Source organism: Salvelinus fontinalis, chromosome 33 (genome assembly GCF_029448725.1).
Source record: "Salvelinus fontinalis isolate EN_2023a chromosome 33, ASM2944872v1, whole genome shotgun sequence".
Taxonomy (NCBI): Eukaryota; Metazoa; Chordata; class Actinopteri; order Salmoniformes; family Salmonidae; genus Salvelinus; species Salvelinus fontinalis.
The window spans coordinates 36,935,223-37,007,311 of NC_074697.1; the positions used below are offsets into that span (position 1 = coordinate 36,935,223).

Sequence of the window (72,089 nt, forward strand, 5' to 3'; positions counted from 1 at the left end):
GCAGCTAGGTGATGGCATCAGTTCATCAGATGAGGACTTCTTCTCTGCCATGAAAACCTCTCAAGCACAAGAAAGCTCCAAACAGATGGACGGACACCTGGCCTGTTCAGCTGATCATATGGAGTTGCTCAAGTCCTTCCCGGCAGCCTGTAAGCTGTCTCTGAGGTTAAACACACCCTTACCTACATCAAGGCTGTTCAGCATTGCAGTACTTGTTTTCAGCCCCAATGGCTGGATTCCAGAAACGTTGAAAACCAGCTTTTCCTGAAGATGAACCGTAAATTCTTCAACTTCAAGTAATGACAGCTTACCGCTAGCAAGCCCAAGGACACGGCTGCCTTATGCGTTTTGTTAATTTATGTTTAAAATTCTAAATCTTTACACCCAAGCCATAAGACTCCTGAACAGGTAATGAAATGGCTACCAGGACTATTTGCATTGTGTGCCCCCCCCTAACCCCTCTTTTACGCTGCTGCTACTCTCTGTTTATCATATATGCATAGTCACTTTAACTATACAATCATGTACATACTACCTCAATTGGCCCGACCAACCAGTGCCCCCACACATTGGCTAACCGGACTATCTGCATTGTGTCCCACCACCCGCCACCCCCTCTTTTATGCTACTGCTACTCTCTGTTCATCATATATGCAGTCACTTTAACCATATCTACATGTGCATACTACCTCAATCAGCCCGACTAAACGGTGTCTGTATATAGCCTCGCTACTGTTATTTTTCACTGTCTTTTTACTGTTGTTTTTATTTCTTTACTTACCTATTGTTCACCTAATACCTTTTTTGCACTGTTGGTTATAGCCTGTAAGTAAGCATTTCACTGTAAGGTTGTTGTATTCGGCGCACAGAACAAATAAACTTTGATTTGATTTATAGGTGTCCTTGTTACGAAGGCATGACCTGACACACTGATGGAGCCAGATACTTAAGGACATCCACCACTGCTTAATATAAGGAATTTAATGTATAACTTTTACTCACGTTTGATGATTGAGTACTTTTTACACCATTGAACTTAAGTACATTTAACACCAGATACTTTTAGACTTTTACTCAAGTATGACAATTGAGTACTTTTTCCACCACTGTGTCTACTTTAATTCACTGACATCAGGAAAGAGATTGAGGGAAAACTCTGTGGAATGGTACTGCTTGACCTACAAAAGGCCTTTGATACAGTTAATCACTGTCTCCTAATCTTCAAACTGGAGGCACTGGGGTTAAGCAGTATCCCTGTAGGCGAGCAAGTAGTAAAGGTTAATGGTTCACTGTCTCAGGCAAAACCAATGAGTTGTGGCGTCCGCAGGGGAGCGTGCTTGGGCCTCTACTGTTTTTTTACTGTATATTAACGATATGAAAGATGCTTGTTCTTGCCGTCTTTTCCTTTATGTGAATGACTCTACACTTCTTGTGTCTCACAAAAGTAAAACTATGTTGGAGAGCATACTTATCACAGAGCTTACTAGCAAATGGCTTGGCGATAATAAGCTATCTCTGCACTTAAGTAAAACTGAGGCAATTATTTTTGGAGCCAGACCTAAATTGAGTAGCTCCTCTGAAATCAGAGTGGAGTTAGGGGGTGAGGTGCTGACAACTAAAACCTGGAATGCTTCCTTGATGGAAGCTTGGGAGGTGTGAGCAGGGGCACTAAAGTGCAAGGGAAGGTTAATGCCAGGACTAAGTTTTTGGCTAGAAAGTCAAAGCTGCTTGATAAGGACTCCATGAAAGTGCTAGCCACTGCCCTCATTCAATGCCATTTTGACGACGCTACTACTTCCTGGTTTGGGGCTTATCTAGGCTTAAGAGGAAGCTCCAGATAGCCCAGAATAAGCTGAGCAGGGTAGTATTGAAGGTGGAACTCAACTGGCTGCCTTTTGAGGCTAGGGTGTCCCAGATTAGACTGAGTTTGGTTTACAGAAGTATTTATGGTCCTGCGCCCAGATATCTAACTGATTACTTTCCCTGTGTAAGGGGTGACCACAATCACAGAACCAGATCAGGTGTTGCTAATGTGTGGTTATACAGGTTCAGGAGTAATGCTGGGAAAGGCACTTTTTAGTTTACTGGAGCTTCAGAGTGGAATGAGTTGCCTCTGCCCATAAAACGACATATTCTCTGGGCAGCTTTAAAAATAAAGTAAAAAACTGTTTGATGTCTTCTGTGTCCATATGAATGACCCCTATGATGTAGCTGCAATGATAATGTTCTTCTTCTTTGTTTCAAGAGGACCACAATGGAAATGAAGCCCCAGACTTTGTGCGTTATTGTCACGTTCCTGACCTCATTTCCTTTGTTTAGTCTTTGTTTAGTTGGTCAGGCCGTGAGCTGGGTGGGCATTCTATGTTTTGTGTTTCTATGTTGGGTTTGTTGTTTGGCCTAATATGGTTCTCAATCAGAGGCAGGTGTTTGTCATTGTCTCTGATTGGAAACCATATTAAGGTAGCCTGTTTTCACTGTTGGTTTGTGGGTGATTGTTCCTGTTTGTGCGTTCATGTGTTCTATGTTCTCTAGTTCAGGACTGTAGCTTCGTTGGTTTTCGTCTGTTAATCGTTTTGTTTGTATTGAAGAAGTATTCTAATAAATATGGATACATACCACGCTGCGCTTTGGTCCTCCTCTCCTTCCAACGATGAAAGTCATTACAGATATCCACGATGATTTTACTGTGCATGTATGGCTTTTAAGTTTTATGTGCGTTTGTTTTTTTAAATGGTCGAATTAATAAACTAAACATACTATGGGGTCTTTGCCATGGTAGCCAAAATCAAGGCCAGCCCAGCATTTTTATACATGACCCTATACATGATGGGATGTTAATTGCTTAATTAACTCAGAAACCACACCTGTGTGGAAGCACCTGCTTTCAATATACTTTGTATCCCTCATTTACTCAAGTGTTTCATTATTTCAGCAGTTACCTGTACTTTTCTAGTCCTTATTATTCGCCTTCCACTGGAACCTCTAGCGCAACATTTTCTAAAGCTACCGAGACCAAAAAAACCCATAGGCTGACTTTCTCCAGGTTGCTTGGAAAAAACCTTTTTGATAGTACTATTACTTTTCATACTACAACCACATTTGCATGAATCACAATGGAGGATTTACCCAAACAACCCAATATCCAAGTCTATCACAGTAGTCATAGTGCTAAACAGAACTCCACCAATCCTTAGCTAGAACCTCCATATGCAGCTTACTCTGTGTATGTCTAAAACAGCATTTCCCAATCTCGGTCCTCAGGAGCCAAATGGGTGCACTTTTTGTTTTTTGCCCTAGCCCTACAAAGCTTGATGATTAGTTGATTATTTGAATCAGCTGTGTAGTGCTAGGGTAAAAAACAAAACGTGCACCCCTTTGGGTCCCGAGGACCGAGATTGGGAAACCCTGGTCTAGAATGGAAACGCAGTACGCTATTGAAGCACGTTCTTTTCGTGGCTTACCGCCCCCGGTTGAGCTGGCTGTGCCTTGACTGCCGCGGCTGAGGAGCATGGTCATTGGAGAGAGCCATGGGGGGTGGCACTGTACTGTGCTGGCTCTGGTATTTTCTAGACACATTCTCCTTTCTGGCACAGTTCCAGCAATTATGCTGAATGCCCATAGGAAAACCCTTTGAATAACCCTTTTGGGTTCCAGGTAGAACACTTTTCACTGATGGTTCTACATGGAACCAGAAAGGGTTAAGCAGGTAACCAAAAAGGGTTCTCCTGTGGGGACAGCCGAAGAACCCTTTTTTCTAAGAGTAGAGACTACATAATGAGACCACAGACAACAGTACTGGATATGTAATAAATCACTCTGTGCCTTGAGATGTCATAATACTCCTAGTCTGTTAACTGACCAGAATCATGCTGGTCTACAATCTTTGTTGTTGAATTCTCATACTGTTAACAGCAATACACAAGTGCATGAACAGTAACCCCCCCTGAATTTCAAATCAAGTTCCATCCCCCACTACATCCTATGCACTTTTGGATTCAGGGCACATTTCAGCTTTAATAGAATATCAAATGATCTGGTAGCTTGACATCATCATTGTAAAGGATTCAGATAGGCTACACGATCACAACATTTATAATGACCATCTGAATATCTTTTTAGAGAAGACTATGCTGTGATTTTGAACATGTAAACCTCTGTTTAATGTATGGATTATATCGATTTTGTCAGATATTTTTTTAATAGATGTTGAGTCTTCTGTGGTTTGAATCCATAGCAACATGGCCATAGTTTAATTAAAACATTTCATTTTCAGTAGATGCAGTCGTATGCATTTTCATCATCGCAGTAGAAACACTGAAATGTAGCTTTTGAAATAACGATCTCACAACTTTAATAGCAGGTTTAGAGTTACAACAGCAGGTTGTGACATGTGTTAGCACAAATCAAATTAACAAAATAAAAAAAGGAGTTAAAAAGGTCAAATCCTACAGCCCATCTATGACCATGTATTAAAATGTTTTTGTTCACTTACAATATTAAAAACAGATCACGAGTTAGTCAATGTGTTACCAGGAACTACAAGCATCAAACCAAATAAATGGAGAGGTTCTATGAGCTCTGCCTAAAAAAAAAAACACATGACTTCCTACACATGAAAGCACTTGGTCGGGTCCAGGTCCAGTGTCTGTCACACTTCATTGACTTCGTCACCTGTGAAAATGTCAATCATCAATAGAACATTCCCTGCTTGGCCTAGGATTTTACAACATATAAAACAATGAACATAAATCTTCACAGGGCCGGCCCCCGACCAAATAATATATACTGAGTATATAAAACATTAAGAACACCTGCTCTTTCCATGACAGACTGACCAGGTGAATCTATGATCCCTTATTGATGTCACTTGTTAAATCCACTTCAAATGAAGGGGAGGACACAGGTACATTTTTTATTTTTAAGCCTTGAGACATGGATTGTGTATGTGTGCCATTCAGAAGGTTAATGGACAAGACAAAAAATGTAAGTGCCTTGGAACGGGGTATGGTAATGGGTGCCAGGCACACCGGTGTGTGTCAAGAACTGCAACGCTGCTGGGTTTTTCACACTTTTTTTATGCTTTTTTTTTCACAGTTTCCCATGTGTTGTGTGTTATAATTGTAGAATACACAAGGTGCAGTTTTGAAATTTTGTTGTGGATTGGCAGTTTCTCTTGTTATGTCCGTCACTCAATCAGCCATGTCATCTCACAATTCTTAGATTAGGCACATTCAGGGGCCCAGAGCGACTTACAGGAGCATTTTTAGGGTTAAGTGCCTTGATCATGAGCCTATTTGGCTCGGGGACTCGAACCAGCAACCTTTTAGTGGCCTAACTATCCTTTTATTTATTTTTTTGTAGTACGTTTACTAGTTTTTCTCCCCAATTTCATGACATCCAATTGGTAGTTACAGTCTTGACCCATCGCTGCAACTCCCCTCCAGACTCGGGAGAGGCGAAGGTCGAGAGCCATGCGTCCTCCGAAACACGACCCTGCCAAGCCACACTGCTTCTTGACACACTGCTCGCTTAACCCAGAAGCCAGAGGAAACACCATCCAGCGACCGGGGTTAGCTTGCAGGTGCCCGGCCCACCACAAGGAGTCACGTGAGCGCGACGGGACAAAGAAATCCCAGCCGGCCAAACCCTCCCCTAACCCTGATGACGCTAGGCCAATTGTGCACCGCTTCATGGGCCTCCCGGTCACGGGATTGAACCCCGATCTGTAGTGACGCCTCAAGCACTGCGATGCACTGCCTTACACCACTGCCCAACGATCTTAACCGCTAGGCTATCTGCCGCCCCGATGATTTTGTTAGTCACTCTCATATCATTAACATGGCATAAGTCTTGACAAAATGTGTAGAATTGCAGGACATTAGCTTTAAAAACATAAAACTTCTCTCAACCCCATGACAAAATGGGAAGAATTGTAGGAAATTAACTGTAAAACTACTAATTTTATCCTCTCTGCCCTATGGCAAAATTGTAGAATTGCATGGAATTTGTTATAAAGTTGCTAAACTTCTCTCCGAACCATGGCAAAATCTGTAGAATTGCCGAAAGTTTGCTTTAGAAATGCAACATTTCCTTTACTCCCCATGACAAATGTATAGAATTGCAGAAAATTTGCTTTACAACAAAAATATTTATCTCCGCCGTCAAGAGGGGGGCCACTAAATGTTTTTCCTGTGAGGTGCAAATCTCACTTAGGGCACTCAAAATGCTAGGGCCGGCCCTGTATCTTCATTCCTGTCAGTTAAGCATGAGTATGAGAAATGTAGGTTTGGTTATAGAAAGGTTGTTATGTACTTACTCTCTGCACACGGGGAGCTGTATTCACTCACAGCTTCATCACCTGAAAACAGAAAAGAGGAGAATGCAGAGGTCAGTTCCTTTATAATGATAACTACTTCCCTGTCAGTCAACATCATTAAACTCCCACTTCAGGGGTGAACCAATGGGCTAGAGGCCAATTTCAAGTTTTCATAACAATCGGAAATCTGTATTTTTGGGCGCCGATTTGCCGATTATTATTTTTTTTTTTATACCTTTATTTAATCTTTATTTAACTAGGCAAGTCAGTTAAGAACACATTCTTATTTTCAATGACGGCCTATGAACGTTCTGCCTCGTTCAGGGGCAGAACGACAGATTTTTAACATTGTCAGCTCGGGGGAAAAAATCTTGCAACCTTACAGTTAACTAGTCCAATGCTCTAACACCTGATTACATTGCACTCCACGAGGAGCCTGCCTGTTACGCGAATGCAGTAAGCGAAGGTAAATTGCTAGCTAGCATTAAACTTATCTTATAAAAAACAATCAATCAATGACTGTCATTGCTCCAATGTGTACTTAACCATAAACATCAATGCCTTTCTTAAAATCAATAAACAAGTATATATTTTTAAACCTGCATATTTAGCTAAAAGAAATCCAGGATAAAAGGCAATATTAATCAGGTAAAATTGTGTCATTTCTCTTGCGTTCATTGCACACAGAAACAGTTTGGGTTTCTGGCTCTCTGGCTCTTTGTGAACTAATTTGCCAGAATTTTTGGTAATTATAACATAACATTGAAGGTTGTGCAATGTAACAGGAATATTTAGACTCATGGATGCCACCCGTTAGATAAAATACGGAACGGAATAAACGTTTTGTTTTCGAGGTGATAGTTTCCGGATTAGTCAAAGGTATATGGTTTAGAGAGAAATAGTCGACGCGTTATAATTCCTGTAATAACTTGCGGCTGAATTTGAAAGGGGTTCCTTTGTTATTTTACCGTTCATGTCTTCCATAGAGAATGTCTTGATCTACTTCAAATAAGGTCTGTGTTTCGTGCAGGCTTAAACCGCAAGTTAACAAGTCCAATACAGCAAATGAAAGATAAACATCTTGTTAATCTACCCATCATGTCCGATTTAAAAAATGTTTTACAGCGAAAACACAACATATGATTATGTAAGATCACCGCCAAGTCCAAAAAACACACAGCCATTTTCCCAGCCAAAGGAAAAGGAGTCACAAAAAGCAGAAAGAGATATAATTAATCACTAACCTTTGATGATCTTCATCAGATGACACTCATAGGACATCATGTTACACAATACATGTATGTTTTGTTCGATAATGTGCATATTTATATCCAACAATCTTAGTTTACATTGTCGCCATGTTCAGAAATGCTTCCAAAATATCCGGAGAAATTGCAGAGAGCCACATCTAATAACATAAATACTCATCATAAACTTTGATGAAAGATACATTTTTTACATAGAATTAAAGATACACTTGTTCTTAACGCAACCGCTGTGTCAGATTTCGAAAAAGCACACCATGCAATAATCTGAGACGGCGCTCAGATATAAAAAACATTTCTCCGCCATGTTGGAGTCAACAGAAATACAAAATTACATCATAAATATTCCCTTACCTTTGATGATCTTCTTTCTTCTTCACATCTTTTTTCTGTGTGAGAACTTTTCTACGCGTTTGAACTGTCTTTTTCTTGTCATCAAATCCCTGCCAAAAGTCAGGTGACCTAAGTGCTTCCAAATATGGAGTTGCAGGTTTGCCATATCTGTCATGTTTGCACTATGTGCAAATCTTTATGGCAGTCATTTTACTTAAGGCCCTTGGAAATGATCTGCATATCTGCAGTTATTAAAAAAATTATAATCACTATATCGATTTACAAATACAAATCAAAAGGTGTTTGTTTGTGGATAGTGAATTGCAGTTGTGGATAGCGATATACATTTGTGGAAAGTGATTTACATTTGTGATTTATATTTGTGAATACATTTGGCATGATATTGATCCCATACAGACCCCACCTGTTTTTGGGAGGTTTTTTTGTGTGTGCTTTGCATGTTATTTTGCCATTAATACATATCAGTTTGCAAACAATGTAACATTTTTATAATCAAATGAGTTAATAAAGCCGTATACAAACATGGTCTCTTTTTTTCTTTCTTGAGTAATGCAGGTGTTTCAGACTAGCTCAGTGCTTTCTGTGGTGGTGGGGCAGCCAGCGGAAAATACGGAGCGTAGGGGTTGGTAATGTTCTCCAATTACGCCGTGATTGGCTCAGTGTTCTGTCACTCACAGGGACACTATGTCACTGCAAAATGTACGGGTAGAGCTCAAAAATTCAAGCCCCTTGGATGCTGCAATAGAGTTGCATTAGAAGTGCCTATCCAAGAAGGCTCAAGGTCATTGGACAGAGATAAAATGACGTCAAATCACGTTATATCTACTGTAGCTTTAATTGGACTGATCATGTCAACATCGTACTTTCAGAATCTTAGCTAGCAAGCTAGCAGTCATCATCATGAATCAAGTCAACAATCTACTGGCAAATCCGTTTCCATCATTGTCATATGAAGAGAAATTATGAAGAGAAATGATAGATAAAACACTGGTGCTCATCGGCCATAAATATTACACAACAAGTTGGAAAATCGCAAATTCAACAATAAGTGGTTTGGAAGGAATCAGTGGCTAACTGCAAGCTCTGCAAAGCAATCACTAGCCTGCTATTCAGTGGAGTGGGTGTGTGGTCCAAGTCTGGATTTAAGGGTCAACATTGGCCATTCAACATTGGCCATGCTTTCAATCCAGCATCACTTCTGCCGCGTTCAAGACAACTGAAAAAAACAAGCTCAGACTGGGAAAATACATTTTGAACGGTCATCCAACTCAGAATTCCAGGTTGTAACTCGGGCCTCTTTCTAGAGCTCTTCAGTTTCCTGAAGATCACTGACATCATGATTGGACCTTGTTTTTTTTGTTGAGTTCCCAGTTGTCTTGAAAGCCCTTCATCAATAAGTGCATCGATGATGTCGTCCCCACAGTGACCGTACGTACATACCCCAACCAGAAGCCATGGATCACAGGGAACATCCACACTGAGCTAAAGGGTAGAGTTGCCGCTTCAAGGAGCTGGACTCCAACCTGGACGCTTATAAGAAATCCTGCTATGCCCTCCGACAAACCATCAACCAGGCAAAGCATCAATATAGGACTAAGCCTGAATCCTACTACACCGGCTACGATGCTCATGTGATGTGGATGGGCATGCAAATTATTACAGACTACAAAGGGAAGCCCCGTGAGCTGCCCAGTAGTACGAGCCTACAGACGAGCTAAATGACTTCTATGCGCGCTTCGAGGCAAGCAACAAAGAAGCATGCATGAGAGCACCAGATGTTCGGCTACGGAGAGCTTAATCACACAGTCGTCCCGATGTGAGTAAGACCTTGAAACAGGTCAACATTCACAAGGCCGCAGGGCCAGATGGATTACCAGGATGTGTACTCCTAGCATGCGCTGACCAACTGGCAAATGTCTTGTTCAACCTGTCCCTGACTAAGTCTGTAATAACAAAATGTTTCAAGCAGACCACCATAGTCCCTGTGCCAAGGAACACCAAGGTAACCTGACTAAATGACTACCGATCTGTAGCACTCACGTCCGTAGCCATGAAGTGCTTTGAAAGGCTGGTCATGGCTCATATCAATATCCCAGAAATCCTAGACCCACTGTAATTTGCAAACCGCCACAATCTCTATTGCACTCTGCCCACCTGGACAAAAGGAACACCTACGTGAGAATGCTATTCATTGACTACAGTTCAGCATTCAACACCATAGTGTCCTCAAAGCTCATCACTGAGCTAAGGACCCTGGGACTAAACACCTCCCTCTGCAACTGGATCCTGGACTTCCAGATGGGCCGCCCCAGGTGGTAAGGGTAGGTAATAACATCTGCCACGCTGATCCTCAACACAGGGGCCCCTCGGGGGTGCATGCTTAGTCCCCTTCTGTACTCCCTGTTCACCCATGACTGCGTGGCCAAGCACAACTCCAACATTAAGTTTGCTGGTGACACAACAGTGGTAGGCTTATAGAGAGGAGGTCAGAGACCTGGCAGTGTGGTGCCAGGACAACAACCTCTCCTTCAACATGGTCAAGACAAAGGAGATGATCGTGGACTACAGGAAAAGGAGGGCCGAGCACGCCCCCATTCTCATCGACGGGGCTGTAGTGGAGCAGGTTGAGAGCGTCAAGTTCCTTGGTGTCCACATCACCAACAAACTATCATGGTCAAAACACACCAAGACATGAAGAGTGAAGAGGGCACAACAACGCATATTCCCCCTCAGGAGACTGAAAAGATTTGGCATGGGTGTTCAGATCCTCAAAAAGTTCTACAGCTGCATCATCGAGAGAATGGTCACCGCCTGCTATGGCAACTACTCGGCCTCCGACCGAGCAGAGTAGTGCCTTCCGGTAGCGCGTATGGCCCAGTGCATCACTAGGGCCAAGTTCCTGCCACCCAGGACCTCTATACTAGGCGGTGTCAAAGGAAGGCCCTAAAAATTGCCACCGCACGGCCAGTGGTATTGGAGCGCCAAGTCTAGGTTCAAAAGGCTTCGTAACAGCTTCTACCCCGAAGTCATAAGACTGCTAATCAAATGGCTTCCCAGAATATTTGCATTGAAACCCCACCCCCCTTTTTTACGCTGCTGCTACTTGCTGTTTATTATTAATGCATAGTCACGTTACCCCTACCTACATGTACATATTACCTCAATTACCTTGACTAACCTGTACCCCCGCACATTGACACGGTACTGGTACCCACTGTATATAGCCTCGTTATTGTTGCTCTTAAATTTCAGTTAGTTACACTTACTTAGTAAATATTTATTATTTATTTAATTAAAATTGCATTGTTGGGGGCCTCCCGAACGGCGCAGCGGTCTAAGGCACTGCATCGCAGTGTTGTGGCGTAACTACAGCCTGGGGTTTTATCACAGGCTGTGTCACAACCGGCTGTGACCGAGAGTCCCATAGGGCAGCGCACAATTGGCCCAGCTTCATCCGAGTTAGGGGAGAGTATGGCCGGGGGGGGGTTTGTGCGCTGGCTTTCGTGTTAAAGGAGCGGGTGTTAAGAAGTGCGGCTTGGCGGGTCATGTTTCGGATATGCATGACTCAACTTCCACCTCTCCCGATCCCATTGGGGAGTTGCAGCGATGAGAAAAGATTGCAATTGGATATCATGAAATTGGGGAGCAAAAGGTGATTAAACATTTTTTTTGTGTTCTTTTGCCTATCTTAATCTTTTATTTTTATTGGCCAGTCTGAGATATGGCTTTTTCTTTGCAACTCTACTTAGAAGGTCAGCATCCCGGAGTCGCATCTTCACTGTTGACATTTGATACTGGTGTTTTGCGGGTACTATTTAATGAAGCTGCCAGTTGAAGACTTGTGAGGCGTCTGTTTCTCAAACTAGAGACTCTAATGTACTTGTCCTTGTGCATCGGGGCCTCCCACTCCTCTTTCTATTCTGGTTAGAGTCAGTTTGTGCTGTTCTGTGAAGGGAGTAGTACACAGCGTTGTATGAGATCTTCAGTTTCTTGGCAATTTCTAGCATGGAATAGCCCTCATTTCTCAGAACAAGAATAGACTGACGAGTTTCAGAAGAAAGGTCTTTGTTTCTGGCCATTTTGAGCCTGTAATCAAACCCACAACTGCTGATGCTCCAGATACTCAACTAGTCTAAAGAAGGACAGTTTTATTGCTTCTTTAATCAGAACAACAATTTTCAGCTGTAAGGTCTACTCTACACCTGTTGTATTCGGCGCATGTGACAAATATAATGTGATTTGAAATCCATAGAATGCCAGACTTTGATGACAAAATTTCCCCACGATGGCCCGCTGCACCACCTTCCTGTTCAAGTGAGCACAGCACAACAAGGTAAGTTGAAAAATGTATTGTATGCTGCTGCATAAATTATGTAATATGCCAGTGAGATATGTATACTGTAGCTAAGAAAGGAATACTAAGTATATGTTGTGTAGTAAGCTGTTAGTAGCCCATGTGCCTCACCCTAATAATTTGGTCCCTTTCCCCCTCATAATTTAGGCTAATGTTCTGACTTGGTGGTGCACATGTAGCCTATAGCCTGTTTAGAGAAATGTAATCATTGAATATTGTAAGAGCTTTCATTGTCTGCTTATATGTTCCTTTTACTTATCCTACGGTTCTGACTTGGTGTACAGGGAATACTGTCAGAATGCCCATGTTCTGAATTATGTCGCTGTACATTTCAAAAGTGCTGAACAAAGTTAAATTGACTACGTCCGTCCTAGCTTGCTCATTAATGTCTTAATCGAAATTACGTATTGCCTCTTATCCGCTCGTCTTCCCCTTATGCCATAGTTTGTACATCTCAAAATGTCAGTAGAAACCACATTTGTTTAAGCAAGTCAGCCATATGAGCCATGTATTTTTTTCTTTTAAAGGCAGTAAAATGAGGCTGAATTAACTTTTTCACTGCCAGACAAGGATTTCTGTACAAGAGATGACATTTTTGCTGTCTGTGTTAAGATGGAATTCTTACTTGTCTGGTAGTAGTCATACACTTTCACCACAGCTGGTTTCAGATTCCTCACAGGCACATCCTCCTCTATGGCCAGGCTGTACGTCTTTGTTTCCTTCTGCTTGAGCTGGAAGAAAAGGAATAATACATTTGACATTGCAGTTCAATGTTATAGATTCACATAGTGTTACTGTATAAAACATCCACTCCAGTCTTACTTTAATGTTATTGTTCAAGTTAAATCCAGTGTGTAGATGCAAATGAGACCACATCCAACTAAGTTCTGTAACCGATAAAGACAGCCCCGTTTAGATGCAACAGTCATGTTCCTACCCCATCTAGGTAGATGATGACATGTCCTTCCTCCAGGTCAACACGTTTGACAGTGGGGTCATTTTTCAACTGGAAGAACAGAACACAGGGTAAGATTGTGTCATAGACAGTACAACTGATACATTCAAAGGACAACTACTGGCATTGACAAAACGATAATACTTACAATTAGAACAGATGCCATTATCATTTTATACATTAACTAATCCTCAAGGGGATTATACTTAGGGCCAGGAGTGTTCCCCAAACTGGTAAAACTCCTGGCCCTGATTAACTGAGGTTCTCTTATTGACTCACAGGCCCGAGGGAGGATTTGTCCAGGACGAAGCCGGAGAGAAGCTTGACATTGATGATCACCATGTTGGTCTCCTCTCGCCGACCATTGTACCTGTCAGTCACACAGAGTCAGATGAAGGATGGATATTATCTTAAAGGTGCAAATACGCAGAAATCGCTCCACCATTTCCTGATTGCTATAATTATACTAGTTAATGACAAAACAAGCAAGAAAATCATTGTACCATCTAAACCGCTTTGAAATATATTTTCAGTAACCAAACATTTTTTATTTTATGCTGTTCAAAACCGAAAGTAAAAGATGCAAAAACGATACTTAAGAATGGGAAGCATAAAAATAGCGTACATAGAACAGATCTAACACTTCTTAGACTTGCTGTCAATAAGGACGACAGATCTATAACTCATATGTCTACATGAATTTGGTCAGGTCGCCCAAAAAGTTATAGTGCAGCTTTAAAGATGCATTTTAAATGCATCTACAAACTGGTGGTTGTCATTTTTTTCAGCTGCTATTTCAACGGTAAAAGGAATACCACTGTACCTGACATCCACAGACACTATCAGAGATTTCTTGGTGCCGTCACATTTCCCAAGCGTCTGTGTTGAGATGTTGAAAGCAGAGAAGTCAGGAGGAGGGGGAATATTGTAGTGCATGGCGATCTGAAAAGACAGACAATACTATTGAGATGCATGAAATCAACATAGACATTTCAATGTACAGTAGCACACATGCATTTCCATTAATGCTGAAATTCTAGGGATGAAACGTTAGTTTTTGTGCAACAGTGTGCTCTACTGAACACAAACCAGATACTCAGTACATGCAGTACTGAGAGGCAGCAAAGGAAAATGACTGGAGCCTGACCTGCACAAACACGCAGCTCTTGCCCTGTGCCTTGATGTTGTAGTCTCCAGGGACCTCCCTCAGCTGCTCCTCCTGATAGAGCAGCCTGTTGTTCTGATTCACAGTGAACTCCATCTTCAGGCCTCCGGCTGAGCTCACACTGACTGTACTGGCGCCCTCTGGACTGAAGGTGGCAGCACCGTACTTGGCCAGGGCCTGCAGTGCTACCACTGTGTCCTGGTGACAGGGGGGGGAGAAAAGTACTGTTGCAAAATCAAATCCGGGTCGACTATAGCTTGGGTATGAATCGAGAGAATCAATATAATAAAGCAATACATATGAAGATTGTAAAATGAAACAACAATTCAAGGAATTCCAAGTGTTGTGTTATGAAATGATTGTAAAGCTTTAATACAATGTCCAATTTACTACATTTCATATACAAATAAGGATTTGGTGTGATCCATGTTTGGCCATGTACTAACAGTAGGATTGACAGGCAGATAAAGTGCTAGAGTGAATGAAAGTCTACCAGACCAACAATATACCTGTGTGGAGGCAAAGCCTCCGTAGGGGTTCTGCTGCTGGGCCAGCCAGCGGACGATGCCAGTGGAGTAGTCCAGCCCAAAGCCTGGCATGGTTGGACCGGAGAGCAGTGCCAGCAGCACATAGGATGTCATCTCCACCTCCAGAGAGTCAGTCTTCGTCCCTGAAGCCTCTGCTCTCTCCCAGTGACGATTGCCACCTGTGGGAATTTTCATTGTCAGTTTCCCAGCAGTCAGAAAGGTAGAGACATTTTCACAAAGAGACAAGACATACCTGAGGTAGCAGCTATCTTGTCCAGGTGGGTGATGAGCTTGGCCCTCATGTCCTGGTTTTGGGCCAGGGTGAAGGTGTAGGACAGCAGGGCCATGGTGTAGGTGTTATCCAGCTGGTCAGACACTGCTGCCTTCAGACACGTCAGACTCTTCTCCACCATGGGGTCCTGACACACCCACATACAACAGGATCGTGTTTATTAGGCACCAAGCAGAGGAACACTGATCCAGATATTCCCTCCCAGTTTCAATAAGGAACATGCACATTGTTGCAAAATGTTCTTGGCTTTTCCATTGCGCTCCCTAATGAACACCCAGACCTTTTATCAGGTTAATACGGGTATGAGTACCGAATAATGTTAGCAATATAAATAAACTAGTGTATACTGTGTACAGTGACAGAGCTTGAGGATCTGCAGAGAAGAATTGGACAAAAACATTATGGATTTTCTCCCATTCTTCTCTGCAGATCCTCTCAAGCTCTGTCATGTTAGATGGGGAGCGTTGCTGCACAGCCATTTTCAGATCTCTCCAGAGGCAAAACAGTCAGGGGTCCTGAGCGCTCTGGAGCAGGTTGTCATCAAGGACCTCTGTACTTTGCTCCGTTCATGCCACCGCCACCATGCTTCACCGTAGGGATGTTGCCAGGTTTCCTCCAGACGTGGCCCTTGGCATTCAGGCCAAAGAGTTCAATCTTGGTTTCATCAGACCAGAGAATCTTGTTTCTCATGGTCTGAGAGTCTTTAGGTGCCTTTTGGCAAACCCCAAGTGGGCTGTCATGTGCCTTTTACTGGAGGAGTGGCTTCCATCTGGCACTCTACCATAAAGGCCTGATTGGTGGAGTGCTGCAGAGATGGTTTTCCTTCTGGAAAGTTCTCCCATCTCCACAGAGGAACTCCAGAGCTCTGTCAGACTGACCGTCAGGTTCTTGGTCACCTCCCTGAGCAAGGCCCTTCTCCCCCGATTGCTCAGTTTGGCCGGCCAGCTCTAGGAAGAGACTTGGTGGTTCCAAACTTTTTCCATTTAAGAATGATGGCAGCCACTGTGTTCTTGGGGACCTTCAATGCTGCAGAAATGTGTTGGTACCCTTCCCCAGATCTGTGCCTCGACACAATCTGTCTCTGAGCTCAACTGACAATTCCTTCAACCTCATGGCTTGGTTTTTGCTCTGGCATTCACTGTCAACTGTGGGACCTTATATAAACAGGTGTGTGCCTTTCCAAATCATGTCTAATCAATTGAATTTACCACAGGTGGACTCCAATCAACTTGTATAAACACCTCAAGGATGATCAATGGAAACAGGATGCACCTGAGCTCAATCTCATTGCAGAAGATCTGAGGAATCGGTTTTATTTTCAATACATGTGCAAACCGGTTCTCGCTTTGTCATGTGTATAGATCGCTGAGGATTTTAAAAATGTTATAAGGCTAACGTAACAAAATGTGGAAATCATCAAGGGGTCTGAAAACTTTTCCAGAAGGAACTGTATATTGGGATGTTGTTTAACAAATTCGAATACATGGCAAGTGAGGCGTTCTGTGGGTGATATCGTCTTATTTAAAATTGTGTGAAGTAGTTGGACGGCTAAGCAGAAATATCCACTAGGGCCGTTCATGTTTTGATAAAATCAACAAATGTGGCCTTCTTGTTTATCAATAATATTTTTTTTAAATACTTGGATATGGAAAGAGGTGATAACTCACAGAAGTGTTGCCATCCAGCTCCAGCAGTGCAGCGGTGATGTAGGCAGTGAGCGACACTTGATCCCCGACCCCTCCCTATGACAACAAAGGATGCCAGTAAACGTCATACAGTACTCCAAGGTGTTACAGAGTTTCAAAGTCACTGATGTCAGGTAAAAACATTGCAGTGTTTAAAACATTCAAGTGATAATGGTGCAAAGATAAAGAACAGGTGGGTAATAACTTTAAGAGTACTGTTTTGGAGATGCAAAAGCTGTCGGGACTAGTCAGTCAGACTGAGGTCCCTTTAGGGAGGTGGTATGTTCTCAGGACTGGCTAAAACATGCTTGGGATTCTTGTTGTGCTCAGTATGCGCTCCTTTAGGGCACACGTGGGGTTTTAAGGTCCTCCTGAACAGTACATTATCCTACATGTCAGTGCAATATGAAGTATGTAAAGTACAGTCGTGGCCAAAAGTTGAGAATGACACAAATATTAATTTTCACAAAGTCTGCTGCCTCAGTTTGTATGATGGCAATTTGCATATACTCCAGAATGTAATGAAGAGTGATCAGATGACTTGCAAAGTTCCTCTTTGCCATGCAAATGAACTGAATCCCCCAAAACATTTCCACTGCATTTCAGCCCTGCCACAAAAGGACTAGCTGACATCATGTCAGTGATTCTCTCGTTAACACAGGTGTGAGTGTTGACGAGGACAAGGCCGGAGATCACTCTGTCATGCTGATTGAGTTCGAATAACAGACTGGAAGCTTCAAAAGGAGGGTGGTGCTTGGAATCATTGTTCTTCCTCTGTAAACCATGGTTACCTGCAAGGAAACACATTCCGTCATCATTGCTTTGCGCAAAAAGGGCTTCACAGGCAAGGATATTGCTGCCAGTAAGATTGCACCTAAATCAACCATTTATCAGATCATCAAGAACTTCAAGGAGAGCGGTTCAATTGTTGTGAAGAAGGCTTCAGGGTGCCCAAGAAAGTCCAGCAAGCTCCATGACCGTCTCCTAAAGTTGATTCAGCTGCGGGATCGGGGCATCACCAGTACAGAGCTTGCTCAGGAATGGCAGCAGGCAGGTGTGAGTGCATCTGCACACACAGTGAGGCAAAGACTTTTGGAGAATGGCCTGGTGTCATGAAGGGCAGCAAAGAAGCCACTTCTCTCCAGGAAAAACATCAGGGACAGACTGATATTCTGCAAAAGGTACAGGGATTGGACTGCTGAGAACTGGGTTAAAGTCATTTTCTCTGATGAATCCCCTTTCCGGTTGTTTGGGGCATCCGGAAAAAAGCTTGTCCGGAGACGACAAGATGAGCGCTACCATCAGTCCTGTGTCATGCCAACAGTAAAGCATCCTGAGACCATTCATGTGTGGGGTTGCTTCTCAGCCAAGGGAGTGGGCTCACTCACAATTCTGCCTAACACAGCCATGAATAAAGAATGGTACCAACACATCCTCCGAGAGCATCTTCTCCCAACCATCCAGGAATAGTTTGGTGACGAACAATGCCTTTTTCCAGCATGATGGAGCACCTTGCCATAAGGAAAAAGTGATAACTAAGTGGCTCGGGGAACAAAACATTGATATTTTGGATCCATGGCCAGGAAACTCCCCAGACCATAATCCCATTGAGAACTTGTGGTCAATTCTCAAGAGGCGGGTGGACAAACAAAAACCCACAAATTCTGACACACTCCAAGCATTGATTATGCAAGAATGGGCTGCCATCAGTCAGGATGTGGCCCAGAAGTTAATTGACAGCATGCCAGGGCGGATTGCAGAGGTCTTGAAAAAGAAGGGTCAACACTGCAAATATTGACTCTTTGCATCAACTTCATGTAATTGTCAATAAAAGCCTTTGACACTTATGAAATGCTTGTAATTATACTTCAGTATTCCAAAGTAACATCTGACAAAAATGATCTAAAGACACTGAAGCAGCAGACTTAGTGAAAATAATTATTTGTGTCATTCTCAAAACTTTTGGCCAAGACTGTACTCATATTTGATGTTAGACTATGTATTATTATCAAGTCTTTTGTTTGCTAGTTATCTAGCATTTTATGCAGACTCCACCATTGCACTCTAAATAGAATGGGACACTTGCACCAGAACCTCCTGCTGAATCTCTGCCCTTAACGTTACCTTTTCACATTTGGTGGCAGCAGTATAATACTCCTCTTATTACCCACTGAGCTCTGACCCCCCTTTACCTTCATGCCGTTATGGAAGAGTTTCCCCACTGACGCGATGCAGCCATTCGTCTGCTGGTGACTGGCCAACCAGGCCTTGGCCTGGGCAATGTGGGCGGGGTCCACAAAGATGTAGGGCTTGGCCCCTCCAAAGGACTTCAGCACAAAGGAGGTGAGCCTGAGAGGACACAGGTCAGATGTCACTGGAGTTACACGGACGAGATGTCGTGAGCCTTGCCTAAACTATGGATCATAGACTCTAGATAACAGTAGCTAGTAGCCATACTGTATGTGCTGAAGCCAACTCTATATTTGCCATAGCACATACTAGTATTTGTTGAGACCATCACATTCCTACCTTGATTACATACTGCAACCCCCTATAATCTAATGTCATCTTCATGACAAACAAATGTAAATTGAGGAATCATCTAAGAGAAGGTATTATGACTGTGTGGACAACTGAACTGACCACGTGTTTCCAGAATCATCGCTCTTCCCAAAGGCACTGTAGGAGCCATCGTCATGCTTGTAGTTGAGCTCTCTCTGGTAGCCTGCAACACAAATGGCCAACTGAACAAAGACACTCCTTCTAGGGACTTGTACTGCATGTGGAAGGTGACGTTAACTGGTTCAGAGCCAAATACACTGCTTAAAAAAATAAAGGGAACACTTAAACAACACAATGTAACTCCAAGTCAATCACACTTCTGTGAAATCAAACTGTCCACTTAGGAAGCAACACTGATTGACAATACATTTCACATGCTGTTGTGCAAATGGAATAGACAAAAGGTGGAAATTATAGACAATTAGCAAGACACCCCCAATAAAGGAGTGATTCTGCAGGTGGTGACCACAGACCACTTCTCAGTTCCTATGCTTCCTGGCTGATGTTTTGGTCACCTTTGAATGCTGGCGGTGCTTTCACTCTAGTGGTAGCATGAGACGGAGTCTACAACCCACACAAGTGGCTGAGGTAGTGCAGCTCATCCAGGATGGCACATCAATGCGAGCTGTGGCAAGAAGGTTTGCTGTGTCGGTCAGCGTAGTGTCCAGAGCATGGAGGCGCTACAGGGAGACAGGCCAGTACATCAGGAGACGTGGAGGAGGCCGTAGGAGGGCAACAACCCAGCAGCAGGACCGCTACCTCCGCCTTTGTGCAAGGAGGAACACTGCCAGAGCCCTGCAAAATGACCTCCAGCAGGCCACAGGTAAACTCCGTCTCATGCTACCACTAGAGTGAAAGCACCGCCAGCATTCAAAGGTGACCAAAACATCAGCCAGGAAGCATAGGAACTGAGAAGTGGTCTGTGGTCACCACCTGCAGAATCACTCCTTTATTGGGGGTGTCTTGCTAATTGCCTATAATTTCCACCTTTTGTCTATTCCATTTGCACAACAGCATGTGAAATTTATTGTCGATCAGTGTTGCTTCATAAGTGGACAGTTTGATTTCACAGAAGTGTGATTGACTTGGAGTTACATTGTGTTGTTTAAGTGTTCCCTTTATTTTTTTGAGCAGTGTATATACAACAGGTTGTTGCTAGTCAGAGAAGAGATGCACACAGGATCAGACAAACTGTCAAACAGGGTTGATCTTTGCAGAGTCCTGTTCAATCACAGCTCATTATTCAAAAAGAACAAGGCCTACAGCAAATTCTCTTGTCATATCCCATTCTATGCATTAGGTTAAGCAATAGTCTTCAGAATAGATAGCGGTCAATTTCACCAGGGTTGTGTCCAGTAGGGAGATTTTAACATTTTTATTGAGTAAAACGGGGAGTGCAGGCTGTAACTGAACATGTCTGATAATAATTGCTTGATTTTCGTTGCAACATGTTGTGCCTTACTGAACTGGACCCAGTTCACTCACCACTGTCTAGGAAGCCTGTGGCCCTGGTCTGGATCTCCATGGTGAGCTGCCTGGTGCTCTGCAGGTAGTTGAGGATGTAGATGTTGGGAGCAAACAGCACCATGTTCTGCTCTCCACAGCCATAGGGCATCTTCAACAGGCTGTCCAGGTTCTTCATGGCCCGACCCATCAGGTCGCCTGGTGAAAGAGACCAACCATTATGACAATCAATCAAGCATAGGTCTCTAGTCAATGGCAGTGTATATTCGACCGGCAGATCCCGGTTTCTTACCCTAACCCTAAAATTAACCATGCTTATCCCGATGATAGATCTGCAGGTTGAATATCAACTTCCCTCGTCATGAATAGAGGGATGAAAAATCATCTGCACCAAAATGGAAAACATATCCTGAAAATGTTATAAAACGTTTAAAATCTATTTATATTAGGTGTGAAAAAAACTTAGCAAAACAGATGAGGAATTCTCACCCAGTACTGAGAGGGAGGCCTTGGCAGAGCCCTCCACAAACACCTCAGGCAGCTTCAGAGAGATGTCCTTCTCCACTGGGCCCTCTGGTGACGCGAGACAGATAAACGAGACAGACTGAGTGACTTGAGAACCAATTAAAAAGTATCTGTCATCTAAACCACAACAAATGCACGTCAACTTAATCGTCGGGGTAGTTATGAGAAAGTATGACTGATAGAGGTCAGGAGATTACCTGCAGGGCAGAGCAGAGCGTTGTGGCTGACCGTCTCCTGAGTTCCCTCGGCCTGACAGAGGGAAAGTGACATTGAGAAAAGACAGACCACTGGCTTTCTTCAGCACTAAAATAAAACGGTCTAATGACGACAACTCTAGTTAATTTCATTATAGAATTTATATGTATAACCACTTAAAAAGGTTAATTAAACGTAGACTTGCTATACAGGACAGACACTCACCTCCACCAGCAGTGTTTGCACAATGGTGTCAATGCGTCCTTTCTCTGGCATCGTGGCCACTTCGTTGCCGCAGAGCTCCTCAGTTTTCAATGCCTCAGCGCTCACTTTCACACTCACCTCCCCTATAGTTCAGGCCAGGTAAACATTAACATTCCAGTCTAGACCAGTCACTGATGAACCTGCCCCTCCATCAGCTTGCTCCCTTTTACCCACTCCAGCCTCTGTCACTCATGTACCCTGGCTCAACTGTTCCCGCCTTCACTCCTCATTCCTTCCTTTCTTCGTTCCTTCCTTTCTTCCATTCCCTCGTTCCCTGCCTCCATTTCTCCGATAGCCATGATACCCCTGAGGGAGAGCTTTCTGAGCATGTCATCAGATATCCCTCTCGACTTGTTAGTACAAGCCATTGTCAACAATTCTTTACAGGGCTAGGATATATACAAGGAATTTATTTGAGCCATGTCAATAAGATAAATAATTGAATATTCTTCCATTTCAGTCTGACAAGAGCTGTGCAAAGTGAACAACCCTGTCCTTAGGCACCACAGTGGTGCCAGAGACAAAACAATTCACATCCTACCTCCTCCACTTTGGTCCTAACCTTTCAACATTTGCATGAATTGAGTCTGGATTTCTTAAACCTTAGAGAAGGGTTAGAGGGTAAGGGCCAAGGTGTAGGGAGTAACTGTGGAGTCTATTGCAAGAGCCTTGTGATAGATTGACAGAGAGTACTGTATGGCTCACCTAAAGCAGTTGGGGTGAGGATCCACTTGAAGGTCCTGCTCTCTTCAGCACACAGACACAGTGTGTACTGGCAGCCTTCACATGGCCTGGCTGTGAACTGGTTCGACTCAGTTAGAGTCACCTTCACCTAAGAGAAACACATGGGGTCAATCGCAAGTCTTTACTAGATTCCATGCGTTTCTTCTCTCGTCCTTAAAATGTCAGAGCGTCTATAGGTCTACAGGGACTATCCAAATGAAGTGGGACTGGAGAGGTAAAGAAAGAGACAACACTGGGAGGGCTTACCATGATACACTTGGAGAGGTAGTTGAACACTGTGGCCTTGAGTGTGAACACCTCCCCCCGGATGACAGAGTAGGGCAGCGTCAGGCTCACAAAGAAGGGTTGGAAGGCAGTGAGGCCAGTGTTGGGAGCCAGGCCAAAACCCACTGGGGAAGTACAGAACGCTCCTGCAGCCCACTTAGTGATGGTGTCAGGGACAGTCTTCTCAACATTCACTTTTCCTGTATGTCTGGTAGTGGTGAAAAGGGCGCAATAAAAACACAAAATGTATATTAACATTAGAACACATGACATGGTCAATTCAATAAATAAACCTACCCCTTGGACAAAAACATTCATGTAGTTTCAGTATAACCCCATTACAAGGCAGTGTCAGCCCAGCACCCCATGGAAAGGGATGTAATGTTGGACTACAAATATGGCGTCTGTCACAAAGCTTACCCCACAGGAACCAGGTCCCAGATCCAGGTCTCAGGGAAGTACGTGCGGACGGTCTCCTTAGGCCCGCCAGAGGCTCTAGCGGCTGAAGTCTCTGGCATCATGTTGGCCATTGACACTGGAGCATCAATTTCTTCTACTGATTTAACTCGGATAGCTGAAAATAGAAACAAATCCTTTATTATTAGGTTAAGACTAGAAAGGTTCACATATTAGAATATATCATACCCTCTTCTACCATACCGTCATATTCCATTGAAAAGGGTATAATACAGTGGTAAGGTTTTTTCACGTCAGAGTTGGTCAGGATCTTGATTCCAACTTCCTAAAATGAAAAGTACATACAATTGTAAAACAGTGTCCGTAAGTAAAGGCCATATCATACCTGTATTTCAGTTTTGCTAAATTATGTGGGTATTGGTTTAAAAACCCAAACATTTTTATAGATACGGTGTATACGTCTTCACAGACTGCATTCCATTTTAATTAATTCAGTGTCTACTTTCTTACTTAAATATTAAGTATTTATACATTTTCCATATTCCAAACAGACAAAAACAATAACATTAAACTTATTTGATCCTCTTACTTTAAAGATGTTGTAAACATCGTTTTTGTCATTGTTGGGGACAAACCAGACTGAGCGTTTTTTCCTGTCAGGTACGGGTGGTGCTTCTAACTCCTCGGACAGTTTAGGGACAGGTAGAGGGTGCACTTCCATCTCCTCTTTAACGATTGGAGGAAATGGTCGGCATGGGTAGGGGTCAAAGTCTTCTACTCTGTATGAATATCCAGACAACTTCTGAACAGGCAGCTGACTGAAGACCTGCGGAGAGAGAGAAGTAATATACCTCTAGTAATACTGACTTTATAATCCGCAGCATCTTGACACAGTCAGAATGTGGTCAGTGCATGGTCAGATTGTGGTCAGTGCATGGTCAGTTTGTGGTCAGAGGTTACAGGGTCAGTACATAGTTAGGACAAGGTCAGTGCATAGGATAACACCTGGTTTAAATACATATGACAAATACTTGATCTGTACTCGATTTTGCTTGAGTGGTACAAGACAACCAACGAAATAGTCCCACAAGTTGAAACTTCTAAACTAAGTATCAGACAGTGGTTAAAACCTCTAACGAGTCACAAACCCGAATCCGGGATCCCCCCCATCAAAAAAGCTGACTAGCATAGCCTAGCCTAAAGCCACAGGGATATCATATAATAAAATGTTCATGAAATCACAAGTCCAAGACACCAAATGAAAGATACACATCTTGTGAATCCAGCCATCATTTCTGATTTTTAAAATGTTTTACAGGGAAGACACAATATGTATTTCTATTAGCTAACCACCATAGCAAAAGACACAACTTTTTTTTCTCCACCATTTTTTTCCTGCATAGGTAGCTATCACAAATTCGACCAAATAAAGATATAAATAGTCACTAACCAAGAAACAACTCCATCAGATGACAGTCTGATAACATATTTATTGTATAGCATATGTTTTGTTCGAAAAATTTGCATATTTCAGGTATAAATCATAGTTTTACATTGCAGCCACCATCACAACTCTCACCAAAGCAACTAGAATAACTACAGAGAGCAACGTGAATTACCTAAATACTCATCATAAAACATTTATGAAAAATACACAGCATACAGCAAATGAAAGACAAAGATCTTGTGAATCCAGCCAATATTTCAGATTCTTTAAGTGTTTTACAGCGAAAACACAATTTAGCATTATATTAGCTTACTACAATAGCCAACCACACAGCAGCATTGATTCATGCACGTTAACGATAGCGAATAAACCAGCAAAAGATATTACATTTTTCACTAACCTTCTCAAAACTTCATCAGATGACAGTCCTATAACATCATATTACACAATACATATATTGTTTGTTCGAAAATGTGCATATTTAGCGGCACAAATCGTGGTTATACAATGAGAATAGTAGCCAAGCTGCCAACAAAATGTCGGGAGAAATCTTGGGAGAGGCACCTAATCTAATCAATAACTAATCATAAACTTGACTAAAAAATACAGGTTGGACAGCAAATGAAAGATACATTAGTTCTTAATGCAACCGCTGTGTTAGATTTTTAAAATTAACGTTACTACGACATACAGCGTGCGTTAAAGCGAGACCGCACCGAAATTAATGGCGGAATAGTAGTTTTACATTTTTCAACAGAACAACGAATTAACATCATAAATAGTTCTTACTTTTTGATGAGCTTCCATCAGAATCTTGTGCAAGTGGTCCTTTGTCCAGAATCATTGTTGCTCGGTTGTAGATTGTCGTCTTCAACTTATGAATTAGCAGTAAACATTAGCTATGTGGCCCAGACGTGTCCAACTCTTCATAACGCAGCACAAAGAAATATCCGAAAATCGCAATATACTGATATAACTCGGTTTAAAATAACTACATTATGATGTCTTTAACACCTATATCGAATAAAATCAGAGCCGAATATATCTAAGGCCCATAACGTGAGCTTTTCAGAATGCCATCCTGAGGTCTGTCTTGCGCCATGACGAACGTTGAAAAGAGTGCACCCCACGTTCCAAGACCCTTTATATGGCCTCAGATCTGCCTAGCAACACCATTCCAATTCTCACTGCTTACTGACATCTAGGGGAAATCGTATGCAGTGCATGTCGACTCATAGATTACATGCAAATTAATAAACTGACCCTGGAACAGAGTGCCCGATTTCAGATTTCTCACTTCCTGACAGGAAGTTAGCTGCAACTTGAGTTCTGTTTTACTCACAGATATAATTCAAACGGTTTTAGAAACTAGAGAGTGTTTTCTATCCAATACTAATAATAATATGCATATTGTACGAGCAAGAATTGAGTACGAGGCAGTCTAATTTGGGAACGAATTTTTACAAAGTCGAAACATTTGGGCCCGCTTTTGTTGTTTAGAAGAATCTTGCTACGAGAGAATGAAGTAGCAAAGTGTACATTTTTATTTATTTTTTACAAAATTGTTTTAGTTGAGATGGAGTTGGTTATTTGTATTATAAAACCTTAAATTCTGGTTATTTGCTATTCATTAGAAAAGTTTGAAGCCTAAAGAACAAGTTTAAATTTCCCCTTCCCCTTCCCCCTTAATACATGGTTAGAGGAAGCTGAAAATTAGCCAAATCCTATCTTGAAAAACATGGGTGCACAAAAACAATGCCAAAGGTGGTGTGATCATGGTTAGGCTTCAGCTTAGTGTGGTGAGTCAATGGCCCTGGTCAAAAGTAGTGCACTACATAGGGTATAGGGAGCCATTTGGGATGCAGGACCATGGAGAACGTACAGAGTCTAGGCTGAGCTCCTGTTCAGGCTGCAGCAGCAGCACACTCTGGTCGATGGCCCTGAGAGAACACAGAGACCCTGGGTGGGCCTGGAGGCTCAGAGAGGTCTTCTCCCCTGGCAACTCCTGGAGGGACGAGAACTTCAGGGACACCTGGAGAGGAGAAAAGCAGGAGACATCACAGAAAATGTTTAAACATATCTACAGTGCCTTCAGAAAGTATTCATACCAATTGACTTAATCCACATTTTTTTGTGTTACAGCCTGAATTCAAAATGGATTAAATATGTATTTTTTCCTCACCCATCCACACACACACAGCCCCATAATGACAAAGTGAAAACACGTTTTTAGAAAAAGATCGCAAATGTATTTAAAATGAAATACAGAAATCTAATTTACATAAGTATTTCTCTCCCTAGTTAATAGTTTGTATAAGCACCTTTGGTAGCGATTAAAGCTGTGAGTCTTTTTGAGTTTTGCGAACCTAGGGCTGTGGCAGTCAAAAAAAATTGTCAGCCGTCAGTGATTGTCAAGCAAATAACTGGTCGGTCTCACGGTAATTGACCGTTAATTAACAAACATTTAGCATCTCCTGGCTTACACACATAGCATACATCCATTTTTAAAAAGTCTAATAATTTAGCCTACACCGTCACAATAAATCCATTATTTATTTTAGACAGTTCTAAAGAAACATGATATGAAGAAAATGTAGTCTATTTCAGAAGAACAGAACAGCATACTCTGAGTTGTCCTTATGTTAGGTCCTGATGTGGCTATGAGTTACACTAGTTAATTAGCAGACATGATTTGCTTATAATTCTATGGCATTATTTGATATTATTTTATAGTATGAACAATACAATTGAACAAAGCTGAATAAAATATAAATATTTTCTTCAAAAGATTTGAGGGAGTGCGCATATGTGGCTATTCTGTGGTGAGAGGTTAACAAAGAAATAGCTACTGCTATATGCTTAATTTAGAGTTTTTAATTTTACTTGTTGTTCGACAAACGTTGGGCTATATGTTTTGATTTTTAATACATTGTAAGGCTGCATGATGACTCTAATGATGATTTGAAAAGTCGTTTGAAAGGCATAAGCTCTGCTTTGTTGATAGCGCAGGCTGTACACACTCCAATAGTCTCTCATTCACAATTTGACAAGCACTTGATAATGCCTCACATTTCACGGCGGCATCCCCTTTGAGGCCGTAATGCACCCCAAAAAAAATCCATGCCTTTTGCGGCCCGGAGTGCTGCATTGTGCCCTTCAACTGCGCCTCTCACTGACATGGCTCTACGTCAAGTGATCGGGTCTTTCTCACTGGCTACAAGTGAAGACAGACACATTGGAGACGCAACTGCGCTCGTCCTTATCCAATTCCGAGGTGCATATTGAAGATAATGGAAGAACTGTCCACATTTACTTTTTGTCAGCCAACAAGATGAGTAGGTCTAACGAACAGCAAAAGCACTAGCTTATGTCAATCTTCTATCCCCTATAGTACAAAAGTCGACCTATTCTATTCCGTGCAATACATAAACATTCAAAACAGTCTGGGAAAGTTGTGGGGTGCAATAAATCCCAAATTAATACAACCACTAGCATAAAAAAAAAGAATTTTGACGCATTGTGGCTAACGCAACAAATCAGAACGTTCAGCTTAAAATGTTGATAAACTATTAAGCTATTTCTTCAAAATATAAGCGCAGCAAAGCGCACATGAAAGTAGGCTATAAGCGCAAATGTTCCACTAGCGGGAAAACACCATTATCAAAATTGACCGCAAATGAGATTATGCATGTAATGCTTTTATTAGAAAGGTGCATTTTATAGTGAACATTTTCTTCCCCAAACTCACGCGCTGCTTATGTATGCCAGTTAACTTCTTAAAATGGGGTTTAGAGCCTATTTGGCCACTTTAGTTGTGGTACAACCCTTATCAAAACATATAGGCCTATGGACTAGGCTACATGAGGTGTGCGACTATGATTAAAAAAAGTTGCAAAAAAAGGCAGTTTCTTATGCTGGGCATCATTCACAAGTGATAATATATAATTCAATATATAATTTCCTGAGGACGGCTCACCTCTCACAGTTCTGGGTGACTTTAACCTCCCCACGTCTACCTTTGACTCATTCCTCTCTGCCTCCTTCTTTCCACTCCTCTCCTCTTTTGACCTCACCCTCTCACCTTCCCCCCCTACTCACAAGGCAGGCAATACGCTTGACCTCATCTTTACTAGATGCTGTTCTTCCACTAACCTCATTGCAACTCCCCTCCAAGTCTCCGACCACTACCTTGTATCCTTTTCCCTCTCGCTCTCATCCAACACTTCCCACACTGCCCCTACTCGGATGGTATCGCGCCGTCCCAACCTTTGCTCTCTCTCCCCCGCTACTCTCTCCTCTCCCATCCTATCATCTCTTCCCTCTGCTCAAACCTTCTCCAACCTATCTCCTGATTCTGCCTCCTCAACCCTCCTCTCCTCCCTTTCTGCATCCTTTGACTCTCTATGTCCCCTATCCTCCAGGCCGGCTCGGTCCTCCCCTCCCGCTCCGTGGCTCGACGACTCATTGCGAGCTCACAGAACAGGGCTCCGGGCAGCCGAGCGGAAATGGAGGAAAACTCGCCTCCCTGCGGACCTGGCATCCTTTCACTCCCTCCTCTCTACATTTTCCTCTTCTGTCTCTGCTGCTAAAGCCACTTTCTACCACTCTAAATTCCAAGCATCTGCCTCTAACCCTAGGAAGCTCTTTGCCACCTTCTCCTCCCTCCTGAATCCTCCTCCCTCTCTGCAGACGACTTCGTCAACCATTTCGAAAAGAAGGTCGACGACATCCGATCCTCGTTTACTAAGTCAAACGACACCGCTGGTTCTGCTCACACTGCCCTACCCTGTGCTCTGACCTCTTTCTCCCCTCTCTCTCCAGATGAAATCTCGCGTCTTGTGACGGCCGGCCGCCCAACAACCTGCCCGCTTGACCCTATCCCCTCCTCTCTTCTCCAGACCATTTCCGGAGACCTTCTCCCTTACCTCACCTCGCTCATCAACTCATCCTTGACCGCTGGCTACGTCCCTTCCGTCTTCAAGAGAGCGAGAGTTGCACCCCTTCTGAAAAAACCTACACTCGATCCCTCCAATGTCAACAACTACAGACCAGTATCCCTTCTTTCTTTTCTCTCCAAAACTCTTGAACGTGCCGTCCTTGGCCAGCTCTCCTGCTATCTCTCTCAGAATGACCTTCTTGATCCAAATCAGTCAGGTTTCAAGACTAGTCACTCAACTGAGACTGCTCTTCTCTGTATCACGGAGGCGCTCCGCACTGCTAAAGCTAACTCGCTCTCCTCTGCTCTCATCCTTCTAGACCTATCGGCTGCCTTCGATACTGTGAACTATCAGATCCTCCTCTCCACCCTCTCCGAGTTGGGCATCTCCGGTGCGGCCCACGCTTGGATTGCGTCCTACCTGACAGGTCGCTCCTACCAGGTGGCGTGGCGAGAATCTGTCTCCTCACCACGCGCTCTCACCACTGGTGTCCCCCAGGGCTCTGTTCTAGGCCCTCTCCTATTCTCGCTATACACCAAGTCACTTGGCTCTGTCATAACCTCACATGGTCTCTCCTATCATTGCTATGCAGACGACACACAATTAATCTTCTCCTTTCCCCCATCTGATGACCAGGTGACGAATCGCATCTCTGCATGTCTGGCAGACATATCAGTGTGGATGACGGATCACCACCTCAAGCTGAACCTCGGCAAGACGGAGCTGCTCTTCCTCCCGGGGAAGGACTGCCCGTTCCATGATCTCGCCATCACGGTTGACAACTCCATTGTGTCCTCCTCCCAGAGCGCTAAGAACCTTGGCGTGATCCTGGACAACACCCTGTCGTTCTCAACTAACATCAAGGCGGTGGCCCGTTCCTGTAGGTTCATGCTCTACAACATCCGCAGAGTACGACCCTGCCTCACACAGGAAGCGGCGCAGGTCCTAATCCAGGCACTTGTCATCTCCCGTCTGGATTACTGCAACTCGCTGTTGGCTGGGCTCCCTGCCTGTGCCATTAAACCCCTACAACTCATCCAGAACGCCGCAGCCCGTCTGGTGTTCAACCTTCCCAAGTTCTCTCACGTCACCCCGCTCCTCCGCTCTCTCCACTGGCTTCCAGTTGAAGCTCGCATCCGCTACAAGACCATGGTGCTTGCCTACGGAGCTGTGAGGGGAACGGCACCTCAGTACCTTCAGGCTCTGATCAGGCCCTACACCCAAACAAGGGCACTGCGTTCATCCACCTCTGGCCTGCTCGCCTCCCTACCACTGAGGAAGTACAGTTCCCGCTCAGCCCAGTCAAAACTGTTCGCTGCTCTGGCACCCCAATGGTGGAACAAACTCCCTCACGACGCCAGGACAGCGGAGTCAATCACCACCTTCCGGAGACACCTGAAACCCCACCTCTTCAAGGAATACCTAGGATAGGATAAAGCAATCCTTCTGACCCCCCCCCCCTTAAAAGATTTAGATGCACTATTGTAAAGTGGCTGTTCCACTGGATGTCATAAGGTGAATGCACCAATTTGTAAGTCCCTCTGGATAAGAGCGTCTGCTAAATGACTTAAATGTAAATGTAAATGTACAAGTGATAGGCTAATATTGTCACCCATCAAACTATTCTTGATTTAATTTTGACTTTACATACTAAATAATGTGTGTGAGAAATGTGTTTGGATTTAGAAAGGTGCATGATAATGGTCCAGTCTCGAAACAGGGGCAGTAGAAAAACAATATGTAATCTATGCACTTAAATAATGAATGGAGGACACTTTCCCCATGGTTCATTTTCATGCCAGCTGGGTAGGCTATACTCCTGTTCTAAAGATAAACAATGTATTTAATATTAGGAAAGTTGAGAAATAAATATAGTAGGCCTAGTCTATTGAAAGCTGATGGAATCCTCCTCTTTTTAGTAGAGGCAACCACTTGTTTTCTTGTGCAATTGCATAGCCTATAGAAATGTTTTGCAACATGAGCTCTCATTAAGTGTTTGATTAGATTTTCAACACATTTGCATTGATGACAGAGTGATTAGAGGGACAATAGAGTGCCGAGTACCAGGCAGTTAGCAAGTTTGGTAGGCTACTAATGACCATCAGCAGCATCAAAACTTGGAGGCCTAATTAACATGAATAAACGGTCACGTGGAATTTGACTGCCTTCATGATCGATGGAGCGGCGGTAATACGGTCACCGCAACAGCCCAATTGTACAATATTTGCCCATAAAAATTGTTTACATTCTTCAAGCTCTGTCAAGTTGATTATTGATCATTGCTAGACAGCCATTTTCAAGTCTTGCTAAAGATTTTTGTTCTTGGAATGTATATGTTTAAATTAATGATTAGAATATTCCACCCTGAAACCATATAGTTGTATGAAATTGATTAGAATCCTAAAATTATTATTATTGATGTGTGTAGTTTTAGTCAGAATTAGGGTAAAACAATATATCTTTATAGTATCTTAAACACAGACTGTCTGAGCAAAATTCGGTGCCGACCTGGCTAGGCTGGGAGATTTGGGAGAGGGCAGGGAGTACTTCTCATAGTCTCCCTAATCTTGGGGGAGGACAGGGAATGCTTCTCACGGTCTCCCTAATCTTTATCGGCTGGGTAGTGATACAGTATGTGCATAGGATACCTACTGTTTGTGTGTGAAGGTATATGCGTAAGGAGCCAGTATAAAATGGATGGTTTTGTACAACGGACTAGGACGTCCTCGTGAATAAACATTTGACTATTGTAGGCTGGGCCTCTGTCTGTTTTCATTTCAACCAGTATCTTACAAATTCTGGGTTGCAGACTGAGTAGTTAATTGAAGTTCAGTTTATGAACATTGAGAACATAATTCTCTTAACAATTTTCAAGCCAATTTAAGTCAAAACAGTAGCATTCATAGCTGAATTTGAAAAGGCTTTAGATAAAGTACGACTGGAATTTATAAATGATTTCCCCACGATGTCAAGCAAAGAGGCACTGAGTTTGAAGATAGGCCTTGAAATACATCAACAGGTACACCTCCAATTGACTCAAATTATGTCAATTAGCCTATCAGAAGCTTCTAAAGCCACATCATTTTCTGGAATTTCCCAAGCTGTTTAAAGGCACAGTCAACTAAGTGTATGTAAACTTCTGACCCACTGGAATTGTGATGGAGTGAATTATAAGTGCAATTGTCTGTCTGTAAACAATTGTTGGAAAATGTACTTGTGTCATGCACAAAGTAGATGTCCTAACCGACTTGCCAAAACTATAGTTTGTTTACGAGAAATGTGTGAGTTTTAATGACTCCAACCTAACCGACTTGCCAAAACTATAGTTTGTTAACGAGAAATGTGTGAGTTTTAATGAGGTAAGCAACTCCAGTGTAGAAATAGCCTTGTGTTTGAAGTTATTGTCCTGCTGAAAGGTGAATTTGTCTCCCAGTGTCTGTTGTAAAGCAGACTGAACAAGTTTTTTTTCTCTAGTATTTTGCCTGTGCGTATTCTGTTTCTTAGCCCTTGCTGATGACAAGCATTGTATTGGTTTTGCCCCAAACATAACGCTTCATATTCTTTGCCTATTTTCTTGCAGTATTACTTATGTGCCTTTTTGTAAACAGGATGCAGGTTTTGGAATACTTTTATTCTGTTCAGGCATCCTTCTTTTCACTCTGTCATCTAGGTTAGTATTGTAGAGTCTCTGAGCAGTTCTTTCCTCTCCGGCAACTGAGTTAGGAAAGACGCCTGTATCTTTGTAGTAAAGCCTAAATAATAACTTCACCATGCTCATAGGGATGGTCAGCATCTGTTACCAATTAGTGCCATTCTTTGAGGCACTGGAAAACCTCCCTGGTCTTTGTGGTTGAATCTGTGTTTGAAATTCACTGCTCAACTGAGGGACCTTACCGATAATTGTATATGTGGGGTACAGAGATGGGGTAGTCATTCGAAAATCATCCTAAACAATATTAATGAACACGGAATGAGTCTATGCAACTTATTATGCGATATGTTAAGCACCTTTTTACACCTGAACTTATTTAGACTTGCCATAACAAAGGGGTTGAATATTATTGACTTAATAAGACATCAGCTTTTCATTTTTTATTCATTTCTAAAATATTCAACAAACAAAATTCCACTTTGACATTACGGGGTACTGTCTGTAGATCAGTGGACAGCATCGAAATTAAATCAATTTTAAATTCAGGCTAACCCAACAAAATGTGGGGAAAATAAAGGGGTGCGAACGCTTTCTGAAGGCACTGTATACTAGCATACATGTCCAACACATTGGTTCATTTCATGTACAGTAGCATACTGATGTGAATATTGGAATAAAGCCCACACAACATAATAATTGCTAGAGGGATAGTTACAGACCCGACGAACGTGATGATCAAAGAGGAGCAGTTGAAGCATTTCATATCATAGTCTGATGCAAAGTCATTTTGGAAAATGATTGTAGTGCACATGTTGCCCCAATATATCTACATGGCTCAGGCTCTCTGATGAGACATTTTGACATCTCATGTGGCTGGCAAAAGATGCAGAGTTGCCTACCTCGTTTTTTAGGCAGAGGTGAATGGGGAAGTCTCGGCTGTCTGCTACTGCCTCTCCATCAGGCAACACGGTGTACACCACCACCTGGGCAAAAGGTGTCAGCTCAGGCATCCGCTGCAGCGAGAGAGTCAGCTGCCCTTGGTTTACTAAAACAAGAGATGGACAATGGGATAAACATTAGCTCACCATAAACCACCAATCATCCAATACGGACATAGTGTTCAGTGACTAGTCTATGAAATAAGTAAGAACTTGTACTGAATATGTAATCTGGATGATTGAATTCTGTCGTGACAGCTTTATATCCCATGCCAGTTTAATGTCATTAGGTCTTTTCCAGGAGGTATGTTCTCTAATCAAGTGGGGTTCTGAGAAGTCCTAATGAAAAACGTCAAGAAACATTCGGGAGAATCCAAGTCCCATGTATTTACCTTTTCCTTCTGTAACAGTCACCGGAAGATGGCCGTGCTGCTGAATGCTGCCTCTAGATATAACCTGGGACATAAGAGACAGCCAGGTGGCAGCGTCAACATTAATAACCAGAGAGTGACCCAGGGAGACTGGAACATTGGATAAAACTTTGGGATCTGCTAGCAAATATCTTGAAGTTACTGCATTATTAAAGTGTAAAATTACTGAATATCCCTAATGATTAACTTTTCAACTGCATGTAAAGTACTGTATGGTTTGCCCGAGCCATTAAAATATTTCCAGACGCAACACAATGACAATCAAATACCGAAGTAAGTAAAATAAATATCCCAAAACCACAGACCAAGTGTAAAAACCATGTTAGGTTGTACTTTGAGTGAAACATCCCTTTTAATCTTACCAGATAGAAAAAGTCCAGGGTCGTCTGTCCCTTTTTCAGCTCCACGCCTTGGATGATGTAGTGAGCAAGAACAATACCGTCCTTCTCACAGGAGAACTTCCCTTCACCCTGCATTATCTTCACAAAGCTCTTGCTCTTGGAATAAAATTTTCTTGTGAATTGGTAATCGGATGAATATTCTGGTCTACGCACACCCTGCTCGTACGGATAATCCTCCATAACCTTTTGATAACGAGCCTGGTTCAAGAAAAACAGAAAATATATTAAAAATAAACAATTGTAATAACCGTGGAGAATACATCAGGAGAAATGAATGATCTCACTCAGAATAAACAATTTAATATTTAAATAATATCATTAAATATTTAATAGAGGAAAACATGAGTGAGTGACCACTGACCGACAGAGAGACAGAATCAGAACTCCATAGAGAAGTGTCTAGAGAGAAAGAAGCAATGCCCTTGCTGTCTGTGGTGAGAGTCCAGTTCTCAGAATTGCCACTGTTTTGTAGGAAGAGATACACAGGCTCATTGGGAATGGGACTAGAGTCTGGACCGGTCACTTTGATCTGAAAACACAGGACAGGATGACTGCAGACATTCAATATACTAAATGAACACTCCCATTGCATACAACACATCAAGAGCCTAGTTTACATGCTCCAAATTACATGTTAACATTTATCACCACTTCATGCTCAAATCGATTTTTCTGAGTAATACATTTTCTGCAGCGTTATTAAAAAGGCATTTGTTAATATAGTTTGTCCTCACTTTCCCCTCGTATGCAATCCCTGGTTTATATGCTTGGGGCACGTCCTCAAAACGAACAGTTATGATGACATTGGTGAAGCTTGCCTTGCCACTACCTTTAAGGATGACCCCTGGAGAGAACACAGGCAAGGGTCAGAGGTCAACAGTTGAGCATGTAAACACATCTACGTTCAAGATAAGGTTCTCCTACCCGTTCCATATTCTTCCATCTCAGTCTCCACTTCGAAGTCATCAAACTTTGATTCATTTAGACCGAACCGGGTCACGTCAATAATTTGGGTTGCACAACCAGTTGTGTCGGTCTAGGCAGAATGAGTAGTTATTGTAGCTCAGCTTAAATCCGCTTCGAAAACGTCTATAAACCTCAACATTTTCCCCACAGTGAGTGTTCTTTGTCATCAAAGAATTTGGCATAACAAGAATAAAAAATACTTACATTAATATGATACAACTCGCAGATATTAATAGCATCATATAACCAGCGATATTGAATGACATTTCTGCAAACTTTCGCCATGACAGACCCCAGCACTGGTTTTCCATAAGTGTATCTAGAAACAAAGTCAACAGAAGAAAAACAATTCAAGAATGGCAATCACGTGTTGTAAAAATAGAAACAGCTATGAACATGAGCAAGTATCAAACATGGGACAGTATATATCAAGTAAAGTCTATGCAACACACAAATTAAGTCTGACTTAATATTCTGCCCATAAAATGTCCCAGTTTAAAAGCTTGTTTGTCATTATCATCTTACTGTCTATCATGCTCTATCATCTTATGCACTTACTTTCCACAAACTCTCAGTGTTGCTTGCTTGTCCAGAATAGTTATTGTTTGGGGAAGATAGACTTTCACCTCATATTTGGGTAAAACTATAAAAAATACATAAAGATATTACATCCTCGTGGTCTGTTGAACTACACCAAAAACATAAATCACACCACAATGGAATCAACATGTAAAAACAATATAATCAGATTTGTTTTATCCCATACTTTTCTCTTTTTATCCCATGCCAATTTCCTCACCATATTCTTTGATGTCAAAGTTTTGGGAGGTTTGCTCTCCCTTCTCATTCCATGCAGTGATGATGTAACTTCCTTGCGTTGCCTCTGCAGACATGGGGTGGGACAGGTCCAGAATTCCACTCACTGTTGACTGGTTCAACCACTGAGCAATGCGGTTGGAGTTGGGGTCCTGTATACAGATTCATAATAGGTAGAAGGAAGATATTTTTGTTATAGAGAGGAATTGTATAAATTTATGCCACAGTACATATTGGCAGGTAATATTTTTTAAGGGAGATCATGTCATTATTATTGCTCATGTTATATACAGCTTTGGTTTTTAGTTGCAATGGATTTGAATGAGTCTCACCTGAAGCTCCACTGTTAGATACTAGAAAAGATAAACAAAACATTCAGCATTTAACATTTGACCCCAAAAAACATTTTCAAACTGTATTATTTCCCAAAATTATTTTCACAGTAGGCCTAAAGGGAACTACTGTCATGTCAGGAAATGGGTTTAAAACAAACATTTCATAACTTTCCAAAACAGTTTCTACAGTACAGGCATCTTTATCTACAGAGTTACAGTACAGAGCAGGCTTTGAGCTCATGTTGACTCAGATGCTCTGCTCAAACAGCCAGGCCAAATGAACTCTGACCACATGTTTGCTGAGCCACACACACACACACACACACACACACACACTGACCCATTAAACAAATAAAATAATAGCAGACAAAATTAGACTGCAAGAGGATGAAATCATTGCTCCATCACTTGCCTTCCTTACTCAACTACAGTAAACCTCTCCCAAACTACACCACCCGAGAATGTTGCAAAGCTGACTAACACTCGGCTGTCCTGTTCAACCCAACTTAAATGCTTTGAAAGAGTAACTTTATTTATATTGAACAACATTGAAAGAGTAACTTACCATCTGATTGAATGACAAGAAACTGGCATCCAGCGAGACGATTCGGAACTTGACTGGGAAAACGGTAGAAACATTTGTCTATATAGTATCTGTCTATGTACAGTATATTCATCATCCATTTCAGGAAGGACCTTTCTGATGGCCTCACAAATATATTGTAAAGTATGCATAATCATCAATCAAAATTAACAGTAGGCCTAGACAAAAGAGTCAGTTTAGTACATTTACAAGTAATAACTCAGGAAGGGTCCGTTTCAGTGTTCATCAAAGATGATTTCTAACTACCTGTCTGTCCAGGTTTGTAGACTGGTTTGTCTGTCTGGAAAATGGTCAGGAATCTTTTAGGCTTGATAAGGATCTTGGTCTTTTTACTCATCTCATCCTTCCTCCCCTTGATGCTGACATGGACAGTGGCCACACTGTCAGCCTTCACTGGGGGTACCTACAATATGAAGAACAGAAGAATGGAAGCTTGTTAGAACTTCTACAATCCTCTAGCTCCTAACCAAAGCTTGGCTCTCCGAGTAGCTTGAGAACAGAGGGCTTTTTGTTAAATGGTAGATAGCATAGCAAAGTATGATATAAAATAACTGCTATTGCCTTTAATAGGTTGGATCATTTTGCATATAGCACCCAGCCTGGAATTCAAGTTGAGTTCCACACAACACGACGGAGTTACAACCAAACTATTAAAAATAAAATACTGAAATGAATGTGTTTTGTTGAATGAATGCGCATAGGTAACTTAAAAGCTAGTAAGAATAGTACTTTATTTAGATGACAAAAGGACCACAGAAGAAGAGCCAGGAGATTCTATCAACTGTAATCTTACACACACTGAGTGTACAAAATATTAAGAACAACCTTACAATTGACACCTTGTAGAGCCCATGCCCCGATAAATGAAGGTTGTTCTAAGGTCAAAACTCAAAATTGGGCAGGTGTTCATAATGTTTGGTATACTCAGTGTATGTACAACTGATGGGGGTAACTGTTCAACTAAAATCAATATGAAGCGAGGCACATGTTGTGTAACACCATACCATTGACGGGAAAGAGACCCAATTCAAAGTGTCAGCTACTATTAAAGCTGATGACTCCGGTCAGTGTTAAGTAAAGAAATGACGTCAACATTTAACCCATTGGCTTGTTGACTGTGGTCGGGATGCTTTTGCATGAAAGACGATAGAATAGAGCCACATTCAGTAACTCACATCGTTGTGGAACTTTGCAGTTAGAAATGTCATACATAGGGCTGGCATGACTCCTTAACCTACATGTCAGAGAGGCATGTTGGTTCTACATGAAATATTTATATCAGAGCGTTCCACAACGTTGTAGCCTGCTGAACGCAGCACAGTTGCAGCTGACCTGGAAGGAGATGCAGTGATAGAAGTCCTGTGTTACGGCTTCCTCCAGTAGAATGATGCTGCTGCCCCCCTCCATCTCCAGCGACACCTTCAACGACAGAGGCTCTGTGGCTTGGTGGACCTGAGCACAAAGTTTCTCTTTGGTCCCTCCTACCACCTCCGAGCTGACCGTCACCAGGTAAATCCTAAAAGGGGAAAGAATCAGCATGAATGCAGCTGTGGTAATAATACTTAAGTGGCAGTGTACTCAAACAGCTCTTTAGTTCCTTTGTAGCCTACTGATTTTTTAAAGTTGGGGACAAAGTGACCTTAATTGTCTCTGGCTATGTGCCCCACTCAGAGTCCAAACAATGAGAAATTGATTCTGTTTCAGACAGTGTTGGAGGGAATACCAATTAGTTGTTTGATGGTCCGTCAACCATGTATTGGGGAACAAAGTCGTCATGCCCATTGGGGCTCGTGCCCACTCAGATTTGTACTGTTTAAAATAGATATACATATACACACTGGACAAACATATAAAACACAACATGTAAAGTGTTGGTCCCATGTTTCATAAGCTGAAATAAAACATCCCAGAAATGTTCCATATGCACAAAAAGCTTATTTCTGTGAAATTATGTGCACAAATTTGTTTACATCCCTATTAGTGAGCATTTCTCCTTTCTCCACCAGACAGATGTGGCATATTAAGAAGCTTATTAAACAGCATGATCATTATACAGTGCACCTTGTAAAAGGCCACTCTAAAATGTGCAGTTTTGTCACACCAGAATGCCACAGATGTCTCAAGTTGAGGGAGCGTGTAATTGGCATGATGACTGCAGTAATGTCCGCCAGAGCTGATGCCAGAGAATGTAATGTTAATTTCTCTACCATAAGCCGCCTCCAATATCATTTCAGAGAATTTTGCAGTACGTCCAACCGGCCTCATAACCACAGACCACATGTAACCACGCCAGCCCAGGACCTCCACATCCGGCTACTTCACGTGCGGGATCATCTGAGACCAGCCACCCATAAAGCTGATGAAACTGAGGAGTACTTGTCTGTAATGAAGCGCTTTTGTGAGGAAAAGCTCATTCTGATTGGCTGGGCCTGGCTCCCCAGTGGGTGAGCCTATGTCCTCCCAGGACCACCCATGGCTGCGCCCCTGAATAGTCATGTGAAATCCATAGATTAGGGTCTAATGAATTTAAATTGACAGATTTTCTTATATGAACTGTAACTCAATAAAATCGTTGAAATTGTTGCGTTATATATATATTACGCATATACACTACCGTTCAAAAGTTTGGGGTCACTAAGATGCTGGCCTTCTATGCAGAGTTGCAAAGAAAAGCCATATCTCAGACTGGCCAATAAAAATAAAAGATTAAGATGGTCAAAAGAACACAGACATTGGACGGAGGAACTCTGCCTAGAAGGCCAGCATCCCGGAGTCGCCTCTTCACTGTTGACGTTGAGATTGGTGTTTTGCGGGTACTATTTAATGAAGCTGCCAGTTGAGGACTTGTGAGGCGTCTGTTTCTCAAACTAGACACGCTAATGTACTTGTCCTCTTGCTCAGTTGTGCACCGGGGCCTCCCACTCCTCTTTCTATTCTGGTTAGAGAATAATTGCAAAAGGGTTTTCTAATGATCAATTAGCTTTTTAAAATGATAAACTTGGATTAGCTAACACAACGTGCCATTGGAACACGAGTCATGGTTGCTGATTATGGGCCTCTGTACGCCTATGTAGATAATCCATTAAAAATCTGCCATTTCCAGCTACAATAGTCATTTACAATATTAACAATGTCTACACTGTATTTCTGATCAATTTGATGTTATATTAATGGACTAGAAATGTGCTTTTCTTTCAAAAACAAGAACATTTCTAAGTAACTCCAAACTTTTGAACGGTAGTGTATACACACACACACAATGCATTTGGAAAGTACTCAGACCCCTTGACTTTTTCCACATTTTGATATGTTACAGCCTTTCTCCTAAAATTGATTACATTGTTTCCCCTCCTCAATCTACACACAATACGCCATAATGACAAAGCAAAAATAGGTTCATAGAAATGTTCACATTTATTACAAATTTAAACTTAAATACCACATTTATAAGTAGTATTCAGACCCTTTACCCGGTACTTTGTTGAAGCACCTTTGGCAGCAATTATAGCCTTGAGTCTTCTTGGGTATGACGCTACAAGCTTTGCACACCTGTATTTGGGGAGTCTCTCCCATTCTTCTCTGCAGATCCTCTAAGCTCTGTCAGGTTGGATGTGGTGCGTCGCTGCACAGCTATTTTCAGGTCTCCCCAGAGATGTTTGATCGGGTTCAAGTCCGGGCTCTGGCTGGGCCACTCAAATGCATTGAGACTTTTCCCGACGCCACTCCTGCATTGTCTTGGCTGTGTGCTTAGGGTCATTATTATTTTTGTTGTTTCTCTATACTACTAGCCACCTAGCAATTGTATTTAGTTGGCTTTAGCTAGCCAAGATATGTTCCCAGTCTCCTAACCATATAAAGCTACCAAGAAGCCATTTCAGGCTATCAATCAAGACAGACAAGCAAGCTACTCTTAGCTGGCATGCCTGTTGGCAAGTTGGGAGACTTTAGAAAAGCAACATTCAACATTCTCCAACTTCAGGCCAGGGTCCTAAGCCCCCAATGGACCACCCCCCAGCCATCCTTACATACTTTGTGCCCCTCAGATTTTGAGGGTGCATGAAGCCCCTGTTGGGGATAATTGCACAGAGGGACATTGGAGGAAAGCACACTAATATGGACTATCCAAGGACTATCACAAGTCGGATTTGTAACCCCAAAATGTACAGGCCTGTTTGCCAGCATGTCTCATAAGATATGAAAAGCCTCTCACGTGCAAGAAAGAGAGAGAATGGTACTTTTCCTGTCCTGTGGCCTGCCCATTTCCAACTTTTTTATATATTGTTATTCACAAATGGAGACAATTACAAGCAGATATTCAGCTATATCAGTGCAGTAAGCATATACACGATGTTGTTGTTATGTAATATTATGTTTATAACTAAAATAATTATATTGCTCAGGTGACATACCCTACATCTGCAGGTGCATAGCCTGGAAATTACGGAGAATAATGAATTCTTCAATTTGATTATAGACTGTGGTATGCAGCCAAACATGTAAACGACAATTGCTTGTTGTGAGTTTAATCCCTCAATTAAATGACGAAAATACTACGTGCTTCTACTGCCTACTACTTACTGTACGTTAAATGTTTTGTAGCGTACTTACGATTCATTGAAGGTACTCGATGTCGCAGTTCGTAAAATTACTGATGTGATAAATACAAGGCAAAGGAAGTTGAGCGCCATGGCCATAACCGTGGTACACATCCTCCGCACTTCGGAATGCTCCCTTCCCTCGTCCAGATGGTCAGGAAAGTTGCACAAACGGTGCTGTTTATACCTAAATGCACCCTCTTGTGTCACCCCCTTCCAAATCGCAGCCACCTCCCGTTTCCTCCCAATTCCAAAGAAGTTCTCAAACAGTCACAGCCCCGCGAGAAATGGGATGGTCAGAATGACACAAAATTCGGGCGTAGGAACTCTTCCCCCCTCGAACATCCACCGACGTAAAGAAAGTTTCAAGTTGGATATTCGACGGATATTCGCGCTTTCAAACCACTTGAGGCGCAGACTCCAAATAAGTGGCATGATGTTGGAAAAATTGCTCACAACATTATTTTCCCGATTTGGACATTCATTCGCATTCCAAAGCTAATAAACATGTGGAAATGTGAGCAACATTTGGTATTCCTAGTTGAATTAGGGAGCGTAAACAAAGTACAAACTTTTTTTACTTTCGAATTTCAATAGCTCCTTGGTCATGTGACCTAATTGACTCAAACAAGTTTCAGAATGTCCACTGACTACCCTTCTATATTGCACACCCTTTGGTTTGTTCATTTTCATCTCACACGTTTTTACATGAATTGTTCAAACTTTCACATTTCAATAGCTCCTTGGTCATGTGACCTACGGACTACAAACAAGGTTCAGAATGTCCCCTCCAAGACAATGAGGCTGCAGGCCAGGTATGTTTTTTTTCTTCCAATGTTAAAGGATTGTGATAGTTTGTTTTCAGTTCATGTTTAAGAGGACAATAACTCTTCTAAATGTGTTTCATTTGCATATTGCAGGTCACAGCTCTGTGGCGAAGAAACAATTGCGAGGTAGTGGTTGCTGATGTGAGGTCTACAGACAAAAATTCCTCTTTCCTTCTCCATCATTCAGAGTTTAAAACTCTGCAGCCCCACAAATGGCTTGTGGATGAGGTAGTCATAACATGACAATAAGCATTTTTTTCAATCACAATTCTAAACATATCGTGGAGAGAAAAAAAATCATACAATATGAAGGATGAACATAGAAGTACATTAGATGTGCACCTAACCATGTCTAATGACATGTAATATCATTATGTAGTTAAGTGGAATTGGAGTTGAATGTTTCTGATGATGTACACTTGAGTATTTATGGCCCTTATTCTGTCACTTTAAAGTAAATAGTGAAGATGTGTCATCACGTAAACACAGTGTTGTCAGCAATAACACATTTTTTGGACTACATAACACCTTATGTATGATACTTAATCTCCCTAACAAGGCATATAAACTCAGCAACAAAAAAAAACGTCCTTTTTTCAGGACCCTGTCTTTCAAAGATAATTCGTAAAAATCCAAATAACTTCACAGATCTTCATTGTAAAGGGTTTAAACACTGTTTACCATGCTTGTTCAATGAACCATAAACAATTAATGAACATGCACCTGTGGAACAGTCGTTAAGACACTAACAGTTTACAGACGGTAGGCAAATAAGGTCACAGTTATGAAAACTTATGACACAAAAGAGGCCTTTCTACTGACTGAAAAACACCAAAAGAAAGATGCCCAGGGTCCCTGCTCATCTGCGTGAATGTGCCTTAGGCATGCTGCAAGGAGGCATAAGGACTGCAGATGTGGCGAGGGCAATAAATTGTAATGTCCGTACTGTAAGACACCTAAGACAGCGCTACAGGGAGACAGGCCAGACAGCTGATCGTCCTCGCAGTGGCAGCACAAACCCACCGTCGCTGGACCAGACAGGACTGGCAAAAAGTGCTCTTCACTGACGTGTCGCGGTTCTGTCTCACCAGGGGTGATGGTTGGATTCGCATTTATCATCGAAGGAATGAGCATTACGCCGAGGCCTGTACTCTGGAGTGGGATCGATTTGGAGGTGGAGGGTCCATCATGGTCTGGGGCGGTGTGTCACAGCATCATCGGACTGAGCTTGTTGTCATTGCAGGCAATCTCAACGCTGTGCGTTACAGGGAAGACATCCTCCTCCCTCATGTGGTACCCTTCCTGCATGCTCATCCTGACATGACCCTCCAGCATGACAATGCCACCAGCCATACTGCTCGTTCTGTGCGTGATTTCCTGCAAGACAGGAATGTCAGTGTTCTGCCATGGCCAGCGAAGAGCCCGGATCTCAAACCCATTGGGCACGTCTGAGACCTGTTGGATCGGAGGGTGAGGGCAAGGGCCATTCCCCCCAGAAATGTTCGGGAACTTGCAGGTGCCTTGGTGGAAGAGTGGGGTAACATCTCACAGCAAGAACTGGCAAACCTGGTGCAGTCCATGAGGAGGAGATGCACTGTAGTACTTAATGCAGCTGGTGGCCACACCAGATACTGACTGTTACTTTTGATTTTGACCCCCCCTTTGTTCAGGGACACAATATTCCATTTCTGTTAGTCACATGTCTGTGGAACTTGATCAGTTTATGTCTCAGTTGTTGAATCTTGTTATGGTCACACAAATATTTACACATGTTAAGTTTGCTGAAAATAAACTCAGTTGACAGTGAGAGGACGTTTTTTTTGTTGTTGCTGAGTTTATATGTGACAATGACCCATTAAATTGCATCTAGCCAGAATATATTAGACAAATAAAAACAAATGCAAATGTGTTTACGTGTGTTTTAAATCTCGATAAACAATCCTTCTAACTAACCGATATTCTCTGAAATGTCTATGTATTTTAGTTGTTGCTTAATTATTTGTATAATGTTCTTCACATTCAAAGCGTTTGTGGTTTTACTTTCTCTCCTTATACAGACAATCGAATGGTACTTTCAAGCAACCACAAAAAGCTGTGGTTACGGGACAAAGATTTACACCCTAAACCATTACTCAGCCCAAGTCATTCTAAATGGAGAAAGACGTTTAGTGCGCAAGCGAAGTCTGCCCAAGGTACTAATACAATCTGTTAGTGGAATTTTAAAGGATTAACTATTGATAAAAAATGTTGGGCTTAGTGGCAAGCATGTGAAATTATTTATTTCAGGTGAACTTCGGTAACTACAATGCTGTCATGAGTTTCTTGAATGTGAACCAGAACCACTGGAAGTTCATTGTGAGTAAAATCCTTTCCCCAAAATTGATTGTGAAGAGGTATGAGGGTTGTGATATGGGTGATTTAATAGTAAAATCATTTAAGGGATCAATACATTTCTATATTGCTTCCCCAGTATCTGCATTTGGTTGACCCTGCTGGACAGAAAGAGAAGGAGGAATCGGAACACGCTGCATTCAAATTCAGGTCTTAGTTATTCCATTGTACTGGATCTAATACATTTTAGCATTTTACATACAGTTGAAGTCGGAAGTATGCATACACCTTAGCCAAATACATTTAAATTCTTTTTTTCACAATTCTTGACATTTAATCCTAGTAGAAATTCCCTGTCTTGGGTCACTTTATTTTAAGAATGTGAATTGTCAGAATAATGGTTGAGAGAATTATTTATTTCAGCTTTTATTTCTTTCATCACATTCCCAGTGGGAAGTTTACATACACACAATTAGTATTTGGTAACATTGCCTTTAAATTGTTTAACTTGGGTCAAACGTTTCGGGTAGCCTTCCACAAGCTTCCCACAATAAATTGGGTGAATTTTGGCTCATTCCTCCTGACAGAGCTGGTGTAACTGAGTCAGGTTTGTAGGCCTCCTTGCTCACACACGCTTTTTCAGTTCTGCCCACAAATTTTCTATAGGATGGAGGTCAGGGCTTTGTGATGGCCACTCCAATACCTTCACTTTGTTGTCCTTAAGCCATTTTGCCACAACTTTGGAAGTATGCTTGGAGTCATTGTCCATTTGGAAGACCCATATGCGACCAAGTGTAACGGATGTGAAATGGCTAGCTAGTTAGCGGGTACGCGCTACTAGCGTTTCAATCAGTTACGTCACTTGCTCTGAAACCTAGAAGTAGTGTTGCACCTTGCTCTGCAAGGGCCGCGGCTTTTGTGGAGCGATGGGTAACGACGCTTGGTGGGTGACTGTTGTTGATGTGTGCAGAGGGTCCCTGGTTCGCGCCCGTGTCGGGGCGAGGGGACGACGTAAAGTTATACTGTTACACAAGCTTGAACTTCCTGACGTATGTCTTGAGATGTTGCTTTAATATATCCACATAATTTTCCATCCTCATGATGCCATCTATTTTGTGAAGTGCACCAGTCCCTCCTGCAGCAAAGCACCCCCACAACCTGATACAGCCACCCCGTGCTTCGCGGTTGGGATGGTGTTCTTCGGCTTGCAAGCCTCACCCTTTTTCCTCCAAACATAACAATGGTCATTATGGCCAAACAGTTCTATTTTGTTTCATCAGACCAGAGGTAATTTCTCCAAAAAGTATGATCTTTGTCACCATGTGCAGTTGCAAACCGTAGTCTGGCTTTTTTATGGCGGTTTTGGAGCAGTGGCTTCTTCCTTGCTGAGCGGCCTTTCAGGTTATGTCGATATAGTACTCGTTTTACTGTAGATATAGATACTTTTGTACCTGTTTCCTCCAGCATCTTCACAAGGTCCTTTGCTGTTGTTCTGTTATTTATTTGCACTTTACACACCAAAGTACGTTCATCTCTAGGAGACAGAACGGTATGACGGTATGCGGTATGACGGCTGCGTGGTCCCATGGTGTTTATACTTGCGTACTATTGTTTGTACAGATGAACGTGGTACCTTCAGGCGTTTGGAAATTGCTTCTAAGGAAGAACCAGATTTTTTTTTTAGGACTTTCTTTTGTTTTCGCCATGATGTCACACAAAGAGGCACTGAGTTTGAAGGTAGGCCTTGAAATACATCCACAGGTACACCTTCAAATCAAATCAAATCCTATTTTATTGGTCACATACACGTGGTTAGCAGATGTTAATGCGAGTGTAGCGAAATGCTTGTGCTTCTAGTTCCGACCATGCAGTAATATCTAACAAGTAATCTAACAATTTCACAACAACTACCTTTTACACACAAGTGCAAAGGAATGAATAAGAATATGTACACATAAATATATGGATGAGCGATGGCCAAATGGCATAGGCAAGATGCAGTAAATGGTATAGAGTACAGTATATACATATGAGATGAGTAATGTAGGGTATGTAAACATTATATAAAGTGACATTTTTTAAAGTGACTAGTGATACATTGTTACATCCAATTCTTTATTATTAAAGTGGCTAGAGATTTGAGTCAGTACGTTGGCAGCAGCCACTCAATGTTAGTGATGGCTGTTTATCAGTCTGATGGCCTTGAGATAGAAGCTGTTTTTCAGTCTCTTGGTCCCAGCTTTGATGCACCTGTACTGACCTCGCCTTCTGGATGATAGCGAGGTGAACAGGCATTGGCTCGGGTGGTTGTTGTCCTTGATGATCTTTTTGGCCTTCCTGTGACATCGGGTGGTATAGGTGTCCTGGAGGGCAGGTAGTTTGCTCCCATTTGACTCAAATGATGTCAATTAGCATATCAGAAGCTTCTAAAGCAATTACATAATTTTTTGAAATTTTCCAAGCTGTTTAAAGGCACAGTCAATTTAGTGTATGTAATCTTCTGATCCACTGGAATTATGATACAGTGAATTATAAGTGAAATAATCTGTCTGTAAACAATTGTTGGAAAAATGACTTGTGTCGTGCACAAAGTAGATGTCCTAAACGACTTGCCAAAACTATAGTTTGTTAACAAGACATTTGTGGAGTGGTTGAAAAACGAGTTTTAATGGCTGCAACCTAAGTGTATGTAAACTTCTGACTTCAACTGTACATTCATAAGTGTAATAATATTTTATGACATACTGTGAAAAACTCTCTTGGCTGCTGGCTCTGTCACTTTCAGACATGCGCAGAGCAGACTGAAAAGGGAAGGGTAGCTCTTGACTTGAACCACAGGGGTTCTCTGTAAAGAGAGAGTAATCCAAAAGGCACAGACACCCTTGACCTGTATATATTCTCTCCTGATTGGCTCTGTGGTGCTTAGTCAATGGGAACTCCGTTGCCAGCCCCATCATAAAATTTTTACACAGTCTGGCAGCCTGACTAAAGTGTCAGAGGTATGAGGAGAGACATCCTCCTATGTATTTATGGGAACAAATATTTCCTAACACTTTGGATCCTATTCTTTCACAGTTAGATGACACAATACGTCAATGCAAAAAACGAAAAAATGACTAATTACTGTCCATGAGTAACCTCAACCTTGTGGGTCTGTGGGTGTTTGGGTCAATAAAGTGCCAACTCAATTCTACCACTGACTAGTCTCTCATGCCACTATGAATGGGGACACAGGGCAATAGTTTTTAATCCAAACCAGCCCTTTTTTACTGGAGTACACTAACCCCTAATTTGGGCTCTATTCTTGACACACAGTAGCAGTTTACCAGCTAAGTGTCACGTTCCTGACCTATTTCTGTTAGTTTGTTGTATGTGTTAGTTGGTCAGGACGTGAGTTTGGGTGGGCATTCTATGTTGTCTGTTTCTATGTTGGTTTAGGGTTGCCTGGTATGGCTCTTAATTAGAGGCAGATGTTTGGCGTGCCTCTAATTGAGAGTCATATTTAGGTAGGTTGTTTCACAGTGTTCGTTGTGGGTGGTTGTCCCCTGTGTCAGTGTTTGTCGCACCACACGGGACTGTTCGGTTTGTTTGTTCATCGTTCTTTTGTGTAGTCTATTTTTCCCTAAGAGGGTTTTATGGTAGTGACTTATAGTTGAAAAAGTAGATAGATGGGACAATTGATTGATTGATTGATTGATTGATTGATTGATAGGATAGCCTGAACTTGTGAAAGTTAGTTTGGTGTCTTTAACTTGAATGGTTCAAGAATTGCTATTGTTGTTTGCTGGGATATTAATGATTTATGAAGAAGACATTTTTTATCAAGTATTATAATTTTGGGATTGACAGGACAGAAAAACACAAATCAACAGACATTACACAGATACACACATCCCCCCACCTCTCCCCTTCCCACCCACAATACCTGCTTATTTGAGAACATAAGGTGCATTCGGAAACTATTCAGACCCCTTGACATTCTGTTACGTTACAGCCTTATTCTAAAATAGATTAAATAAAAACAATTCCTCATCAATCTACACACAATACCCCATAATGACAAAGCAAAAACAGGTTTTTAGATTGTTTTATTAAAAATAAAATTCCTTACTTAAATAAGTATTCAGACCCTTTGGGATGAGACGTGAAATTGAGCTCAGGTGCATCCTGTTTCCATTGATCATCCTTGAGATGTTTTTACAACTTGACTGGGTTCACCTGTGGTAAATTCAATTGATTGGACATGATTTGGAAAGGCATACACCTGTCGATATAAGGTCAAAAAAAATGTCTGCAGCATTGAAGGTTCCCAAGAACACAGTGGCCTCCATCATTCTAACAAGTTTGGAACCACCAAGACTCTTACTAGAGCTGGCCACCCGGCCAAACTGAGCAATCGTGGGAGAATAGGCCTTGGTCAGGGAGGTGACTAAGAACCCGATGGTCACTCTGAGAGAGCTCCAAAGTTCCTCGGTGGAGATGGGAGAACCTTCCAGAAGGACAACCATCTCTGCAGGCAGACAGGAAGCCACTCCTCAGTAAAAGGCACATGACAGCCCACTTGGAGTTTGCCAAAAGGTACCTAAAGGACTCTCAGACCATGTGAACTTCATGTCTGGAGGAAACCTGGCACCATCCCTACGGTGAAGCTTGGTGGTGGCAGCATCATGCTGTGGGGATGTTTTCTAACAGGACAACGTCCCTAAGCAAACAGCCAAGAGAACGCAGAAGTAGCTTTGAGTGGCCCAGCCAGAGCCCGGACTTGAACTCAATCGAACATCTCTGGAGAGACCTGAAAATAGCTGTCCAGCGATGCTCCCCATCCAACGTGACAGAGCTTGAGAGGATCTGTTGAGAAGAATGGGAGAAACTCCCCAAATACAGGTGTGCCAAGCTCGTAGCGTCATACCCTGTCACACCCTGATCTGTTTCACCTGTCCTTGTGATTGTCTCCACCCCCCTCCAGGTGCCACCCATCTTCCCCATTATCCCCTGTGTATTTATACCTGTGTTCTCTGTTTGTCCGTTAACAGTTCATCTTGTGTGTCGAGTCAACCAGCATTTTTTCTCAGCTTTTGCTTTTTCCCAGTCTCTCCTTTTCTCGCGCCCCTGGTTTTGACCCTTGCCTGTCCTGTCTCTGAGTCCGCCTGCCTGACTAATCTGCCTGTCCTGACCCTGAGCCCGCCTGCCATCCTGTACCTTTTCCCCACCTCAGGATTACCGACCTCTGCCTGACCTGACCCCGAGCCTGCCTGCCGTCCTGTACCTTTGCCCCTATACTCTGGATTATTGACCCCTGCCAGCCTTGACCTGTCGTTGCCTGTCCCTGTTGCTATAATAAACATTGTTACTTCGACAGTCTGCATCTGGGTCTTACCTTGATTCCTGATAGTGCAAACTGGCCATGACTGGCCCAGCAGACCTGGGCCAGCTGCGCAGCGCCATCTCCACCCAAGAAACCACCATAGGTAGGCATTGCTTCGTGGTTTTGTGGAGGGGGTCCAAACGTTGGCTGAACGCCATGACCGGGCGTTGGACAGTTTGCTGGAGCAATTCCATGGTTGTCTGGGAGGCCGCCTACCAATGTGGTAACCCCCACAGCTGCTATCAGCGCCATCTCATTGGTCAATCCACCTTCTCGGGAGTCTCGCTTACCTCCTCCGGAACACCTGTCGGTTGTTCCTAGGTCAGTGTGCCCTCGTCTTCGAGCTTCAACCCTCCTTCCCCTTGGATCACTCCAAGATAGCCTACCTCATCACGCTGATGGCCGGGAGGGCTCTCGCCTGGGCTACTGCCGTGTGGGAACAACAGCCGGCCATATGCGCAAGTCTGGAGGGGTTTGTGGGAGAAGTGAGGAAGGTTTTTGATGCCCTGTTCTCCGGGAGAGAGGCCGCCCGGAAGCTAGTCCAGCTTCGGCAGGACTCCCACAGTGTAACTGATTATGCAGTGAATTTTCGCATGTTGGCAGTGGAGATATGTTCCTGCACAGCGTCTCGCAGGAGGTCAAGGATGAACTTGCAGCCCGGGAGTTACCAAGGGAGCTCAATTCCCTCATCGCTTTGACCATCCGTGACGATGGGCGATTACAGGAATGACGGAGGGAGAGGAAATTGGATATCGCTCACACGCCCAAGGATCCCACCTTGCCTCTGAGTCATCCCGGAAGCTCCCGACAATTTCATTTCCGAGAGAACCCAAGGCTTCCCGACCTGCCCCGAAGGCTGCCGAAGACGGCCGCGTCAGCACTTCCTGAGCCTATGCCATTAGGCAGAGCTGAGCTGTCGCCAGCGGAAAGGCATAACAGGATCGACACGAAGAGTTGTCTGTATTGCGGGACTCTTGGTCATTTCGTGTCCTCTTGTCCTTTAAAAAAAACAGGCTCACCGGTAGGAGCGAGTACTCTGGTGGGCCATATGGAGAACGTTCCTGCTTCCCTTGCTCACACCCCTTTTCATGCCATTCTGTTGTGGGGAGACCAGCCCAAATCTCTCCGGGTTCTCTTTGACTCTGGGGCCGACGAGAGCTTTTTGGACCCTACCCTTGCGTCCGAGCTGAACATCTCCACTCAGCCCCTCTCCATTCACATGGACGTTAGAGTGCTGGACGGATGCTCTATAGGCCGAGTCACCCACAACACCACTCTCATCAACCTACGTGTGTCAGGGAACCACAGCGAGGCTATCCAGTTCCTGCTCATCAAGTCACCTCAGATTCCCATGGTATTAGGATTCTCCTGGCTCCAGCGACACAATCCCCTCATTAACTGGTCTACTGGTGCCATCATGGGCTGGAGCCCATTCTGCCACGCCCATTGCCTGAAGTCAGCACAACCTGCCCCGGGACGTCTTCCTGGGGGCTCGGAATGTGCCCCGGACCTCTCCGCCATTCCCGCGGAGTACCAGGACCTCCGGGAGGTGTTCAGTAAGGCCCGGGCCACTTTGCTGCCACCGCACTGACTTTATGACTGCGGGATTGACCTTCTCCCTAGCACGACTCCGCCAGGAGGGGTGACTGTATTCTCTGTCGGGACCAGAGATCAAGGCGATGGAGACCTACATTGGGGACTCCCTTGCAGCAGGATTCATCCGTCATTATTCTTCTCCTGTCGGCGCAGTGTTCTTCTTTGTGGAGAAGAAGGACAAGACCCTGCGCCTGTGCATTGACTACCGGGGTCTCAACGATATAACAGTGAAGGACCGCTACCCACTACCACTCATCTCCTCAGCCTTCGAGCCGCTGCAGGACGCCACCATGTTTTCCAAGCTGGATCTATGGAACACCTACCACCAGGTGCAGGTGCGGGAAAGGGACGAGTGAAATATCGCCTTCAACACGGCCAGCGGTCACTACGAGTATTTGGTCATACCATTTGGCCTTACCAATGCCCCTGCTGTTTTCCAGGCTCTGGTCAATAATGTTCTCCGCGACATGTTGAACCGATCGTCTTTGTCTACCTAGATGACATCCTCATCTTCTCCCGGTCCACCCAAGAACATATGCTCCACGTCTGACAGGTTCTCCAATGCCTCCTGGAGAACCAGCTGTTTGTAAAAGCAGAGAAGTGTGCGTTCCATCTTTCCACCATCCCTTTTCTGGGTTTCATCATCGCCGCAGGGAGTGTGCAAATGGATCCAGGGAAGGTGAAAGTGGTGGATTGGCCCCAGCCTACTTCCAGGCTGAAGCTGCAACGCTTCCTGGGGTTCACCAACTTCTATCGCTGCTTTATCCGGGGTTACAGCACCCTGGCTTCCACCCTGTCCACACTCACCTCGCTCAAGGTTCCGTTCATGTGGTCTCCAGCTGCTGACCGGGTGTTCCGGGACCTCAAACATCGTTTCACCACAGCTCCCATCTTTGTTTATCTTGACCCTTCCCATCAGTTCATGGTGTAGGCAGATGCTTCGGATGTTGGAGTGGGGGCGGTGCTGTCCCAGCGTTCTGCCCTGGACCTCAAGCTACATCCCTGTGCCTTCTTCTGCCACCACCTCAACGCCATGGAAAATAACTACGATGTGGGGAATCGTGAGCTTCTCGCTGTAAAGATGGCATTGGAGGAATGGAGGAACTGGCTGGAGGGGGCGGAACATCCATTCATTGTGTGGACCGACCACAAGAACCTGAGTATCTCCACACCGCCAAGCGCCTCAACTCCAGGCAAGCCAGATGGGCCCTGCTCTTCACACAGTTAAACTTCCCTCTCGTACTGGCCACATCCAAGAATGTAAAGCTGGATGCACTGTCCCGCCACTATAGCCCCATAGGTACCACCCCGGAGACCATCCTTGCCACCTCGTGCCTGGTGATGGCACTCAACTGGGGTATAAGGAAACAGGTCCGGGAGGCGCAGTGGTCCCACCCGAACCCTGGGAGGGCCCTGATAATCGGAAGTTTGTGCCTGATGCTGTCCACTCTGCGGTCCTGTAGTGGGCCCTTTCCTCTAGGCTTGCCTGCCACCCGGGCTCCCGTTGGACCCTGGCCTTCATGCAACAACACTTTTGGTGGCCTATGATGGTTCCGGCTGTCACCGCATTTGTCTCCGCCTGCACGGTCTGTGCTCAGAAAAAGACTCCTCGGCAAGCTCCGGCTGGTCTTCGGCAACCACTGCCTGTCCCTCACCGTCCCTGGTCCCACATATCCCTGGATTTCATCATGGGTCTCCCCCTGTCTGAGGGCAACACTGCCATCCTGATGGTGGTCGACCGGTTTTCCAAGGCTGCTCACTTCATTCCTTTCCTCAAACTACCCTCGGCCAAGGAGACGGCCCAGCTCATGGTGTAGCACGTCTTCCGGATCCATGTACTGCCCACGGACATGGTCTCCGACCGGGGTCCTTAGTTCTAGTCCCGGTTTCCTGAAGGCATTCTGCGCCCTCATTGGGTCGTCGGCCAGCCTGTCCTCTGGTTTCCACCCCCAGTCCAATGGCCAGTCGGAGCGAGCCAACCAGGATCTTGAGACTACTCTGCGCTGCCTGGTCTCTGCCAACCCCACCTCCTGTAGCCAGCAGCGGGTCTGGGTCAAATATGCCTGCAACACCCTTCCCTGCTCTGCCACGGGACTATCTCTGTTTGATTGTTCCCTGGGGTATCAGCCCCTGCTCTTCCCCGAGCAGGAGGAAGAGGTTGGCGTACCTTCTGCCCAGATGTTTCTCCGCCACTGTTGTAGTACATGGAGGAGTGCCCGGTCGGCCCTCCTCAACACCACCTCCAGGTATCGACTCGGGCAGAAGGTATGGCTATCCACCCAGGATCTGCCCCTCCAGGTGGAATCCCGCAAACTCTCCCCCCGGTTTATTATTTCCCATCTCCAAGATTATTAGCCCCTCTGCTGTTCATCTTCTGTTGCCCCGTACCCTTCGTATACATCCACCTTTCATGTGTTCAGAGTCAAACCAATGTCTCACAGCCTTTGTCTCCTGTTTTGCACCATGTGATTGAGAGATTGATAGTTCAAGTTAAACTATGTCCATGAATGAGGAAATCCATTGCTGGTGTGGCAGAGTGTCTGGAGCTTGTGTAAGGCAACCATTCTCATGTCTGCTTTTAGGCCGACAAGCCAAATCATTCTTTAGGGTTCGCATAACTCATGTGGCCAAAATTGTAGTGGGTCATTTGGTGATTTGGGTTTCTTGATGAGAATGTAATGTTAGACCAAACAGTGCTCCAGTTAGTTAGTTATCTACTGCTGGTATATCTTTGTTCCATTTTGAATAGAATGGTAATTGGTGATATGTTGGTTTGAGTAAAAATATAAATGGAGACTTACCCTTGCTGTCATTATTGGTGATTGGATGAGATATTAGATCTGATCCCCAGAGTACTCAACAAGCACGTAGGGCAGAACGAAGCATTGAATAAAAGAAAAATGAAGAACCAGGTAGATCGTATTGCTTTTTTCAGTCTTGAAATGCAAGTAATCTACAACTGTACACAATGTCAGAGAGAGTGTGAATTCCCTTCTCACTCAGAGCTGGAAAATATATTGTCTAGCCACCCAAGAGGAGACTGTGATTATTAAAGAATGGCATATGGGGATGATGATTAATTATACATTTGCAATGGTTCCCCATTGAACGCCATACTGTAAGCATTTGAGTGATGATGGGGCCAAAGGTGAGTTTTACTTTTTTAGTAGAGATGTTGGAATATACGAGATCTTGGAACATGTACAGCTTTGCTAAATTCTCCTCCAGGGGGCACTAAAAATGCAATTTTAGATTAGGGTGATTTTGGCCTCCTGCCCTTCCATATACATTTGGAGATTCAAAGTGTGCAGTTTCTTCCAATATGTGAAAGTGGAATCATAGGGCTGTAAAAGTTTCTCCGTGGAAGTATGTTCATCTTAACGATGGAATTGCATGTATGAACAGAGCTTGAATTTGAGCTTTGAGACCACCTTTGCAGGTCTGACTGTCACGTCCGTCGTAGCGAGGAGACCAAGATGCAGCGTGATGTGAATACATACTTCTTTTAATAAATAAATAACACTGAACAAACTAAACAAAATAACAAAACGAACATGACCGCTATATACAACGAGTGCAGACATGCAACTTCAAATAGACAATAACCCACAAACCAAACTGGAAAATGGCAACCTAAATAGGATCCCCAATCAGAGACAACGATAAACAGCTGCCTCTGATTGGGAACCAATTCAGGCCATCATAGACCTACATATGCCTAGACTACACACAGACACCTAGACATACAAAACCCCTAGACAATACAAAACAATCATACCCACCCTCGTCACACCCTGATCTGACCAAAATAATAGAGAAAACATAGAATACTAAGGTCAAGGCGTGACACTGACTCTATTTGTTTTAAACACTATTCAAATTGGTGGTGATCTGTAAGGACGGGGAGATGTCAACACCTAGGTGTTTGAAATGGCTTACTATTGAGATGTCAGGGGACAAGGAGGTATTCCTCATATCTTCATTCAGTGGTAAAAGTGCAGATTTTGACCAATTAATGTTGTAACCTGAGATTGAACTGACGTTTTTAAAGATATTGGGAAGGAAAGGTAGAGAATGAGGAACGTCTCCAACATATAATATCAAATATCATCCGCATAAAGGGAGATATGGTGGTCAGAGTTGTGAGCAGTGATAGGAACATGTGTGGACTGACAGACTGCCTGAGCCAAAGGTTCTAGTGATAAAGCGAAGAGTAAGCTGTTGAGAGAACAGCCTTGCCCTGTCCCTCTGGCAATGGGGAATTGTTTAGAACATCATTTCCCAGTAGGCACCATAGTGGATGGGTAAGAATACAGTACTTTGATCATATTGATAAAACATTCTCCAAAGCCCATACGTTTGAGTACTGTCCAGAGGTAGTGCCATTCAAGGCGATCAAAGGCCTTTTTGGCATCAAGTGAACGAACACCAGCAGGTAGTTCCACATTTTCAGCTGTGTCAATGATGTGTAGCAGACGGCAGATGTTGTCAGAGGCCAGACAAGTTTTTATAAAGCCAGTTTGAACGTGATGAACTAAATTTGTCATGTAAGGTTCAAGTCTGCGAGACATTCATTTTGCAAATTGTTTGACATCTGAATTTAACAGTGATAGGGGTTGATAGTGAGCACATTCTAATGAATCTTTATTTTTCTTAAGTAAAGCGAGATAATAGCTTTGTTTACATCTATTGAGAATTACCTTTTGGACACAGAGAACTGGATCATATTAAATAGTGGCTTCCCCAATTGCGCCCAAAAAACAGTCAATAACTCAGGAGGGATTCCATCATAGCCTGGTGATTTTCCTATTTTCAAGTTTTGTACTCTCTCTTTAACCTCAGCCAAAGAGATTGGAGCATCTAGTTGAGATGCTGCAGGATTAGGGAGATGTCTGAGTTGTACATTATTTAGAAAACTGGTGCAATCAGTATCATCATGTTTAACCTGTGATGAGTACAATTCAGAGTAAAAAGAGTGATATGTATTGTTAATTACTTTTTTGGTCTGTATGGACTATCCCCTCTGTTGATTCGACTGCTGTAAGGTTTGCAAAGCACTCATTGCGCTGACTTATCTTGTTTAATTATTCATTTTGCCAAGCTTTGTGCATAATACATTCTGCCTGTTGTATGTATAGACCAGTCTGTTCTTTCTTAACCAATTCTAAGTAATTCTAATTTGAATTGTTATAGTTTACAAAGTTTTGAAGATGTTAAAGTTGTTGAATGTGTCTGTCTGTCCATGTGTCCATGTCTGTCATCTCAAATTTTTCTCTCGACCTGTGTGCACCTACGTTGTAAACCTTCATTCATAGGCTAGGTTGTAGCAAGCTCATGATGACTATAAGGACATTTTGAGTATCATGTAGTAGCCTAAACCTATTGATGTTACATTGAACTGGATGAATGGAATATGAATGACAGTCATCCAACATGCTGTAATAGAAATAAGGCCATGCTCATGAAAAAAAAAGAAAGATCTTTCCTCACCATAAACGGCACTGACCGCCACTGGTAAAGTGACTATGCATAGATAATAAAAAGAGAGTAACAGCAGTGTAAAAAATGTGGTCAATGTCAATAGTCCAGGTAGCCATTTGATTAACTGTTTAGCAGGCTTATGGCTAGGGGGTAGAAGCTGTTAAGGAGCCTTTTGGACCAAGACTTGGCTCTCCGGTACTGTTTGCCGTGCGGTAGCAGAGAGAACAGTATATGACTTGGGGTGGCTGGGGTCTATGACAATTTTTAGGGCCTTCCTCTGACACCACCTGGTATAGAGTCCTGGGTGGCAGGAAGCTTGGCCCCAATGATGTACTGGGCCCTACGCATTACCCTCTGTAACGCCTTGCGGTCGGAGGCCGAGCAGTTGCCATACCAAGCAGTGATACAACCAGTCAGGATGCTCTCGATGGTGCAACTGTAGAACTTTTTGACGATCTGAGGACCCATGCCAAATCTTTTCAGTTTTCTGAGGGGGAATAGGCGTTGTCGTGCTTTCTTCATGACTGTCTTGGTGTGTTTGGACCAAGATAGTTTCTTAGTGATGTGAACACCAAGGAACTTAAAGCTCTCGACCTGCTCCACTACAGTCCCGTCGATGTGAATGGGGGTGTGTTCGGCCTTCCTTTCCTTTAATCCACGATCAGCTCCATTTGTCTTTCTCACGTTGAGGGAGAGGTTGTTGTCCTGGCACCACACTGCCAGGTCTCTGACCTCCTACCTATAGGCTGTCTCATCAATGTTGGTGATCAGGCCTACCACCATTGTGTCGTCGGCAAACTTAATGATGGTGTTGGAGTCATGCGTGGCCACGCAGTCGTGGGTGAACAGGGAGTACAGGAGGGGACTAAGCACGCACCCCTAAGGGTGAGCTGGAGGGAGCGAAAGCTGAGCGGCGGCGATATGAGGAGGCAGCACGGCAGCGCGACAGGTACGAGAGGCAGCCCCAGAATTTTTTTGGGGGGTGGCACACGGGGAGTGTGGCTAAGCCAGGTAGCAGACCTGAGCACACTCCTCGTGCTTATTATAAGCAGCGCGTTACTGGTCAGGCACCGTGTTATGCGGTTAAGCGCACGGTGTCGCCAGTGCGTGCCCATAGCCCGGTGCGCTATAGGGCAGCCCCCCGAAGGTGTCGTGTGAGTGTGGGCATCCAGCCAGGGCGTAGTGTGCCTGGTCAGCGTGTCTGGTCTCCAGTACGCCGTTTCGGTCCAGGGTATTCTGCGCCGGCTCTGCGTGCTCGGTCTCCGGGGCGCTGGGAGCGTGCAGTGCGTCCTATGCCTGAGCTCCGCTCGTGCCGGGCAAATGTGGGAGTGGAGTCTAAGGGAGAGGTGCGTGTAGTAGGCACTAGATCTCCAGTGCTCACCCACAGCCCGGTTCAACCTGTGCCTGCACTCTGGAGGGTCCGGGCTAGAGTAATATTCCAGCCTGGGGGAGTGGTGCCAAGGCTGCGCACCAGAGCTCCAGTGCTCCCTCACAGCCTGGTCCTTCAGGTGCCTCCTCCTAACACCAAGCCTCCTGTAGGTCTCCCCAGCCTGGTGGGTCCTGTGGCAGCCCCACGCACCAGGCTGTCTCTCCGTCTCCTCCCTACAGGTGTGCCCGTCTGCCCAGTGCTGCCTGCGCTGCCCGTCTGCCCAGCGCCGCCTGCGCTGCCCGTCTGCCCAGCGCCGTCTGAGCTGTCCGTCTGCCCAGCGCCGCCTGCACTGTCCGTCTGCCCAGCGCCGTCAGAGCCGCCCGTCTGCCCAGCGCCGTCAGAGCCGCACGTCTGCCCAGCGCCGTCAGAGCCGCCCGTCTGTCCTGAGCCGTCAGAGCCGCCCGTCTGCCCTGAGCCGTCAGAGCCGCCCGTCTGTCCCGAGCCGTCAGAGCCGCCCGTCTGTCCCGAGCCGTCAGAGCCGCCTGTCTGTCCCGAGCCGTCAGAGCCGCCCGTCTGTCCTGAGCCGCTAGAGCCGCCCGTCTGTCCTGAGCCGCTAGAGCCGCCCGTCAGTCAGAAGCCGCTAGAGCCGCCCGTCAGTCAGGACCCGCTAGAGCCGTCCGCCAGTCAGGAACCACCAGAGCCGCCTGCCAGTCAGGAGCCGCCAGAGCCGTCAGTCAGCCAGGACCGGCCAGAGTCGTCAGTCAGCCAGGACCTGCCAGAGTCGTCAGTCAGCCAGGACCTGCCAGAGTCGTCAGTCAGCCAGGACCTGCCAGACTCGTCAGTCAGCCAGGACCTGCCAGAGTCGTCAGTCAGCCAGGACCTGCCAGAGTCGTCAGTCAGCCAGGACCTGCCAGAGTCGTCAGTCAGCCAGGACCGGCCAGAGCCGTCAGCCAGCCAGGACCGGCCAGAGTCGTCAGCCAGCCATGACCTGCCAGAGCCGTCAGTCAGTCCGGAGCTGCCCCTCAGTCCGGAGCAGCCCCTCAGTCCGGAGCTGCCCCTCAGTCCGGAGCTGCCCCTCAGTCCGGAGCTGCCCCTCAGTCCGGAGCTGCCCCTCTGTCCAGAGGCGCCCATCAGTACAGTGGGGTTATTTTGGAGGGTCGCCATTCCGAGGAGGCCAGGGAAGCGGGGATTAACTATGGTGGGGTGGGGGCCACGTCCAGCGCCAGAGCCGCCACCATGGACAGATGCCCACCCAGACCCTCCCCTATAGGTTCAGGTTTTGCGGCCGGAGTCCGCACCTTGGGGGCGGGGGTACTGTCACGTTCCTGACCTTATTTCCTTTGTTTAGTCTTCATTTAGTTGGTCAGGACGTGAGCTGGGTGGGCATTCTATGTTTCGTGTTTCTATGTTGGGTTTGTTGTTTGGCCTAATATGGTTCTCAATCAGAGGCAGGTGTTTGTCATTGTCTCTGATTGGGAACCATATTAAGGTAGCCTGTTTTCACTGTTTGTTTGTGGGTGACTGTTCCTCTTTCAGTGTACCAGTGTTTAGTGTTCACGTTACGGGACTGTATCGTCTTCGTTCCTTTTTGTCGGTTTGTTGTTTTGTTCGGTGTTTAAGTAATTCCCATTAAATATGGATTAAATTCACGCTGCGCCTTGGTCCTCCTCTCTTTCACCCGAAGACAGTCGTTACACTATGTAAGAAATCTGGAGTGATCATGCCTTCAGCAAGCACATTAATAATATGAATATGTAAGAAATCTGGAGTGGTCATGCCTTCAGCAAGCACATTAATAATATGAATATGTAAGAAATCTGTAGTGGTCATGCCTTCAGCAAGCACATTAATAATATGAATATGTAAGAAATCTGGAGTGATCATGCCTTCAGCAAGCACATTAATAATATGAATATGTAAGAAATCTGGAGTGGTCATGCCTTCAGGAAGCACATTAATAATATGAATATGTAAGAAATCTGGAGTGATCAGGCTTTCAGCAAGCACATTAATAATATGAATATGTAAGAACTCTAGAGTGATCATGACTTCAGCAAGCACATTAATAATATGAATATGTAAGATCTATAGAATGATCATGCCTTCAGCAAGGACATTAATAATAAGTATGAAACATTTCTAAAGTTGTGCTTGGCTTCAGCAAGCACACCTAATTATGGTTTTAAAAGAGAGACAGAAAGCACAGTCAGATATTGGGAGGTAAACAGAGGAATTTACCAACGGATATCGAAAAGCCTCTCCCCAAGAGGCTGCATGCTCATACATTCTTTTGGTCTGATAGGACAGGATATTATTAGACAGTTCTAGGGCTATGAACATTTCTCAAGACATCCTACTGTCTATATCAAATGTGAACCAGTATACAATTTATTTTCTTTCGGTGAGAAGACGTTTGCCAATCGTTCACTGTGTGTTATAGATTGTTCATATTTCCCTGTCCAGTAATAACCTTTGATGGGGCTGGAGAAGAGAGCACTTTGTGACCCTTAGAGTTGTTGTTGGCTTGACGCCCAGCTCCTACAGACTTGTGAACCACAACACCCCACTCTGCCTTGAAGATGAACACACACACACATACAAACGCACACACGCACACATGCACCACAAAAACAAACACACACACGTACACACACAGATACACACACAAGATTCAGTATGTGTTGTGTGCGTGCTCTTAATTGTTGTTGCTGGACAATCATTTGTTTCTTCTCAACAGAAAGAAATTGAGAGAAGTGGTACTCAAGGATCTCCTTAATGTATTGAAGACGATGTGTCAGTTCTACGATCATCTACAGCAAGTAACAGAAGAGGGCAGCAGACTCAAGCACAGTCTTATATCAAGAACCCCTGGCAGGGATCCTTGTTTAGTATTTCTTCATTTTTGGGATGGGCTCATTTTGACGAATCATTGCGTACTTGATAGATGAACATATTTAAACAATGTAATTCAGAATAATAGTACTTTCTAGTCAATATCGAATACTGATCAATATCTAATTCAAGGGTATTGTAATGCAGTATCTGACTCCCCTCAAGTAGACAAGTCTACTCTATATTTTCCTTGAGGCTCCTTCTGAAGTGATCCTGCTCTTACAACTCAACTGTATTGAGTTGAATCTGCTGCATCTTCATCAAAATGTTCACGATCAGAGTGACAAAAACAAACGCCAATTGACACATTCTGACAACGAATCTTCATCAGAGCACACATCATCTCTTTTTAGTATTTAGAAGCCATATGGATGCAGTTGTGTGTGGGGACTGGGGAGCTTTGTCTCCATGTGGCTGGCCTGTGGAGGAGGGACTGATCAAGCCTGTGGTTGTGGATGACACAGGAGAGCAGCTGGCTGCTGCTGCCTGTCAGTTCCCTATAGACCCAGACTGCTGCTGAGGCTCAAAAGGCCCCTGTTGTCATGGGAAGAGTGACTGATCATGGCAGTACTGCTGTTGAGGAGCATCCCTGTTGCTGTTTCATACCCATTCTGGGTTCCCTATCCAGTATTTAGTATCTATAATCCCTCAGGATAACCCCTAGTGGACTGGCACTCCACAAATATTCTCAGGGTGGGATTCACAATAGACTGTTGGGTGGGAGTAAATAAGGTGCTGAGGGAGAGAAAATAACATTATTTGAATACTGTAAAACACTTGTTTTCTTTGGCTCTTAGATCAAAGGCAAGGCGTATTATTCCTCTGGTTGCTGTGATGAAACTACAATGGCTTGAAATCACTGGATTGTTGTCTATTCCAACCCATATTGTTATGTGAAACTGCAGTACAAATAAGATTCAGTAATCCAGTAACATTATTTGAACATGTAACTGCAACCCTTTACGTTTTTATCCAGAGCGACTTACAGTTATTTTGTGGTCTGCTGCCTTAGCTCTCCTGGTCCTGGTCAGCTCATAGTCAGGGCTGTGGGGCATAGGATACTAACTACCTCCCCAATCTGAGCCACGATCAGTTACTGACTGGAGGTGACTGTGAGAGAGCTCAAGATGAAGGTGAACAAAGTGTCACCGGTATGATTAATGAAATGAAATGACAACTGAAATGAAATGTAATGAGAACCTGAGAAGCTTTAAAATGCATGCTTAAAAATTGTCTTTAGCCTCTACTTCACTATTCCTGCTCAAGCTCAAACCAGACTTTCCAGAACACTGCACTTTGTTCTGCCACCATCATTCACCTTTTGTGTACAGGAAATAAGCACAGCACAGCAATACTGTTAAACCAAATTAAAATACAACATCTGTCACACCCTGATCTGTTTCACCTGTATTTGTGCTTGTCTCCACCCCCCTCCAGGTGTTGCCCATCTTCCCCATTATCCCTAGTGTATTTATACCTTTGTTCTCTGTTTGTCTGTTGCCAGTTCATTTTGTTCGTCAAGCCTACCAGAGTTTTCCCCTTGCTCTGTTTCTAGCTCCTGTTTTCTAGTTTTCACAGTTTTGACCATTCTGCCTCCCCTGTCCCTGAGCCTGCCTGTCGTTGTGTACCTTGTCACATCACACTGGATTATTGACCTCTGCCTGTTCTTGACCTGTTGTTTTTCCTGCCCCCTCTTGTAGTAATACACTTTTGTTACTTCGACACTGTCTGCATCTGGGTCTTCCCTAAAGTGTGATAATATCCTAAAGTGATGCTTTTGGCCCAGTGAACAATTAAAAAAAAAAAAAAATGTACCATCCATGTCAGGGTAAAATATGTTACGGTATTAATATTCAGGCTCAATGTCAATATGATTCAAAGTATTTTTGTAAGTAATGTATAAGCATTTGTACTAATTAAACACAGATTATTTCTTCTTCTGAATGTCATACAGACTTACAAAAGAGGAAGTTCTTAGTTCCAGCTTGTGATTGAAACACATTTGACAATGCAGCACATTGCATGACATTGTGCTGCATGATAAGATGACAGGATGACACTCCCTCTTTCTACCAAGCTTCCTCGGGGATGATTGACTTTCAAGAAGGTTTCATCAAATTTAAGGTCATATCTTTGCAAATTTGCCTCTGATATAATTTTTCAGGATTATTCTATACAAATAGATTTTCGTAAAGGATTATTTTTACTAAATATACATACACAAAGTAAAGGAAGCAATTCTGTTGTTTATTATAGTACAGGATTTAATCACTACAATGACATCTTACACACAAGTAATGTGGGAGGGAGGGTGTATTAAAGGTTTCAAAAGTGTCCCTGTATTGGCAGGAACCTGTAGTGTTGCTTCCCATATTGCCAATCCGTGTAAAAAGTTAATGTAAGCAGGATTCGTAGGGAGCTGGTGATGAAACTATGCTGTAACTGTTACCAATGTGCCATACTTGCGAAGTGCAAGCCCTCCTTTGAAAGCAGTTCTCTCTATGATGTAGGGTCAGATCTCTCAAAGCTTCTTGTACAGTAGTTGCAGAAAGGGCAATGCTTTTGCAGCAGAAAATATGATTTGTATTATTTTCCATAAATTAAATGTAGATAGAAAATGAATAAAATATAGCACAAAATGATATAGGTATGGCATACGAGATGATATGTGACTACTGAACGCATATCATATGCATACAATATGCCTGTTATAATATAAATCTTCTCCGTGACTACTTCAAACAGAAAAAAGGGGAAAAAACATGAAAATATTTGCACATTGTCCACATCCACACACACAAACATCCGTTCGTGATAGCATGCATCAGTGTTTATTGGGTGTTTCATGTGTAATTTTTCCACTATTCCAAATCTTAAAGAACTTCTCAAAAAGCAACAGTACTCTCCCATATGATTATAATAGTTACATTTCAATTTACTAGTGCTGTTCTCCTGGAGAGAAGTTAAACAATAACAAATGAACTACAATAGCAAGTGGACTACATTCCTCAACAATGCTATTGATAACACCAGATGGCGTTTCTGCTGCTATCAGATGGTTAATGCTGTGAGAAATTGAAACAGTGAAGAAAGCAAACAAAAAAACACACAAAAACGTGTGTCCTGTATCGTTATACTATCACCAGTTTTCTGCATTATTTTGGGAATGGAATAGTCGAATTTTAATATATTACAATAGAATATAGGTTGCAGGTTAGGTTACACACGTCGAGAAAGAATAGACGTAGAAAGGGTCAGGCGACTGCAGGAAGTTTTCATGAACTTCATGACACGAATATTACAAATGCAAAGAATTAAGAGGTATGCACAAAAGCTCCAACAAGTGCAATAACAAGAACATTGTAAGCACAGAGGTAAGGGGATTCTTTTAAACCCTTGGCAACAGACACTCCAAAAAACATGTTTTCAAAGGGGGGCAGTGTTCCCTATTACTATAGCAACAGGAAGACATGGCTGCTTCAATCAGCTTTGGGTTTCTCAGTGAGTAAAATGCATAGCAACTCCAGACAGAGAGTGGTGTAACTGTTGTACTAATGAGAGATAAGGTCAAGTGTAAGCTGCTTTGACCTCCTGTGTGGGTTTTTGTCCTTCTAACCATATAGCCCTTTGGAATTATTATTATACTTTTATTAATATTTTATACACAAAATATGTTAATAAGACATTTTTTATAGAGGTTTGACAATTTTAGTTGAGATGAAATTGATGGCTGGTAGCCAACTAAGTTTTTCTCTGGTTGAATACACTAAAGTGCATTACATTTATAATAGAATTTGCTCATTCGTAAAGTTATAGGTTGCAACCTTCTTATTATAATTATTAAAAAGGTAATGTCTTATGGAGGAAATATTAAATACTGAAAGAGGCAGGTGGCCTCTGTCTCCTTACTACGTGTACACACATATACAAAGTAACATTGGATATATGACTATTAAAAATCATTGGACAATTCCTAATCGACCAATAAGAGGTTTAGTCTAGATAAACCAATAGTGTGACCACAATCCTACAACATTCGGCGAACCCGCTGCGTAACTGATGCAACAGGGCTGCAACAGGGCTGCAACAAAAGTTACACCTTCCAACTGCAAGACTGTATCCTTCCTCCCGTGTGTGTGACTAAATAGTCCGCTATAAACCGTGTCCGTTATTAAACCATGATTCCTGAGGTGAATTGCGTTTTTGCAACCCAAGTGTGTTTGTAGCAATGTAAATATATATTATTATTTAAATGTAAATAATGTAAAGTTACATCGTTTTATTTCCATTTTATTACAATATGTCTTTTGGAAATAACACGGTGGAAAGTCCCTTGGATATGACGCGATAAAAGGGGTAAAATGTAAACTGCGGATTGATTTGTAACAGTGTGATACGGTCCGGATTTAGTAGTTCCAGAAGAAGTAGCGGATTCCTAAACTTTCTGTTTGAAACTCATCGTCTTCATAATACATCAAATGAAGTCATTGTGTTCTAAGTAAGAAATGGCTTATTAAATTGACCTCCCTGTCACTAGTTGTTGTGCTTTGCATTTGCAACGCATTTCCAAACAACTATACTATTGAGAAATAATGGGGTAAGTGAAATTATTTGTTCTCTTTATTCTATAGTTGTGAAATAAAATGTGTTCAATATGTTAGCTTTGACATTGTAATTCTTTTATTAACCATTTCTGAAATGATGTTGGGGTTATTGTAATGACCTTTTAGTCTAATAGAGATATTTTGAATCTACAGTTTTACAGTAGCCTACTGAGCTCAGAGGTGAGAACTGCCACTGAAAAATATTTTATCAGTGGGCTACTAGTAAAATCGATATTTTTCAAATGTAGAAATTTGCTATACATTTAAAACATAAACATATAACAATAGTTGGAACGAGAGGGAAAAAAATATACTTTTTAATATTTGATATAGAATACACATAGGCTAACTAACATGAACCTTGTTTACTATACTGTAGTGTAGACACTGCTTTCCTGGACTGTGAAATGGATTATAACAAATACAATTTGATATGTTGTTGAGATATTATAGTTGCATTTTATGAGGGGAGTGAGTTTTCATAGAGACAGGGTTATATAGCCCTGAAACAGATTTCCAAACCAACTTATTTTCCTAAAGTTCAGTAGTTTCGTAATGTGAAAACTAAGATGTTGGTTTATGGATGTAAAATGCAATTATCAGGAATCTTCAACCATTTTTGGTCTGATGAAGACCCTCTGATAATTGTACAATTTGAACAGTTGTTTTTAGTGTGTGGTGGTTTTGGGGGTGTGGCAGTGGGGTGAAATGGGGTGTTTGGGTGTGGAAATTCAGTAGAGTTCTTGATTGTTTTAATTTGAATTTTTTGTCATTCACAGGTCTTCAAGTGTTCCCACCACTCTGTCCATAGTGACGCTTCTCTGGAACCTTCGCACACTTAGTGCATTTCACCATTTTGACCGAAATAAAAGACACGATGGCGGTATCGATCCTTCGCAGGAAAATTCCTCTTGTTTGCACGGTCGACCTCATCATTCCCTCTTCCCAACAAGCTAACGACAGCCAATCCTGGGGAAGGAAGGGGGTGGAGTTATCGGAGAGACAGCACATAATTGGTGAGTTACGGCAAGACGCTTTTTTATTTTTCCACATTCCAGGTGGAACCGCACTGCAGTACGGGCTAATGTCGTACAGTGAGTGAAGCTAAGTGGATATTTTCCCAATGAAGACGATGGCGTTCAATCATTTTCAAATGATCGGTTAGTTTCTCAAGGATATTTTGTTTTCTTTTTTTTCTACATTTATCGTTTCCAGATTTTTCTACATTTATCATCATTTATCATCTGAAATTAAAGGACCGTTTTTAAAAAATCCTCATTTAATTTTATGCCTGCGATATGGACATTTGAATTCAATATTTTAACAAAATCATTTTTTTTCATAGGTGATGGTCAGACGGACTGGATGACGGAAAAAGTTGATTTGTCTTCGTTCCAGTCGACCACTGAATCCTCTTCTAGCTCATCTTCTCCACCCTCACCGTTGGAACATGATGTCAAGGTGCCCTCTGACTTGGAGGTCATGACCTCTCTTTTGCAAGAGGAGCTTGCTCAGCTTGAGGATTACTTCCGGTCTGAATCGACTTCAACCAAATTGGACAAATCACCAAAATGTGACAAAGGCGCCCAAGCAATGGGTGCCCATTCTTACTACCAGTTGCCCTATGCTTCGTACAGTGGCAACCAATCAGAAACCAGCCCACTGTTTGTTACCCTGGCAACAGGGGAACTCGACCGGGTGAGCTTCTGTGGTGGTCCCATTGGAAGACCCAAAATGGCGAGACCAGCCCCATACAACTGTCATCATTGTTCATACAATACTTGCCGAAGAATAGTTTCAGATGGTGTCAACAAAGTTGGAGAGGAACTTGAGCATGACACCTGGAGTGCCAAAGGAAGTTCCTCAGGAAGCACAGAGGTTGCTGTTAACCACTTTTCTACATTGAAGAGAGTTGGGAAGAACATTGGCAGTGTAAAGAAAGTCAGAGAATGTGGTGTATTGCTGAAGGAAGAGGAAAGTTATTGTTTTACAGAGGACGTTTTTTGCAGTGAAGAGATGACCAGAGGTTTTTGTATGGGTGGGTCCTTCGATACCCACCCCAAGAGAGAAGGACAGTTGATGTATGGAATGAAGGTTAGTGGCAGTGGTTATGATGGTATGGGGCTGGAGGTCTTGCATTGCAACAAAGATGGTGGACTCTCTGGAGGTATTCCTCAAGAGCCAGAGGCAAACGGTGGCTATTACCACCACCACCCGAACGTTGCTGATACAGAGCCTTATCATAGCTTTATAAGTGAAATCGAAGAGCCTACACAAGTACATGGTACAGAGCCCCAGCATGACCACTACCTCTTCCCAGAATGTATTGGAGACCAAAGCTACGAATGTCTGTCAAGAGGAGAGAGCGAGGGGCCAATGGAGGGCTCGCCCATTCACAGGCAAACAGCACAGAGGTTAAAGGAAGATCCATGCTCCCTGAGCTGCCTCAAACCAGGCCTTGTCGCTGTCCCTCTGGAAGTACATACCGGAGAACGGAAGCAGAAGAAGAGAGACCAGAACAAAACAGCTGCTCACAGGTATGTTGTGAAAAATATACAGATTTTTTTTATTGTGTTATAAAGTTTAAATAAAACTGTGATGATAGAATGTTTGGTCATTTTTTTGTCGGACCAAAAAAAAAATCTGTGCACATTTGAAGTAGACCTTCATCTCTGGTTTGAATGGGATCACTGTGTCTTTTCACTGGTGTGATAGTGCTACCAGAATTGCTCAGATATAAATGTGTTTATAAAATATGAAATCTGAACTCTTCTAATAGGACCTGCTATCTTGGATGTTCATAGATGCATATCCGGAAATCTAGCACTTGAGGGATGAGGTTGGGAAAACATGTCCATGTTAAATTCATGACACTAGCTATCTCTATCTCTTAGAGAGAACTGATATTGAACTGCCAACCTACTGTAGCTCAGTGACCCAGACAAGTCATGGTAGCTTCAACAAAGATAGATATGATGTTGTGGGTGTAGGATAGGGTTGGCAACTGCGACTTGTGGTGGGGACTGGGAGAGGGACATAATAAGGGGAAAGGGGGGGCTCCAACGGTACAGTAGGTGCAAGCTGACAGTGGTATTTTGTAAACTGCAGGTATCGACTGCGTAAGAGGGCAGAGCTGGACATACTGGAGGAGGAGCTTCATGGGCTGGAGGAACACAACCGGGAGCTCCGCGACAAGGCGGAGTCAGTGGAACGAGAGATTCAATATGTCAAAGATTTACTCATCGAGGTCTACAAGGCACGTAGTCAACGCCTAAAGCAAGATGCCAGTGCCTAATCTCCTACCCACAACACCAGCACTCACATCAAAAGCACTTGTTTGTTCAAAATTATAGTTGCATGATTTTGGTAGTTTTTCTAAAAATAAATAATATGATCGCTTTAAAATTGTTACAGACAATAAACAACACAATGTACTTTTCCAAATGTTTCCCTGAATGACTTCAGGCCTCAGTTGAATTTAGGAGGGAACTAAACTAAACTGTCCGTGACCACTGTGACACTGACCTGCCTTGTAATGTTTGAGCTTGCAATGATTGACTGTTTAACTGTCATTTTTTAATAGTAATAGAAGCAATTGAATTATGTCTGTGTTATTGACACTCAATGGCAGCATAAAGGAAGGAAGCTTTATTCTGTGATGTTGTACGTTTTGTTTTATTTATTCATTTAAGTACCCTTTTGCTTCTTCCACTCATTTGGTATAAGGGATTGAAGAAGGAATGTTTAAAATGCTGTGGAAAAGTTCATTAATAAATGCTGCAAACTACTAGAACATTTGATTGCTAAAATGCTAATGTTGAACATGTAGGAAACCACCTAGACCTTGCTAAAGTACCCAATGCATGTTTGATTGTTAAAAATGCATGATTGATTGTTATTTGAAAAGTCATGCTTTAACTGTTTTAGTTTCATTAGCTGACTTTTTCTACAGTGCTTTACCCTCAAATATTGAATCATACTCAGGATGTTTGTCCACTTTTACATAATGGGAAAATATACATGGAATTCACTGTTTTATCAGCTTACTTTTTTCTTGGCTGTATTTTGCGAAAAAAAACAATCACCTGTTGACACAACAATAAATTGTTGTTGGGTATAATGTCTTCATGAGAATCTTATTTGATGAGTATGTGTTCAATTCAGGTCTGCTTGTTTGATAGATGATGATGTCTGGTAACTATCAGGTAAATTGCAGCCAAATAAACCAGTTATGTTTTTATCATGTATTCTTTGTGGACTGTTATTACAATACATTGTTATTACACTGTTACAGAAGTCAGACACAGTTTACATCAGTGTTGCTCAATCCATTTCTGTGGGACCCACAGAGAAGTGCACTTTTATTTTATAGCCCAGCTAACACAAGTGATTTTAAGCCTTGGTCATGTAGCTTAATGTATCTTCTGGAAGACTTGTTAACGGTGGACTAGATGTCTGTCAGTCCAGCGAATAAACAACAACATCAAGGTAGGTCAATAGGGAGTCTCACCATCAGCCCGGACACCGCTGTGTCAAGGGCATTACACAGGTCGAAAAGTATCCACTCAAACACCTACAAACCCAATGGGGTGGTAAGTGGCATTGCAGGGGCATTATACAGACTGAAAGGTACCCTCTCAAACTCGTACAGACCTGACCTGGTAAAAGCTGTCTTCTCATAATCTGTGGCGCTAGTCTGGTAGAACCAATTTGATTGCTGCATTCACCATTCTATTTCACTCCACATATTACAGAATGGTGAACCAGGGATCAGGCTGGTCCATCTCGACCTGCCAATATGTCGGTGTGTAGTTTTGAAGCAATCAGATTGTTGTAGCAATATGGCCGCAACCGTGACCCCGATAGAAAGGTTAGGTGTAGTGCTGTATCACAATTTTGTATACACCTATTCAATTCCTTCATATCCCAATAGGCTATGCATTTTATTTAGGCCGTAGATTCAAAGTGATAGACAAGAGTAGGAAGGCGAGATGCCCATCCCTTCTGTGTCTGTTTTGAACCAAGATTTCACTCCCTCTGGTCTGGTTGGCTGCATTGCAGGGAGAGTGAGTACATCTATTTTTCACCACTAGAGGAATGTACAGTAACGAATGATTACGCATATAATGATGAAAATTAATAAAGGTTCTGAAC

The 72,089-nt window shown here is 43.2% G+C and overlaps 2 protein-coding genes and 1 long non-coding RNA gene across 5 annotated transcripts; 2 read left to right on the plus strand and 1 right to left on the minus strand.

Moving 5' to 3' along the window:
- Positions 1–4,334: 4,334 nt before the first annotated feature.
- On the minus strand, positions 4,335–42,698 carry LOC129832156 (alpha-2-macroglobulin-like). 2 transcript variants are annotated; one of them, XM_055895979.1, is made up of 36 exons: positions 42,484–42,698; positions 39,208–39,391; positions 38,122–38,278; positions 37,837–37,889; positions 37,269–37,289; positions 36,920–37,088; positions 36,679–36,763; positions 36,325–36,439; positions 36,079–36,190; positions 35,889–35,998; positions 35,516–35,683; positions 35,116–35,352; positions 34,715–34,778; positions 34,284–34,429; positions 26,678–26,827; positions 23,938–24,174; positions 23,577–23,673; positions 23,352–23,505; positions 22,914–23,139; positions 22,629–22,755; positions 21,885–22,006; positions 21,662–21,713; positions 21,429–21,512; positions 20,961–21,137; positions 19,557–19,638; positions 19,106–19,262; positions 16,896–16,970; positions 15,190–15,355; positions 14,919–15,115; positions 14,392–14,607; positions 14,068–14,186; positions 13,524–13,614; positions 13,227–13,295; positions 12,915–13,020; positions 6,317–6,358; positions 4,335–4,671 (listed from the first exon to the last, which is right to left on the minus strand). In XM_055895979.1, exons 1-36 carry the CDS (start codon positions 42,582–42,584, stop codon positions 4,649–4,651), a joined length of 4,491 nt encoding a protein of 1,496 aa, XP_055751954.1. In that variant the 5' UTR covers positions 42,585–42,698; the 3' UTR covers positions 4,335–4,648. The 2 variants fall into 2 exon arrangements, with proteins under 2 accessions (XP_055751954.1, XP_055751955.1); XM_055895980.1 differs by having other exon boundaries at positions 23,592–23,673; positions 42,484–42,697.
- Positions 42,699–42,910: 212 nt separating this feature from the next.
- On the plus strand, positions 42,911–43,758 carry LOC129832183 (uncharacterized). Its single transcript, XR_008755887.1, has 3 exons — positions 42,911–42,987; positions 43,210–43,285; positions 43,391–43,758. It is a non-coding gene; the product is annotated as an uncharacterized LOC129832183 (long non-coding RNA).
- Positions 43,759–66,448: 22,690 nt separating this feature from the next.
- LOC129832169 (uncharacterized) lies at positions 66,449–71,175 on the plus strand. Of its 2 annotated transcripts, XM_055896013.1 has the most exons (4): positions 66,449–66,928; positions 67,715–67,951; positions 68,281–69,472; positions 70,044–71,175. In XM_055896013.1, the coding sequence occupies exons 2-4, from the start codon at positions 67,813–67,815 to the stop codon at positions 70,228–70,230; spliced, it is 1,518 nt and encodes a 505-aa protein (XP_055751988.1). In that variant the 5' UTR covers positions 66,449–66,928; positions 67,715–67,812; the 3' UTR covers positions 70,231–71,175. The 2 variants fall into 2 exon arrangements, with proteins under 2 accessions (XP_055751988.1, XP_055751989.1); XM_055896014.1 differs by lacking the exons at positions 66,449–66,928; positions 67,715–67,951 and adding an exon at positions 67,960–68,095.
- Positions 71,176–72,089: the final 914 nt, after the last annotated feature.

What these genes read in the sequence shown, in the direction of transcription:
- LOC129832156 (XM_055895979.1), bottom strand. Translation starts at nt 42,584, where the DNA reads ATGTGTACCACGGTTATGGCCATGGCGCTCAACTTCCTTTGCCTTGTA. An exon ending in TCTTGTCATTCAATCAGATG is followed by an intron (nt 37,290 to 37,836) that starts GTAAGTTACTCT and finishes TATCTTTTCTAG; the next exon opens with TATCTAACAGTGGAGCTTCA. An exon ending in CCCTGGACTTTTTCTATCTG is followed by an intron (nt 34,779 to 35,115) that starts GTAAGATTAAAA and finishes CTTATGTCCCAG; the next exon opens with GTTATATCTAGAGGCAGCAT.
- LOC129832169 (XM_055896013.1), top strand. Translation starts at nt 67,813, where the DNA reads ATGGCGGTATCGATCCTTCGCAGGAAAATTCCTCTTGTTTGCACGGTC. An exon ending in GGAGAGACAGCACATAATTG is followed by an intron (nt 67,952 to 68,280) that starts GTGAGTTACGGC and finishes TTTTTTTCATAG; the next exon opens with GTGATGGTCAGACGGACTGG. An exon ending in AACAAAACAGCTGCTCACAG is followed by an intron (nt 69,473 to 70,043) that starts GTATGTTGTGAA and finishes TGTAAACTGCAG; the next exon opens with GTATCGACTGCGTAAGAGGG.